The sequence below is a fragment of the Malus domestica genome, chromosome 04 (genome assembly GCF_042453785.1).
Source record: "Malus domestica chromosome 04, GDT2T_hap1".
NCBI classification, from domain to species: Eukaryota; Viridiplantae; Streptophyta; class Magnoliopsida; order Rosales; family Rosaceae; genus Malus; species Malus domestica.
Genome location: NC_091664.1, coordinates 3,802,369 through 3,854,110, shown reverse-complemented (window position 1 = coordinate 3,854,110; position 51,742 = coordinate 3,802,369). Strand labels below are relative to the sequence as shown.

The following is a 51,742-nucleotide window of genomic DNA, read 5'->3' as shown; positions in this document are numbered from 1 at the left end:
CACACACACACATATGCGTGCACGCTCAATGAAATTGAAAAGGGCACCAATCAATTGTGTTCTGTGAAATCCCAAGAATTTATTACTAAAGAAGAGAAGTATTTGTAAACTTATTTATCGAATAGGTCCTTGTATGAAGATAGTAAGAATTATTATGAGCTCGTAGCATCTTGTATAATTTTTTGGAGGTCAAATAACTGAAAGGTTAATCATTGAGTCGATGTTAGGTGGCAACCATTGAATTGCTAGGTGTGTGCCACGTGGTGACCAGTCAAAATGACAGTGACCATATTACTAGTACACATGGTGGAAGGTGATTAGGTATTAAATAAAAATGTAGTGATCCATTATCACATAATGTGTCCCATTTTAGATTATTATCTTTTTCTTTAGCAGCCACATAGGTTACAGGAGGTGGCTTAACAATGCCATGCAAAGCTTGAGGAACCATGCAGTGCAGGCAACGTAGGGAAGAATAGATAGAGAGGGAAAATGTATATATTTACATAAGTATAAATATAGAGAGAGATTAGAAAAATAAAGGAGAGTAGAAAAAAAATACTTTGATGATTTAAGAGTGATCAAGGAATTTGCTTAAGTACGTGGACAGCTAGCTATTTCGGTAATGACGTGGATCTTGGTTTTAGCTTTGGAATCCAAGTAGGGGAAATAAGGCAAACCTTTACGGAAATTAATTTTATTAAATTTCGTGAAGTGATAATATTTTTGATCTTTTTGGTTGATTAATGTGGTTGAATAGTAATTGGCTAATTGCTTCAGTTAAGTGTTTACTTGTTATTGGTTATGGAATTATTGTTATGAAATGTTATTCGTTGAGAATATACTATGATACATGTGGAAGATAAATTGATATTATTTGTGCATCATTCATGTTGATGTGGTGGGAATTTCAGTATTCATATTGAAAGTATGGGAATGAGGGTAGTTGGAAAGGATCTTTTGTGTAGTTGAATCTATTCATTGTGAAACTAGTTCCAGGCGAGTCTGATGTGCACAGTAGAATAGGATATCGACGGGAATTGTCGATGTGGGTGATTTGGGCTGGAGATCAATGAATTAGATAAGATGACTAGCAAAAGGGGTTTATGAACTTGGGATATAATATGGGGGTTAGTTTCTATAATAGAACATTCGAACCACCTTTGCAGGGGTAAAATGCATGGTATGGGATGTGCAGGTTCACGTGTTTTATTATATAAATTAACAGGAGTAAATGAAGAGGTTGCATTGCATTCATGCATTGTTATAATTGTTGTTTTGATATTTGGCTATATGATTTCATGACACTTAATTTAATATTGTCAATTTACTATAGTAAGGTTATGTCCCTACTAAGTCGTTGAAGCTCACCACTACACTGTTATGCAGGTTTACGAACTAGACATTCAAGAGGGTAGGCATGATGAGATCATATTAGATTGGAGTAGAGAAAGTTATTCATTTATTTACTGTAGGTTGTAAAGAATTATTGATTTGTTCAAGAATCATGAATTATTTTAATAAGAGGAGTTTATTTTCCAACCCATGTCAATTTCCTTTTAATTATTTAGTATTTAACTCACGTTTCGGATTCGGGTTCAAGTTTTTATTATCGACTCCGGGTCCGGAGCGTGACATGTTCTTAGACCCTTTTTTTGTAGTGTCAAGGAACTAAATAGACTTGTAACTTGTGAGTAAAAAATAAGAGAAAGAGGCGAGCGCTTGATAATATGTCAAAGAAAGAGAACGGAATATTTGAGATGAATGAGATATATTAAGATATTGAACGCGTACAAAAATTCAAATAAAAAATCCCAACTCAAGCACCTTTACATGAATCATGACTGCAGTGATCCTCCGAATCTGCCGTCTAACGACATGCTACTAATCTATATAACGAAGTCCAAAAACACTAAAACTTAGCTAGATATAGATGTCTGAAACCAACTTGTATCACATAAAGAGAAAAGAAATCATATCTACATAAAGAAAAAGGTCGGAACATTAATTCCTGCAATAAAAAACATTAAACGAATGATTAAATGATAATCCTTTTAAAAAAAACCTTACACTTTGAATGAACAAGGAATACAAGAAACAATTTAGTGAAAAGAAGACTACATGACGCGGTAACCTTATACAAATCACAATACGAAGAGTTTCAGTAGAATTTGAAAAGAGGATCATCGACTTAGCCTCGGAGATTGTGGCCAACAAAACGGGAGATAATTGGTGAATGTATTGTAAGCATAGTCACCACACCAATCCAACAACATATATCAAATAACAGATGACAGTCAATGTTCCAAAAAATGCAGAAACAATATAAAAAAAAGGACGTCTTCAAGCCAACAAGTCTCTCCGCTTTGCAAAGGTCGGGAAAAATACAGAAACAATATAATTTCATAATATGGACCTTGACTTTACTCGTCAGCAATCAATCACGGATTATATTGTTCTTTGCAGTTATTACATACCCAACTACTTACTCGCATTGAAATAGACATACATAGACAGTAGAAAAATAAGAAAAATCGAACCTTGTTTGGCAAGCTCAGAAGATGAAAAGCCTGTAGAAGTGACCAAAAGCGAGAGAAACTGGCCCAACCCAAGACCCAGCTAAAAACTCAGAGACCCATTGGCAGAAGCTCCACTCTTTGAGTGTTAATGGCGTTTAAAGGATGATAATTTGTGTACGACTCAAGAACTCAATGGGAAGGGGCCTTGAGCCTTGGGGAAGAAAGAAAGATCATACGATGAATGTATGAACGATTGAAAGGGACTCTGAAATCGAGGTTTTACCCAAAGCCTAGAGTGAATCGACTCCTCAGCTGAGTTCCCAAATTCAACTTGACACTTCTGACGGTTGTGTTTCAGAGCATCTCCAAACGTCAAAATGTCCAAATCCAAAAAGCCAGCAACAATATTTTTAAATTTGACCGTAATTTTACTTATTTTTAATTCATTATTAAATATATTTACTAGTTTTATTGTTTTTTTTAATTAATTACATCGATATTTTTACACGAAGAGGAGGGGAGTTCGGCTAAACCACATAAGTACTGAGTGGCTTTGTTGTTTCTGTTTAAAAAAATATATTATTATGTCACTCAGTACTACGGTATCGTGGTATTCCTCTTCACTTTTAAGTGAGAAGTCTTAGGATCAAATCTCGTGGGTAGCGAATTCAATACCAAATTAGATTGTCATTGTGTGGCTTAATCGAACTCTCAATTTCTGTAGTGTAAAATATATCGTTATACTAAAAAAATTATTATTATAATTTGATTTAATAACATAATAATTTAATTTATGGATGAAGAATTTTTTTTCAAAATGTTAAAGTATTAGATAAGTTGTAAAATTTAAATGTCGTATTTAAAATTTGACATGCCCAATAAAAGTGCTCTTAGCTGTTGAATTTGGAGAATGTGGCAATTTCTTAATCGTTAACAATTTCTTATTATTTTCTTTTGGTTACAACTTTCCTTTTATATAACATTTTTATTTTCGAAAAGATTATTAACTAATTGTATAAAGATAGATGGTCGGACTAGATAAAAATATTCAATAGTCCGATCATTGAATAGTGGAACTTAGTTTGGCTTTTTTTTTTTCAAAGATAATCTTTTACAAAATAATTTATAATATAGATGATTTTGATAATAACCACATAACTTTATCAATCGTTCACTAAGTGTTTGAAGAAGAATTCTTCACAATTTTGTGGAGTGAAGCATTATAAATTATTGGTTTAAAAAAAAAAAACTACACTATGGTGAGAAAATTTGAGCAAGTTGCTCAATCAATCAGCTATAATAATTTAGTATCCAACTCGCTAGCACCAACAAATGAAGAAGAATATTACTATATTATCTTAATTAAATAAAAAATAAAATTATTGTTTTTTTTTAGAAATAAAGATATATTACACTATGGGGTGAAATGAATAAATTAGTTTCAAACTCATAATACACAAAATTCAAACATAAAATATATTTTTTATAAATAACGAAGAATACCACTATTTAGTATTATTAAATAACAGACATAACATTTTGACAAATTAATTGATGTGGACTAAGAGTAAGGAGTATATAATAATATTAAGGGAACTTCCATAAAAAGGGCATGAACTAAGTTTATTTTAATAAAAAACCATGTTATAACTTTATTTAAATAAAAAGACTTAAATTTTAATAAAAAATCCTTAAATTTTAATAAAAAGGACAAAAGAACTTAAATTTTAATCAAAAGGACATAATTATAATGTTAAAAAAAATTATAAAAAAAATTCTGACGGACGGACCCATGCAAATCCTCACACAAACTGTTTATGAAACTTTCTCCATTATTTATGAAACTTAAGACACTGTTTATGAAACTTTCTATTATGAATTTTAACGACACTGTTTATAACAATATACACATATATTTATCCTTTTGTCTCAAACATAAGCATGATGATGTATTCGTACTGTGTACACAAATTTCTCCTCTTCCCATGTCCATGTCCAATGCATAAAAATCATAGCTAAGAATTGAAGCATCGAAATGAAAAACAAACAAAAATTTGCCTGCCATATAAGAAAAAACAAAGGCAATTTGCTGATAGTTGTTTAGGAGTAGTTGGGCCCACCACCAATCCAAAATTTCAATTTTCACCATTAATAATATCAAATCTGCCACCAGAAGATGAAGAAGACGGAGGAGAAAGAAAGGGAACTTATGGTGCAGCAGCCATGCCGGACACAAACGCCCAGCGGAAAGAGCAAAATTGCAATCACAATCTCACAACAGATCTCACAGCGACTCAGCATCTTTGTTTCTCAGATTTTTTTTTTCTAGAGAGAGAGAGAGAGAGAGAGAGAGAGAGAGTTGAGCTGTTGAAATAGAATGAGAGAGATGAGGTTTGGGGGACGTGAAGTAGTCTGATGGGAGTTTTGGGGGATTTTGATTTTTTTTTCTAGAGAGAGAGAGTTAAGCTGTTGAAATAGAATGAGAGAGATGAGGTTTTTTTTTTGGGGGGGGGGGGGGGGGGGGGGGGGGTTTGTGGTTTGGGGGACGTGAAGTTGTCTGATGTGAGTTTTGGGGGATTTTGGTTGGGGGGTGAGGGACGCGCGCTCAACGCGATTTGGATTTTTTTTATGTTTTTTTAATTTTTTGTCCTTATCATTAAATAAAGTTAGTGTATGGTTTTTCATTAAAATGTAAAGATTTGAAGCCATTTTCATTAGTTTCCTTAATATTAATCACTTGTTTAATGAAAAAAAATAATAGTTACCAACTTTTTATTTATGTAATCATGAATATATATGGATGTATATAAAGGAAAGAGATCATCTCCGAGGCCATCAGATTAAGTAACCTGAGTTTTTTAAATTTCATTTAATAGCAAAAAATTATCATAGTTTTTAAGAAATCAAAACAAGTAAGTCGTTAGATGAAATTTCAAATATCCGGATCACTTGATCCGGTAATCATAATAGAAGAGATCCATATCCGTTTTTTTTTTTTTGGGTCAATATCCGGATCTCTTTTAGTATATAAAAAGCATGCATTATGTAACTTGTGGGGCCTCTATGATAGAGGCTCTATCTATAGGCTAGATGACGACTAGAGTAAAAGGCTACTTTTGACCCAGAAAATGTGATGGAGTTGGTCTGCGGCTAGCTGTGGTCCAAAGTGGGGCATAAAGTAAAAAATGAGGACAAATGAAAGGACAGAAATCATCTTTTCATTTTATGAGTTGGAGTTGGATGTTTGAGTTGTCTTTCCAAAAGTACAACACTAGGCTTGGCCTCATAAAAGTAAACATGCTCTCTCATACAATGTCATGCCCTGATTAGGAGATATACATACGATCTAGGAGTGGGTTCGGTTTAAATCGGTTCGGTTTTTTACCAAAATCGAAACCAAACCGAAATTTCAGTTCGGTTTGGTTCGGTTCATTTTTTTTTCAGTTTTTTTTTGTTCGGTTTTTTTTTCGGTTCGGTTTTTTCCGGTTTGGTTTCGGTTCGTTTTCGGTTTTTGTTATTTTTTTTTTCAAAAAATGAAAAACATTGAAATTTTAAATTTTAACATATCCAACACAATCATAACATAAGCATTCTAACTAGAATCAAAGATAATGAAAATAAACATTTAAAGTTGAACTAAAATCATCAATTAAGTCTTCCAAAGTCCAAACTAACAACCTCACAACACAAAAATCGTACAAATGACTTAAAAAAGTTAAATTGTATGATGTTGTTCAAAGATCAGGGTTGTGTTGCTTGTAACTACATGTTGACAACTTGATTAGTAAAAGTAATGCGTGGGTGGATTTATTTAGTGTGTGTTGGATTTTTTTTCCATAACAAATTACCCAAGTAATTTACCCGAAATAAATGTTTATGGATTCTGTTACATGTTATATGATAGTAGATTTGGAAAAGAAAGATGTGGCATAAGTAGACAGTGTTATGGAGATGGATATAGGTACTTCAGGATGAGGTTTGGTTCTGGAACCTTATATGGGAGAGAAATAATAGGTTAGGGTTTAGAGTTTTTATAGGCAATTTTTAATATTTTGAGCTTAAAGTTTGGCAACACATTGGGTTTAACACATTTTAATTTACAAATTGGGTTTAGAAAATAATATCCAAAACAAATAATTAAATAAAAAAATTAATTTAATTAATTTGGTTCGGTTCGGTTTGGTTCGGTTTCTAGATCACTAAAACCGAACCGAACCAAAAGAATTCAGTTCAGTTCGGTATTTTCAATTCGGTTTGGTTTTTTCATTCAGTTCAGTTTTTTCGGTTTCGGTTCGGTTTGGTTTTCGGTTTTTTTCGGTTTTCGGTTTTTTGAACCCACCCCTAATAGGATCGACACATAACTTCAGAACGTTGAACACCTGTCAACTTGCAAAATTACCCTCTACACTGTGAGAATGGTGCATCGGGCAAAGCAAAAACTCAGACAAGCTATAAAGCTCGTGTGAGTGACAGTAATACATATGTGATTGAAAAGTCAATCAATCTCATTTATAAAACATTTCACAATACTTTGCATGTATAAAATATCTTCACTCACAAAATCCATTGAATCCTCACTGATATTCAATCGACTTCCCTTTCAATATATATTAAAATAATAAGGCCAGCAAACGCAAAACGTTCCACATTCCGAACGCACCCATGGAATCAAATACAAAGAATACACAAGAGCTAATACGATTCACAACGTTACGCATTCTAAATGCACTAATGAAATAGGATAGAACTGACACACAAGACATGAAGTAGGATTCAGACTAACTCCACATGCAATCCATAGGATGAATGTTCCAGACGAACTCAATAGAACCGAACAAAATGTAGGGATCCAGACGCACTCAATGGAACCTAACAGAGTGTAGGCATCTAGACACACTCAATGGTATCCATACATAGAGTATTAGTAGGATTCCATACGCACTCCTAGAGTAAAAAAGAAAGGCAATACACTAGGGATTTAATATCCATGCATGAAATCAAGGCGCAAGCATGTTGCAGCTTTGCCCAAAGCGATGATATTTAGATGCCCCCTTAGCCCCATCCCCTTCCCATTTATTTTGGTTTTTTGTTCTACTTGCCGAGGCTTGTGTTTGTGGTCCGAATCTGTTGGCTCTTCTCCGGTGTGGTGGTTTTGATTGCATGTTGAATTGTTTTGCACTAGGATACCTTCATCAAATGCAACGCATGGCTGATTCTTTTTAGGTGGCTACCCTTGTGGTCGCTGGCAAAGTGATGGCGACAGAAGTGGTCAGCTTTTGTTGAATGGGCTTTGGTTGTCCCCATCTTATTGGACTAGTTTAATGTAATTGTATTGGGGTTTTTTTCATTAAATGAAATTTCTTTTTTCTTTTTTTCGACAAAAGAAAAAGAAGCTTGCCTAGTCAATGATGACCTTCTATGGATTTGTCTATATAAGCCGCAACTAAGGTTGCAAAAATAACAGCTTGAATACCACTTGTAAATAATTCAGGGAACCGCGAAAAATCTAGATCAACCCACCTTATTTATTGGTGTAAAAGAACTCATTCTTTATTGCTGATACATACACATATTCTTTTTTTTCTTCGAGATAATTTGTATCAAACTTGTTATATATGAGAGCGAAAATTAAGATATTTCATTTACTAGTAAAAACAAATATCACTATGCAATATTAAGCGGCGGAGATATGTTAAACTATGATTAACTGGTAAATAACAATGACTATTTTCAAGGGAAGTAGACAAGTAATTTTTTTTTTCCATTCAGAAATAGTTGGTATTTTTTTTTCTCTTTGAAAAGAAAAAAAAAACAGTTGGTTGTTGGGCATCACATTTTCGTCTCTTGAAAACCACCAACCATTGGTGCATCCAGGGATAATCGGGAGGTCCTAATGTAAGTTTTAAACGCATCCTCTCGAGCGTCGTTGGGATATGCGGGAATAAGTATTTTATCGAATACTTATTTAGACACAAAAGTGTCTTGCATCATACATTCAAAAGATCCCCCAAAAACCTTCAATGGCACCTTTCGAACCTCTGGTGTGACATCCCACATTGCTCAGGGGAGTGATCCTTAAATGTATATTTACATCCCTACCTAGCACGAGGCCTTTTGGAGTTTATTGGTTTTGGGTTCATCGAAACTCCAAATTTAAGCGAGTTCGCACGAGAGCAATCCCATGATGAGTGACCTACTGGGAAATTCTTGTGTGAGTTCCCAAAAACAAAACCGTGAGGGCGTGGTCGGGGCCCAAAGCAGACAATATCATGCTACGGTGGAGTAAAGCCGGGGATGTGGTGGGGCCTGGGCCGAGATGTGACAATTTGGTATCAGAGCCTAACCCTGGGCGTGGTGTGTCGATGAGGTCGTCGGGCCCCTTAAGTGGGGTGGATTGTGACATCCCACATCGCCCAGAGGAGTGATCCTTAAATGTATATTCCCATCCTTACCTAGCACTAGGCATTTTGGAAGCTTACTGGCTTTGGATTTCATCAGAACTCCGAAGTTAAGCGAGTTCGCGCGAGAGCAATCCCATGATAGGTGATCCACTGGGAAGTTCTCGTGTGAGTTCCCAGAAACAAAACCGTGAGGGTGTGGTCGGGGCCCAAAACGAACAATATCGTGCTACGGTGGAATCAAGTCGGGATGTGGTGGGGGTCTCGGCCGGGATGTGGCATTTGGTGAGTCATGAGACCACAAAGTATAGTTGTATTCCGTTCTTTTTTTTATCACCTCGAATAATAAAACAACAAAATAATGTGCCCCAAAAAGACAATTATAATGGACAGAAAATACATAAACAACTATAGAGTCATTGTAAAAAACAATGCTAAGGATACTCTCTCAAAAGTGAGACTCTTCATAGACTTTTTGACACCTCACGTTTTTTGCACAATTTTTATAATGTTGACACGGAATTGTGCTAAAAATATGAGGTGTCAAAGAGTCCATAGAGACTCTCTATTAAAAAGTCTCACTTTTAAGAGAGTTTCATTACCATTTCTCAACAGAAAAAAAAAAATTAACTACAGAGTTCATGGCACTAAAAAACATAAATGAGCATGAAGTAGCGCTACCATCACACCTACTTCATTTAATTAAGAAGATTATCTAGAACATACGGGGAAACTGAGAAAAAATCAAGTTTCCAACGATCCAATTGTGAAAAATAGTGAACAAAAGTCTTCATCCAACTATTGGTCTTGCAATCCCATTCCCAGATTGTTCGAGGTTTATATGCTCGTATCCAAAAATCTGATCCCAAAAATAATGGCCTCATAATCCCGATCTTTGTACATTGATGTGTACAAAAAAAAAATTCTAAATACATGAAAAAGTCTTTCTACGTAAAAAATCATTAAAAATTAATATCAAAAGAAGAAAGATATACAAACATAATGGAAATATTATACGTCTAGCATTTTAGATACAAATGTACAAATTAAGTTTACATAATCTAATCAACCAATTCATTTTTCAATTGATAAAATATAGCAAACTCATGCAATATTTCTTGCGACATAGTTGATCGAAGATAAAATTTGATCAACTTATTTTGAAAAACTTCTTTTTGCAGAGACAATGGTAACCGATATGGTTAACAAAATTCTATAAGCAAATACTCAATGGCTCAAAGTCTGTATACTTTTTATTTGATCAGACAAAGTTTGTAATATTAGTTTATATATATAAAAAATTTGGGGGCCTTAGGCAGCCCCGCCAACTGTTGCTAGCCGGCCCTAGACTTATCAGCCATGTATGCTCATTATTCACTTGCTTGCGCATTGCCTTTTCTTCTTCCTCCCATCTATGCTGGCGTTTTTTCGTAAGGACTACTCAAAGGCTTGTTGGCATGTGCAAGCAAGTAAAGAACGAAAATAACCTTGAGCACAGTCATGTCTAGCTTTTTCCAATGGGTTGGATTGCAGCAAGCTGCATTCCATGAGCTACAAACTCAAGAAACAGATATCAAACCTAGAAAATTTTAAAGCGATAGAATATTCGCACAAGGATAGAGTAATCCATATTTGCACGGTTTCGAACTTTGCATCTCGGCCACTTTATAAGAGATTGTTCCTGAATAATGACAACTTGTACATCCAAGTAGCTAAAAATTGGTGGCTCGAATGATGATCAACATAAATACACCTAAGAGCTCATAGAGTGTATCTTGGTGCCCTTGTGTTCTGGCTCTTAAGATTATGTGATGGGAGTCGCCTTGAAGAAATGAGATAGGTTCTAAGAAGGGCGTCCCTAGACTTGAAATTGTAGAAAACTCTCTTCGCTTTGTAATAACAATTTAAAATTTTCAAACCGTTGGTTGAAGACTTGAAGCATCTTATGGCCTCGTTTGATACGCTGTATATAGCAACGGATAAGATTATTAATACAGAGCCGAATATATGATGCGCTCTTGTATTAAATTGAACCGGACTAATTTAAAGAAAAACTAATGAAAATTGCTTGAAAACTTTGAGTTTTAACGATAAAGACAAGATAAAAGGTAAAATGAATAGTAATAGAATTGATTTTTTAATGTAAAAATATGATTTTTCGTTAAAATGAACAGTATAGAAAGATTTTTTGTTAAAATCCCCTAATTTAATCCAATCCTCTTAATAAACCCGTCCAAAACACTAGTTGATGATACTTAATGGGCCGGGCTCATTCGAAAGAGTGGCAGTTTTGAAATATCACAACCATCGCTCCGTGTCTCCGTTGTCTTCTGATTTTCCTCCTAATCGGAGAAGAAGGGCCACCAAATCCACGTTGTACGTCGTCGTTTTTTAAGGCATCGAAACCTTGGTCCTTCGAATTCGTGGTTTTCTGATTCTTCCCGGCGCTCCTCAAGCGTATGGCAGCCCGAGCGCGCGGCGCTCTCGATTGCTTCCATGGTCTGATCTTCAGCGAATCGCAATCCGACTGTGGCAATACCAATCGGCGAACGTGGATCTCTTCGATGCGTATTTCCGACGAGCCGGTTTGGACCGCGATGATCGGATTAGTGGCAATGAAGCCGTCGCTTTCTTCCAGGGCTCCGGTCTCTCCAAATAGGTCCTTGCCCAGGTACTTTCACTCTCTCCATATATGCATATATATATATAAATATAAAAGTGGATATATATATTGTAGTGTGTATGATTATATTTGTGTAATTATAGTGGTTGATCGGGATTTTATGTTGGTGGAAATGTAGTCCAAATCAGATTGATTTTGAATTTTTAATCTAATTGTAGTTGAAGTGGTTAATGTGGAGCTCGGGATGTCGTAATTCTTCGATCTAAAATGAGATGTTTATTTCGTGTTAGTATAAATGCGGAATTGGGAGCAGCCTCTCCATAAAATGGGGGTAAGGCTAGCCGACATTCACCTCTCCAGACCCTGCCTAAAGCGGGAACCTTGTGCACTGGGTACGACCTTTAGTATAAATGCGGAATTGATGTTGAGAGAGTTATGTTATCAGGTCATTAATTTACTTTCTGGTGTATTCTTTCGACCTTAGGTGGTAAGCAGACTTCAGAAATGTGTTATATGAATACGGAATAGTTAGGATTGTAACATACAAGGGAAATGTTCTTGGGTCATGATCATATCTGCAAATAGGTTCTTGAAGTTGTATGTTTGTTTTGCTGAAGGAAGTTTTTCATAAAATGTTAAATACTGACTATAAGAGTGCACTTTCTCGTTCTTTTTGTAACAGAAGTTTGGATCTGTTCTAGTTTATATTGGTTGCTTATATTATTGGCAGATATGGGCATGTGCAGACCAGGAGCAGACTGGTTTCGTTGGTCGGGCAGAGTTTTACAATGCCCTTAGAATTGTCACTGTGGCACAAAGTAAGAGAGAACTTACACCAGAAATGGTGAAGGAAGCATTATATGGCCCGGCTGCAGCTAAAATACATGCACCCAAGATAAATCTTGCTGCGACTCCTGTGCCTCAGTTCAATTCTGCTGCAGCAGCACCTGACATTCAAGGTGGTGTTGTCACTCTGACATCCTCACGAAATCTTGGGTTCAGGGGACCGCAATTACCACCTCAGCATAATTCTGCTGGAGCAGCAGGTGCCACTCAGGGTGGCACTGTCACTCCGACGTCCTGCCAAAACTTGGGTTCAGGGGACCACAAATACAATCTCGGTTTAATTCTGCTCCAACAGCTACTCAGAGTTGTTTAGGGAGGGACGCCCTCTTCCAGCAGTGCTACCAAGCAATGTTATGTTTGATGTATCCAATATTTTTCAACTTGCAACTAATTACTCTAATGCTGGCAATCTCGCCCGGAGACCTGCATCTGTTATTCATCCTTAAAACAAATCACTTTTTTATTTTTTGAAACCTTGTCTTTCTTTGATGGAGAATAGTTTCTTATTTTTCACTTCCTAAGGCTTTCAACAGCAACCGATGCCAATTGCTCCTTCTCATGCTGAAGAAAAGCAGCAGGCCAATCAGCAGAAACCCAGAGTACCAGAATTGGAGAAACATCTTGTAAATCAACTGAGTACAGAGGAGGTTAACTCACTGAACTCAAAGTTAAAACAAGCAACCGAAGCTAATAAACAGGTACTTGGAAATTTTGTATTTCATTTCTTTGTACATGCATCTCGTTTTTTCTCCATTCTTTTTTTTCTTTTAGCTTGTTACGCGACGTATAATTTTTCCCCTGAACTTTGGAATGTTCCTAGTCCTATTGAAGCGAAGACCCCTATTGTTTTGTCGTTGTTACAAATTTGATGATTGTATTACTAAACTGGGGCTGTGCCTTTCGTTTTTCGGCCTTAATTTGCTGTAATTTTTAACCTGCTCTAATAAAATTTGTTTTGCTAATCTTAGTATGGTTCAAACAAGAACATTGAGTTTAGCCGGTGTTAGTCCAATTGGGCCATTCATATTTTTCGCTCATTGCAGTTCAGCCATTGAACTATCGTGTATTTTTGTAGTGTCGAATATTCAAACTATGGCGCTTGGTCGTGAGATTTTTACTTTGCCCTGGGTATGGGGTATTAATTAATGTCTAGGTTTATGATATAGAGGCGGATTTCAAGATGCCGCTGGACTTGTAAATCAAGTTTTAAAAATTACATATAGGATATGGCATACTTGCCCATAACTTGTGCTTTATAATGTATAAACAATTCTAAAATAATAAAAGCCTTGCCTATTTGTCAGTCTTTATTTCTTGGACGGACAAGTGAGCTATCAAAGTACAAATTTGTTGTAAAGTTGTTTCTAATTCTATCGGATAATTCTATACAGATTGTTGGATTAAAAGTTTGAAACATCTTCCGTTCCACCGGCTGCAGTCCATGATCATCACTTTCATTTGCTTTGGACTTCATCACTTGATCCATTGACTTCAGACTCGTCTCTTCATCCACCACCTTTGGAATTGTCATCTTGGTTCCAGAAAAATAAATTTTACAATGAGGTTGAGAAAATGAGACGATCAGGGATATTCCAATATACCTCTGTAGCTGGTGAGATTTAGGTGTGGTTTGGGAGTGAGATGTGCTTAAAAAAACAGCACCCATGAAAAAAAGCTGTGAGGGTTTTAGGTGTTTGGTAAACTGAAAAAAAAGGCTTATTTTAAAAATTGCTGTGAGAATAAGCTGAAATCAAAGGAAAAAGCTGAAGCTGTTATTTGCAGTTTTGGAAAACTGATTTTTTTTCAAAGCACACGGAGCTACAATGCTCCTTTAATGAAAAGACCCACTATCAGACTGCTTTTTTTTCCAAAAGCATTTTTACAAAAACACTCTGCTGGTTTATTTCACAGCCGCTTATTCTCACAACAGTTTTTTTTCAAAGCACAGCAATACTAAATCAGCCCTTAGTAGTCCAAAAGAGAGAGAACCGGCAGAGCTAGAAGACAAATTTTCAAGTTTCCGACAAGCATAAAAGTTGAGAGTTGAGACTTTTAAGGTTGGTTAAACTGTAGATACTTGTTAGGACATTCTTAAGCTGCTTGCAGCCGCAAAGGTTTAAAGTTTTAAGCCTCATTAGATTTTCAATAGACGAAGGAAGAATTTCGACAGTTATCCCTTGCAAACTAAGAGACACCAAATGTTCCATTGGCTTAAGATTTTAGGAATTCACCACCAAAAAAAGGGCCTTCTGCGATGGAACGGGAATGTTGCCAAAAATGCTAAAAACGTCGTAAAAAGTTTTCAGCGACAGCCTTACGACGGTAATGGACGCGTCGCAATAAACCTGTGTTGCAAATGTTTTGATACCATATACGACGCAACCTAACTGTCGCAAGAACTATTCGTGACAACCTTGTCACACTATCTGAAGAATCTTTAATAATAGATGGCAGGTGTGAAAAAAAATATGACATCATATTTGACGCCAGATACAAATTATCTATTTAATTTTATAAACTAGAAATAAATAATTATTAAAAATGAATAATCTATAAATTATGTAGATATCTATAAGCTAGATATGAAGAATTGTTATTAATAATAAACTATAATTAATGAAAATCATTATACAGTGTATTATCATATACAAATACCAACAAAACTATAACAGCAACGCTTAGTTGAAAGGTCCTATACATTATACATCCATGGCATCATGTAGTCTTTAGCCAAAACCTGAAACAAGCGACATTTTTTGAACCATCAATAATGTATGATTTTTTTTTTGCAAAAATCATAGTTTTGTATCAATAAGAAGAAAACAGATATAACTAGAAACAAATAAAAAAGGTCGTACCCAGTACACAAGGCTACCGCTTTACGCAGGGTCTGGGAAAGGTGAATGTCGGCAACAAACATTGTGGTAACTAGAAACAGATATAACTAAAAATTGTGGACATGAATCTATCAGAAACAAAACTTCGTAATGTCCTGGCAACAAACATTGCTAAAACTCCTAAAATCACGAACAATGCAGATTTATTCCAAATGAAAAATTGTGGGAAATTGTACCCTACAAAGAGTCAAAGACTCATTAAATTTACCAAACTCATACTCCCTGTAGTTTTACAAGTTTTCAAACTAATGCAACACAACAAAGTCCCATTAGCTACCCAAAGCTAAACAATTTTCCAAACTAATCCAAAACTAAACAATCCCATTAGCTATACCAGAAGTGGTTCTGTGTTTCTACTAAAACTTAAAACCCAATTGAAAAAAAAAAAACACAACTCTGAATTTAACTAAAAAATATATTTTAGCAGAATCTACTGAGTTCCAGATCAAATTCCGTTACCACCCATACTGAAACGAAAAATAATTCCTTGTGTATCTCAAAACTCACTTGAAAGCAAACGACAACAAAAATTGGAAATAACAAAAATTGGTAAACACATTAACAACAATTAGAAAAATCAATCCAATATTAATAAAAACAATTGCCTTCCAGATTTGAGAGGAACCCTAGAAATCACTTAGCAAAAGTTATTGAATAAGAAAAAGAGAGACGATGGAGATGATTGTAGTGGCTTACAAGAACTCCGATTGTGCTCCAGAATCTCCGACTAAGCTCTAGAATCTCCGATTGAATCTCTAATTGGATGGATTAGGGCGAAAGGAAACGCGCGCTGGGCAATTCCATCTAGCGCGCATATTTTGTGTTATTTGTGAGGGCCGTGCTATCTGACGCAAAAAACCTGTCGCAATAAGGGCTTTTTCTTGTAGTCTTTTTGGACTGAATAAATTGTAAGGCTGCTTTCTGAACAATGAGGGCAGCCTGTAAGCGTTCAAAAATATGTCTCGTTGGCTCCAAATGTTTCATTAGCTTAAAGATCTCTGGGGAATGTTTAAGTTCGGAGCACCCATCGATATCGAGCTCCAATAGATACTTCAACTTACAAATGCTCTTTGGGATACTTGAAAGCCTTTTGCAATCATGTAGTTCAAGTACTTGGAGAGCAGGGAGAAACTCGATTGATGAGTGTAGCTCTTGAACTGCTGTTCCACTTAATTTTAAGGAATTCAAATTTTCCATTGGCTCCAAGATTTCTGGGAAGCTTTCAAGTTTAACACAGTTGGAGAGATCGAGTTCCTTGAGATATTTCAACTTACAAATGCTCTTTGGGATACTTAAAAGCCTTTTGCAATCACGTAGTTCAAGTCTTTCGAGAGCAGGTAGAAACTCGATTGATGAGTGCAAATCTTGAACTGATGTACCACTTAAATTTAAGGACTTCAAATGTTCCATTGGCTCCAAGATCTCTGGGAAGTTTTCAAGTTTAACACAGTTGGAGAGATCGAGTTCCTCGAGATATTTCAACTTACAAATGTTTGTTGGAAGAATCACAAGTCTATGACAATTAACCAATGATAATTTACTTATATCCCTGGGAAGCTCAGAAAACTCGCCAAGAGATGAGCAGCCATCTAGATTAAAAGAACCAGAGACTTTCAGCTTACACATGTTGCTTGGAAGTTTCTCAAGGTTATCGCAACAACTTATATTCAAGTAAGAAATTTTTTCGTGAGACCAAACTGATCGGGGCAACTCCTTTATACCACTCTCAGATAAATCTAAGTGTTTAATATTTCTTGGCATCTCTGGAAGATACTTGAGACTGGTGCAGCCTAAAAGACAAAGATGAGTAAGCTTGTCAACATCTTGAAAATACCTAGGAATTTCAACCAAATTTGGACAGCCATCGAGATTTATGTCCACAATTTTTAAACTCCCAGAGAGATTTGGAACTTCAGTTAGATTTGTAGAGCGGTGCAGATCGATCACTTCTAAGTTTACAAGTCTCTGTAACAAGAGTAGAGAGAAACATCAAGAATTGATATAATTTCTACACTTAATTTTATACAATAATTAAAATAGGCATATAATATACCTGGTCTTCTTTCCAAAGCTTCTTAATTTTGCTATCTGGCATATGAAGCTCAACTAGATTTTCTGGCGAAAAATTTGACGGCAAAGATTCCAGTGGATATCCCCACCAGCAAAGGTAACGAAGAGAATCAGGAAAGTCTAGAGAAGCGGTGGATTTGCAATCAAACATTTGAGGATTATCCACACTTAGCATTATTAGGTTTGGCATCAGTTTGAAGTCTGCGCGTTTTAGTGGTCGCTCTACACTCTTATGCCATTCAATAAATATGGCTTCAACGTTTGGAGTTTCCTGACAATAAGAACAAAGAATAAGAACAACGTTTAAATGTATACATTTTCAACATGTTAAGATGTAATGCTTATTTAGAAAAAGAATTCAACAACGTTGTAGAATATTCTAGAGTAGTTGCGATGGTAATGATGTACAAGTTTCTAGTACAATATCCAAGATAATTGTTGTAAAATAATAAAAATTACATAGACTTCCTAGCACAATAAAGAATGAGGATCCTCTCCAGATTCCCTTTATGAGGATTTCGGAGATTCTTCAATCGTATTCACTCATCGTACATCGTGCGGTCAGAAATCATTTGAATTTTTTTTTATTTAAAATTAAACACAAATATTACCTAACAATAACTGGCCGCAAGATTTACGATTAACGGAACCGATTAAAGGATCATCTGGATCCTCACAAAGAGGTTCCGGAGAGGATCCTCATCCCATAATAAAAATGGTAGTGGTATTCTTACCACCTAGTTATTATCACTTGTATCATCTTTCTAGTAAAGGTAAGGTCCACCAACGCATTTGGATCTCATCTCTATTAGATAGGTGATACAAATGATAGTATAAATAGATATTAAAAAGGGACACTTTGGATGCGATCCTTAGCTATCAAAATTCTTTGATTGAAACCTTGTTAGTTTTTAGTTTTTGATTGAGATCCCTAACATTAATGTAATAATGTAAGTTACCATATTTTTTAAATTAAAAATTAAAAATTGAAATTTGTAATTGTTTATATTAATGAGATTTTAAATAAAACCCATAATTTATGGGATTAAAAATAATAAAATATAAATTATACTCTCTATTATATTGTGTGTGTGTGTACATATATGTATGGGTACATTAACCAAAATTAACAAAAAAAATTATTGTACCAAAACATGGATACATTCTCAAATCAACGAAAAAGAATGTACCCATATAAGTTTAAACATGGATTAAAAAATTTCAATGGATTTTATATTAAAAAAAGGGTACATTTTACATATAACAAATTGATATATTTGAGAATGGGTACATTTAAGATTAAAAAAATTGAAAAATTATATGAATGGGTACATTTAAGATAAAAAAATTGAGAATCTTTTTACATATATAAAAAAAAACTAATAGGTAGAAACTTAATTTTTTATTATTTTGGAAATGTTTGAATTGAAAATTAATTAGAAGTTTAATAGAGGTGTGAGTATTAAACCCTAAATTAATTACTAATTTTTATATTAAAAAATTATATAATAAACATGTAAATTCATTATCACATTAATGCTAGGGACTTGAATCAAAATTTGAGAACTAATAAGGTTTTAGTCAATGAATAGTAAAAAAGAGGGACCGGATACTAATTTTTCCTATTAAAAATAGCATTTTTGCAGTAAAAATTCAATCAAAGTAGTTTTTTTAAGAATCTGACTTCTTTATCATAAGAAGTTTTACTTTTGTTGTGTTATCATCTAAAGTTTGCTATTTATTTTTTCTTAAAAAAGAAAAGGAAAAATTAAATGCATTTGGCTCTTACCTTGTTACTGTTCAGTACACGATAGACATCCTCATGCGTGAACAACCTATTCCGATCTTTAATACATTGTTCCTGAACAATTGTCATTCCCATTTCTTGTAGCAAATCGTGCATCTCTATGATTTTCGTTCCCCATACATTTGAACAAATTGATATGAGAGACATCTCAATGAGAATTCTAATTCCGGCTGTCGCAAAGAATCGACGAATATCTAACATTCGTTTTACCTCATTCACTTCCTTCCCTTTATGAAAACATGCTATATCTAGAAATATCTCCTTCACATCTTTTCCCAATCTATCATAACTTATTCTCAACACTCTCTGGATATCTTCAATGGGAAATCGTTTCAATTTGTTGAATTCCTCTTCCCAATCTTCTTTGCTCATGCACTTGAAGAACATGGACCCCAGAACTGTAAGAGCTAAAGGAACGCCTCTGGCATAATCCACGGTCTTTTTTGCCAACTCCTTATAATATGTTCTACGAGTAGTGTCATTCTTGAAAGCACGCGAACAGAAAAGCTGAAGAGCGTCTTCTGGTTTTAATACCTCAACCTCGTAGATATTATCCTCTTCAACAGTTTGTCTAAGTGTGCCCCTATCTCTACTTGTGATAATGATTCTACTTCCAGTGCCATATCGAAGACGATCACCAGCTAAACGTTCCATTTGCATTGAGCTACTCACATCATCAAGAACAATGAGGACCTTTGTGCGTCTGAGCCTATTTCGAACAGCAGTTGATTCTATGGATAGAACTTCATCCTTGAATATCTCATTTAGAAGTTGCTTTTGCAAGCGATCTAGTCCATCTGATTGTTCTGATTTCTCCCTGACATTTTTAAGAAAACAAGAAGCTTCGAATTTAGAAGAGAGTCTGTGAAATACAGTTTCAGCAAGGGTGGTCTTGCCAATACCACCCATTCCCCAAATACCTACAATGATGCAAGCCTCCTGTGAGTGAATGTCCAGTCGCGATTCAATTTGCTTGATGCTGCTTTCAATTCCAACCAGGCCCTTTAAATCACATGATGATTCACAAATCAAGTTTGTCCAAATATGATCTACAACATTCTTAATTAGATCTGCCTCCGTCCTGATATATATGATTATGTAGAAAAAAGCAATAGTTAGTTTTATACAATTAGTTATGCCCATGCGCTGTGGCAGATCGACAAATTTGTCACGTAAATAAAGAAATATACTAAAAGTTTTACTACCATATATTTGTGCAAGAAAAAGAAATGTTGTTTATTCTCTGCTCAAAATGATATTAGCAATATTAAAATAGAAAATACATTTGTTTTTAGGTAAACAACAATACAGCTAACTGAGCTTGCATATTATATATCATTCAACCCACCATCTATTTGATGAAAATGAACTTGCCCCACTAATAAAATCGTTAATCTTGAAGAGAAATCAAATACGTTTACATAGGTTACAACTAATTACATACATGGCAAGGAACTGGGCCACCCCTCCCCAAACCCACAAAAAAAAAAGGCAATTTTGTAATTACATTAGTCTAAGGGCTATTTCAATTGGGGATTTTGATTCATTTACTGAATTGTTATCCATCTTAAAAGCTTTGTTCTGGGTGGTTAATGAGGAAGGCCTGATTCAATGTGCAAATGACAGTAATACCCATCCAGATTTTAGATCCAACAGCCTAAGGTAAAAAGGTGGGTAGGCGGTATTATCATTTTCGACTTGGGAGAGGTGAGGTGTTTAGATTTGGTAAGGGAAGTGTTACAGAGAGAGAGAGAGAGAGAGAGAGAGAGAGAGAGAGAGCGAGAGGGAGGGAGGCGTGAACAAGGGCAAGTAAGACCTGTTCATACGAGATCTGCAATCCTGTTAAGCGTCACAGAAAGAGAATGAGGGAGGGAGCAGTACGGATTGCAAAGATAGAAATAGAGAGGGATGAGTGGGTTGTCTTCTCCTTTTCAATGTTTTCATTAGTTTGGCTGCTTTCCCACTATCAAATTTTTAATGGGCTATTGGTTGCAGCAATATTCATTGGTATAAGATCGAATGTTTTGGGTGTTCAATCAAATGACCCTAAATTCACCAAATATGCAAAGAAAAAAAGAATTCACCAAATCTGCTGCTTTATTGTATATGTGAAATCTCGTTCCCATATTTTAATATTAATTATGTATTTCATTATTTAATTTTGTATTTCGTATTTACGTTATTTTTATTTTATTCTAATTCAGTTAATTTTTGAATTTGAATTGTATAGTTCTAAGACATGAATTATCATAATTAATCTTTTAAAATTCGTAGACCTTTCGAGACCACACATAGTGTTTTCAAATAGAACTCAATTCCACGAGCGAGTATGCGAAAGCTGTTCGCGAATCAGAGTGATATCGAAGAAGTTACAGACGTTAAAAGTTCGATTAAAAAAAATATTTAATATATAATTAGAAGCTCACATTAATTTGGGGGAGGGACCAATGAGAGAGAGAGAGTGATAGTGAGGTGACCAATCAGAGAAAAGAGGAGAGAACCCAATGCGACCCATTTGCCCCCTCATGACCCGGCTCTTGACTTGAAGCCTCTGCAATTTCCGATGTGATTTCAATCGATTCTTCCTGCTTTTCTCGACCTTCCACCACCATCAAACACCACCACTTCACTTTCCCTTCAATCTCCACACAAACTCGATGAGATGTGGCCTCGGTTTCGCGAAGAACCCCACCGACGGGTTAATGAGTATTCGACGACGATCGATCGTTTCTAGGGCTTGTTCTTTTGACCACCGCCACCAATAGACTTTCCTTGAACCTAGGAACAAGGCCTAAGCACTGGTTAGGGCGTCATGGTTTGATTTGATAGTGATTCGAAGAACATTCATTTTAGGTTCCGACGGCCTAGGGTGATTTTAGGTCACTTCTCGGCCGAATTGGACCTCCGGCCCACGCGACGATAGTACATGCCGTCTTGATATTTGTGTCAGGGTATGTTAGTGCAAACTCCATGCACTGATTGTGACATGGCCCGATCCCGATATTCCTTTAATACCATGATGGCACATGCTGGTCAACACCCGAATGTGACGAAGCCATATTTAAAATGCCTCCGAATAAAATATGTAATTAGAACAAAAATGCTAATGCAGGAACATGTTCAGAGCATACAACTAAATAAGAGTAATATGAAAGAATTATAATAAAAAAGGTATGAATGAGAGGAAGAGTCATACACTGAGAAGACTCGAATATACCTATGTGGACGTGTCTTGACGTCGGGATTGTGTGCCTCGATTCTATCTCAGATATTTTGTTGCCCAGGAACCGCTCGAGCTAGCGAGGATGGTGCCACCTTCCACCGACGCACCTTTGGTTTCCTCAATTGTGGCTCGAGTTGGCAAAAAAAAGGTTCAAAGGCACAGGATATTCGTTGAAAAACTAGGGAATTTCCTCTATGCCATTTCGTGCCTCGACGGGAAAGGCAATAAACAGTGGCCTAGCCACTGTCGAGTTCCAGGGCCTCGGTATGGATTCAAGACGGGGAAGGTCAAAGTGTGGTGGTGGTTCTTGGTGCTCGCCAGAGTGGTTGATGAGTAGTGATAGTGTCGTGGGGCTCGCCGTAGTACGGTGAGGGATAATGGTAGTGTCAGTTTACAGAGACAGAGGGAAAGAGCTCTAGAGTGAGAGAGAGACATGGGAAGGAAATGAGAGGGAGAGAGTTCCAGAAGATTGGGGAAGGAGCTGCCATGTGTCAGCTCGGGGTGGTCAAAGGTGGAAAATATCTCCTCTTCCAAAATTACCAAAATGCCCCTAAGTTTCAAATTTCGTAAATCGTTCATCGTAACTCTAAATCTGATTCTGCTTGCTCCCATGTGTTCGTAGTGATGAGTATTACAAGAATATACCAAGAAAATGGATCTTACATGACATGACATGGCGGTCAACAAAAGTCAATGTTTTTTCCTCGAAAAGCATTTTCGTAAATTCGCGTATTATAAAAAAAAAACAAAAACGTAATAATTAGGGATGAGTCATTACATATTGTATAGGTGAAAGACCTGAGTAGATTACGAGGAGCCAGTGGGGGTAGAAGTGCAAAGATCAGAGACTTGGAGCGATTAGGTTACCCCTTTATAAGGATTATATCTTTTGGGACTTATATTTTGAGCGCCTATGGACATTGTTTTGGCCCTAGTAAGGGTTGTGTGGATGCAAATTTCTTCCTCCTTGTTCTTGGAAAAAATTGCACCTACAAAATAAATAACATCTTACGTTAAGACCAAGAGCTTTACGCGCCCACGATGAACTGGGAGGGGCCTTTGGCTGAAGAACCTCCGATGCCAAAGTTTGAATTTCGAGAGAAAAGTGTTTGGAGAATTTGGAGAATTTTGCAAGAGTGTTGAACTTAGCTTTTTAGAGAAAATGGGGGTAGAGGCATGGAGGGCCTCATTGGGGGAGAAAGTGGCCTGCCCTTTGTGGCGTTTTTGAGTGTATTTTGTAGTTAATTGCCATATGAAATATATTTTGAATAAATACCTATTTTGGGCACTTTTGACTTGATTATGAGATGATTGTCCACTGCTCGAGCATGAGAATTCTGATGCTCCTCAAGGGTAATTTTGTTCTTTCAGCCCAAAAATCTAAGTATCATCTCTTGATTATTTTTGGCTCCACAAATGCCCCCACACCTGCTGGGCTACTCGTAAGAAAGAGCAGCAGGTGTAGAGATCTCAAACTTTGATACAGATTACCTTTTGGACTTGGAATTAGATTCTTCTAGGAAAGGGGAATAAATCGACTCCGAAGCCTATTTAAGCATACCTTAAGTAAGGGATTAAATCAACTTCTGAGGGCAATTATTTATCCCTACAAGAAAGAGAGAAAGCTAAAGGATATTTGTTCCCCCCTCCCCTAACACTCTTCTTTGCTTGCCGATGAGAAGAACCGTATTTCGTTGATTTCTTTGTCTTCTTCATGCCGCACCGATGTAAGAAAGACTTAATTCTCCTTGTCTTTTTCTTGGGAGGTGATGCCACGGGGCAGTCGTCCGGGTGATGAGGCACGTCGGCTGGCAAAGGCCAGCGGTCGGCTTGGCATGGGCCAATGAGGTGATGTGGCAAGGGCCATTGTTTATGCTGCTCGAGTTCTCATCGAGTTGGCGGGGTTTGTACATTATGCACTTTGGAGACCAAGACTGAGCCTAACACAGTCACATGTATTATTCATCTTGATTCGCTCGCTGCTAGGGCATTGTTTGATCATGAAGTTGAGAATTCTTTTATACTTTTATTAAGTCTTTGGGTAGACCTATTGAGACAATGGATATGACGTACTCTATTTCCTCTTGTTTTTTGGGGCCTTACATTGTTGACCAAGTAGTTCGATCTTGTGAGGCTCGCGTGGGTCAGGGTGAAATGATAGTAGATTTGATGGTTATTCTGATGCAAGATCTAGATGTCATTATTGACAGTAGATTTGATGATTATTTTTGGCCTTTCTTGGCCTTCCACCACCACCAAGCATCACCATGTCAGTTTCCCTTCAATCTCCACACAAACTCGACGAGATTTTGCCTTGGTTTCACGAAGAATTCCGCCGAAAGGTCCATGAATATTCGACGAGGATCGGCCATTTCTGAAGCTTGTTCCTTCGACCACCGCCACCAATAGACTCTCCTTGAACACAGGAACAAGGCCCAAGCACTGGTTGGGGCATCGAGGTTCGATTTGACAATGATTAAAGTAACACCCATTTTAGGGTTCCGACAGCCTAGGGTGATTTCAGGCCACTTCCTGGCCGAATTGAACCTCGACCCAGGCGATGATGGTACATGACATCTCAATATTCGTGCTAGGATGCGTTAGCACTAGGGCTGGAAATTTTTCCCGAAAATCCCAATCCAAACCAAAAAATCCAGATCCCATACTAAAAAATTCCCAAATCAATAATACCGAAATTTTCAGGATCCATATCGAACCAATCCCAAACTTTTTGGTACGGGAATCAGGATTACATATTCATGGTTCAGGAATCCCGAACCGAACTAAATATATATATATATATATATATAGAGGAAATGGGAGGAATGGTCCCTGAACTATGCTCGAATTGTAGATTTGGTCCCTAAACTAAAAAATCATTAGATTTGGTCCCTGAACTTAACAAAATATATAGCATTGGTCCCTCTATACTAACACCGTGAGATTTTCCGTTAGTTTGATGACGTGGTCTTTGTGGGCTCCATATTTTTGTTCCCTAAATGCCATGTGGCTTAAAAATTCAAAATAAAAATAAATACAAACATAGAAAAAGAGAAAAAAAGAAAAAAAGTAAAAGTTATCTCTCTCTCTCTCCCGTCTTCCCTTCTGCCTTGCTGCGACGACGAACTGCGACGGAGAGGGAGGTCGCATCGATCGAGCACGCCTTGAGGGAGAAGGAGAGGAGGAAGGCGCGGATCATGGCTGGGTCGGAGGCGTCGAGTCAGAGCGCGGATCATGGCTAGGTGGTGAACATCGAGGTGCTCCCGGGAAGGAGAGAGAGAGCGAAGAGGATGGCGGCGAGGGAGACCAAGAAGTCCGACGCCATGGTTTCTTGGAGCTTTCTGGAATTTGGAGGAGACGGCGCTCGGCGGTGGTGAAGTCGGCGAGGGAGTTTGGCGCCCAGATCAAATGGCATGATGTCGCCGTGGTGATCACCCAGAGACGGCGCTCGGCGGTGGTGAGGTCGGCGACATTCCATGGAGAAGCAAAGTTGAAGCAGGGTGCTGCTGAGATCGACGATCGGAGATGGAGGCTCGGCCGTCGACGGCGACGGAGTACGGAGCTTCTGATTTTGAACTGGATCGCCATGGTAGAGAAGTCGAGTCGACTGGGAAGCTTCTGAGGTGGGCAGCGATTGAATCTTGGAAGTGTGGACATCGTGGCTACTTACGGGGATTTGGAGGAGTAAGAGCACCGGTGGGAGAGAAAGGGAAAGACTTTGGCGATTTTGCGCAGTCGAAGTTGGTGTCGACGCCGAGGTTGGTGAGGCGCCGGATTTCCTGGGCGTTGCGGTCCAAGCAATGAAAGGGAGAGAGAGAGAGATAACTTTTACTTTTTTATTTTTTTTCTTTTTCTATGTTTGTATTTATTTTTATTTTGAATTTTAAAGCCACATGGCATTTAGTGAACAAAAATATGCAGCCCACAAAGACCACGTCATCAAACTAACGGAAAATCTCACGGTGTTAGTATAGAGGGACCAATGCTATACATTTTGTTAAGTTCAGGGACCAAATCTAATGATTTTTTAGTTTAGGGACCAAATCTACAATTCGAGCATAGTTCAGGGACCATTCCTCCCATTTCCTCATATATATATATATATATATATTTTATTTTATTTTTTGTTGCATGCATGTTGAATGTTGAATTTAAGTAGTTTGATTGTAGACTAATATTAGAAATAGAAATATGAAATTAATTAGTTTGGAACTTTGGAACGTCAATTTGACTTTGTATGAATGAATTGGTATTTCAATGGATTTGAAATTTCAAATTGGTAAGAGGTAAAAAGCCTAAATTTCAATTGGTATGAAATTTGGCAACAAAATTTCAAGCCAAAAACCCAAGTTTTAGCCCACAACCCAAAAATATCAAATTTCAACGCAAAAGCCCAAAACTCAAAATCCAGTCCTGATCCATCCCGAAATACCGAAAAGTGGGAATATCGAAATTTTGATTCGAAATTGGTTTCAAATTCTCATCCCAAAAAATTTCGATTTGGGATTCGGGATCCCATACCGAACCACCCTTAGTTAGCGTGGACACCAGGCACCGATGACACAAGCTTGTGTTGATTACGAGGAGACAGTGGGGGTAGTAGTGCAGAGATCAGAGACTTGGAGCGATTAGGTTACCCCTTTATTCTTCCTTGTATTATTTCTTTTGGGACTTATATTTTGAGCGCCTATGGGCATGTCTTGGCCCCAGTGAGAGTTGTGTATTTTGAGAGTACAGATTTGTATATGTTTTGTGTTATGTTTATTTTGAGGTATTGATTATAGTATTTTATTTCGTATCTTGTACGTACATTAAGATGTCCCCTATGTCCTTATGTCACGTGTAGATCCTGTATCCCTATGATCATATTCTTTAGGAAGTACTTACTCCAGAGTTGTAATTAGATTGGAGACTAACTTGAGTAAAAATTTTTGGGCTGTGTGTTTTGGGTAGGCCTGAGATTTAGTTTCAGGTCAGAGATTGTGATGGTGGATTGAAATTGGAATTATCATTTGCTGTTTGGTTGCTTGCTTCAAATATGAGAAGTACAGTGACAGAAAATGAAAACCCAATCATTGCCATTGGTTTACTTTTTCCTCCTTTTCGTATATGCAAATTCATTATATTTTGTGATTACACCGTTTATTAAAAATGTTCTATTTTGTTCTATTATTTACATTACATATCACTTTGATGTAATGTTGTTTCTAAATTAACCAAAAAAAAAAAAAACAAAAATTCCCCTCTTCTTTAGGATCTGATTTTAATTACATTATAAATTTTTTGACCAGCCGCAACGCGTGTACATGAAGTCTTGTTAAAACCAAAACCTCCCCTCAATTGCATTGTAGCTAAACTACAGAGCCACCCCTCCCCAAGTTTAGAGTAATGCTAGCTTTACGAAATCTGAGCACAAATCAAATTGTAACAATTTTAAAGAAAATTTATAATTTTATACAATTAAAGACTGAGTTACTTACCCGCCCTTGTTTGGATACTCAAACCCAGATAGATTGGCTGCAGATGTCAAAGCTTCCCTCCACTTGTGCACCTTATCAATATTGTCCTTGAAACGTTTTTCAAGTTGAGCAAATGCACCCGCATAACTCCCGTGTTGTTTTCGTACATCAGATGGATTGATGTCGTAGAATACGGGTATAACCTTCTGGCCATATCTTTCATTGCATTCGATTATATGCACAAGCTCATCCAAACACCATGTGGAAGAAGCATAGTTTTGTGAGAAAATGATCACCGACTGTGTGGATTTCTCGATTGCCTCTTGAAGGGCAGGTCCGATTTCTTCTCCTTTTTGAAGTCTGTTATCTATGTAGGTTTCAATTTTCTTCTGAAGTAAGGCGGCATGAAGATGGCTGGTAATACCATTGCGGGTGTCCTCACCTCTGAAATTGATAAATACATCATACTTCTCCCGACGAGGGGGGATATCAGCTTCAATACCATTATCATCATCATCATCACCAGCAGCAGCTGCTGCAGATGACGGAGAAGAAAATGTTAACGATCTGCAGCACATCTGCAAGATAGTCATTACACACTCCATCTGTTTGTGTTTCTCTCAAGGAACTAACAGTAGACTTGTAACTTGTGAGTAAAAAAGAAGAGAAAGAAGCGAGCGCTTGGTAATATATCAAAGAAAGAGAAGGGGATACTTGAGATGAATGGGATTTATTAAGTTATTGAAAATTTTAAGGTGCTCAGGCTTTCCTAGAAAATCATCACAGAGAAGAAGCCAACTCAAGTACCTTTACCTTCCGCGTACAAAAAATCAACGCGTTCACACATGAAGAAAGGTAGATGAAACGTCACCATCAGTTCATACCTTTTATTAAAGCCAGCTGACTACTCACAGGTCACAGTGAATGGTAGCGGCAAACACACAGTAAGCCAATAGGCCCCCTTCCCGGCCTTACGCGTTTTATGTACAAACTTTGTTGCTCGATTTCATCTTTGGTCAGCAGAGCATCCAATGTAATCTGATCTCAACAATCTCAACAAGGACTACTGTAGCATTTGGGCGACTTGTTTGCTGGTGCGTTACTAGTCCAGGATGCCACGATGGATTGATGGAACATTGATGGACATCATATTATTTAATTTGTATTGATAAATTATATAGCAGCTTCATGCTCCAACTTGCAACAAACAATCACCAACATCAGTGACAAGGTGCCAGGACGCAACAGTCAATCATCAAAACTTGCAACAAACCACGAAATTATTTTCGATACATCATACACACGGCCTTTTTTTTCTTCCTCAGAAGCAATACACACGTCTTTAGTATCTCTACAAAATCAATAATCACCAAAATGGGCCAGTAGCCAGCAACAGATTTCGTAGCTCATGTTAATTTTTTTTTTCCATAGATAATATTTACGGAGTGATTTATAATATATATGATCTTGATAATAAGCAGTGAAATTTGTGTATCATTCATGCAGTGTTTGAAGAATGGTGTTGGTCTATACCCATGCGTCCCGGGTTCGAATCCCTCATCTTTTAAATTATTGTAATAATTTTAAACAATTTCGAACCTTCTCCCTCCCTTTAATAATCATAAATTCTTTAAAAATAAAAAATAAAAGAATTCTTTACAATTTTGTGGAGTGAAGCAATGTAAATTATTGGGTTTAATACAACTGAGCTATGGTGAAGAAATTTGAGCAAGGTGCTCAATCAGTCGACTACAATAAATTAGTATCGAACTCACTATCTTTGAAAGTTGGTCATAAAATTATGCACTTAATCAACTACAAGTAAAGAAGAATATTTTGCCATTTAGTACTACGATCTAGTGGTATTCCTCTTCACTTGTAATTGAGATGACACACCTCAACCCAGAATGTCCACCTGGACTCTGTGGAGCCAAAAATAATCACAAGAAGACATGTGGATTTTTGGGTAAAAGAGGACAAAATTACCCTTGAGGCACATCAGGATTCCTACGTGCGAGCAACGGGCAAACATCTCTAAACCAAGTCAAAAGTGCCCAAACTATTAACAATTCAAAACCTATTTCATCTATCCTCATCAAATCATCTCCACAAGGTAACTCCCAAATCTTTCCCTTTTTATTATATTAATTAGCTAATCAAGTAGGCAATTATTCTATTAATTGACTAATTAATTAGTTAATTATTCAATTATACCCGATTAAACACAAATCAAGAACCTAGCCCACAAAGAGAGCCAAGTGGCTGGTTATCTCTCACCTAAGGAGGCCGGCCACACCCCTATAAAAGGCCTCACATTCTCTCCAAAACTCACTTGCAATTCTCTAGCAAAATTCTACACAATTCTCCAAACACTTTTCCCTCAAAATTCTAACTTTGGCATCGGAGGTTCTTCGGCCAAAGGGCCCCCCAATTCATCGTGGGCGCATGAGGCTCTTAGCCTTGACCTAAGGTGTGATTTGTTTTGTAGGTGCAATTTTATCCAAAATCAAGTAGGAAGAAATTTGCATCCACAAATTGGTGCTTTCATTGAGATAAGAGTCACACGCTCGTGGAAGATTCTCGCATAAAAGGTTTTTCTATTTTCTTGTCCATTTGTATATTTTTTGTATGTTCTTATTATTAGAAATTTTTATTTGCAAAGATTCTTTGATAAAACGTAAAATAGATATACAATGGCGAGAAATTTAGAAAATTCCACAAGTGAAAATTCCAATATTCAAGAAATGGGACCGCGACGATCCACGAGGCTAAATGTGATCATAGGTGGAGCGGCACTACCGCTACGAGGCTTTACCATGGCAACCATCGTGGTGACCACCATGGTAATCACTCGCGGCGAGGTCCATGGCACCACTACCACGGCCCAAATCGTGCCATCCAAGGCTTATGGCACCAAAGCCATGGCCCAAGCCTTGCACTCGCATGCATCACGCACTGAGCAGCCTGCTCCCATGGCCAAGCCTACTCCCACAACCTAGCCTGCTCCCGTGGTTCTCCAAGCAGCCCAAGTCGGCCCAAGAGTAGCATAACCATCCCGACTCCAAGTTTCAGGACCTACAGTCCAATCGGGGGCATTTTCACCACATTTCTCCGCAGATTTGACATCTCGCGCCCGGAGCCTACCACACTTCCATTACTCAAGAAGGTGCATTTCTTCCAAGCTCTTCCAATCCAAATGGCGAACAACACTTGTCTCGACAAGTTATTGAGTTGACAAGTGCCCTTGCACAACAGACGACCTTGGTGAATTAACTCTTGCAACGCACCGAAACCCAACGTACCCCAGACGAGGTGTCCCAAAGTAGGACAAGGGCAGACGAACATTTCCAGCAACATCCTAGTAAGCAATTACTCGACCAGCTATGAACCGAGAGTTCAGGCAATGTACACTCCTGACTGGGCCCCCGAGATAACGTATACTCCATTCTTTACGCGTGGAGGAGCGTGCACTCTCAACTAGGCCCACGAACGAGCATACATTCATGGTTGAGGCCACACTCTAATGGTCAACATGAGTAGCCTTCCAGGCAAAGTGTTCATTCGTGGCTAAGCTCACAAGGAGTATCCTTCACCTCATATCGGAGTAGGTAGCCCGACGAACGGAGATAAACAGTCATTTAATCCATCTCAAGTTTAACCGATAGCCTGCGAAGAATTCCCTTGCTTGCTAGGAACATACCACATGCACCGCTGCCGTGGCATAGACGAACCGAGCACGTAGAAGAGTAGCCTAGACCAGCAGGTCAAGATCGGGGGCAGTCGAGAGCTCCACTACCCCAACAAAGGCTAATTTAGAAAGAGGTAGAAAGGCTCATGAACGAGCAATTACATGATTTCCAATGCAACAAAGTCGCTAATGAGTAACTACGATGAGACATGACCAATATGAGCAGGTCATCCTTCACGGACGAAATTAAGCAGGTAGAGCCTCTACGCAAATTTAGCATGCCGCACTTCACATCTTTCAAAGGAGATGGAGATCCAGAAAGACACTTGAAGCACTACTGAAGCACAATGGTCCTTTATCGGAACAACAATGCCCTTATGTGCAAATATTCGCCATCACTTTGTAAGGTGATGCGCAAGATTGTTCCACACTTTGTTGCTGCGATCTATCAGGAGTTTCAATGATCTTTCTTTGGTTTTCACCGAAGAGTATTCCTCCTGCCGCTCAATCAAGAAGAAGTTCGGCCACTTGTTCTATGTGAAGAAGAACCTAAATGAGTCATTACGTAATTACGTGAAGAGGTTCAAAGCAGAGAAGGCGAAGATAGTTGTATGCGACAACTCGATAGCAAAAGCAGCCTTCCAAAAAAGACTTCCGGCATACCACCTGTTGTTTGGAGAGTTGATCATGAAAGAATATCTAACTCTAGCTGACTATTTTGCTTTAGCAGAGAAGCACGCGCTTTGGGAATAGGCTCGGCGAGTAGACAAGGCGCTCGAGCAACCTTGGAAAAAAGTGGCAGTAAAGAAGGAGGATGGAAAGCAGGAAAACAACAAAACCAGGCAGGGGGCCAAGCGTTTGGACTGATTCCCGACTAAAGGAGGTTCGATAACCAAGAACTACAAGTTCTCGATTTTGATCCACCAAATCATTCTCGATGTCAAGAACGAGCCACGGTTCAAGCTGCCAAAGCAATTAAAATGAGACACTTCCAAGTTAGAGCACACCAAATATTAAACATTCCACCGATGTCCAGGTCACACAACTGACGACTGCTACACTTGGAAGAACTACTTAGAGAAGCTTGTGAAAGAAGGAAAAGTCGACATATACTTAGACAAGTCGGCTGTGCAGCCTAGAAGGAAGGCGGATGCAGATGAAGATCCACCAAACAAGATGATTCAGATTAATGGCATCTTCGTTGAGTCTGAGCACTTGGGGGCCACCAACAATTCTAAGAAGAGAAAGATCTAACAGACGTTGCTAATCTCCCAAGTCCAAGCAGTCAACACTCAATCTGGACCCATCATTGGCTTCATCGAGCAGGATGTAGAAAGTGTCGATTTCCCACACGACGACGCATTAGTGGTCTCTGTCTGACTAGCCCATGCTATAGTTGACAGAATGGTGGTTGATAATGGAAGTGCAGTCAACTTACTTCAACTCTCAGTAATTCAGAAGATGGGTCTGGAAAGCAAAATCATATGCCGAGCAGAGGTACTCACCAGATTCAAAGGGTATACCTCAACTACAATCGATTACATTACCCTTGATGTGAAAACACCGCCAGTGGTCTCAAAGCAGACGTTCACGATCGTAAGTAACCCATCTCCCTACAATGAGATTCTTAGGAGACCTTGGTTAATCAAGTTAGATGCTGTCACTTCTGTCAAGTAAGATTCTTAGGAGACCTTGGTTAATCAAGCTAGATGCTGTCACTTCTGTCAAGTACCAAAAAATATGATTCCGCATCCTGGGAAGAGGAATCGAAGAAATCAAGTTTGACCAGGCCGTATCCCGACGATACACTGCAAGTATTAAAGGAGTCAATGAAGAAAACCTTTACCCCCGTAGAGGTTACCGAGGTCTAAAAGGATGAAGAAGCTACCAAATAGCAATTTCAGAAAGCGGATCAAGAAGATGGAGTCCAAACAAACGCGCAACCAAACAAGAAAGGATGGAAACCCAAGAAGGACGTCAAGGACATCATTCTTGATCCCCAACAGCCAGAAAAGACGGCTAGAATTGGCTCACGCTTGAGCCCAGCTAAGAAGGAAGAACTCACGGCTTTCCTTAAGGAAAATCATGATGTCTTTGCATGGTCACCTTCTGACATGCCCGACATCGACCCTGAAGTAGCTTGCCACAAGCTGCACGTCGACCCCACTATCACACTAGTGATCTAAAAGAGAAGACACTTTGCGCCCGAATGAGTAGAGATCATCGAAGCAGAATTTGACAAGCTACTGGAGGTTGGATTCACAGAAGAGGTAGCACATTTAGCATGGCTTGCCAACGTTCTACTAGTTGTGAAAAAAGATAAGAGCAAATAAAGGGTTTGCGTAGACTACACTGATCTCAACAAAGTATGCCTGAAGGATCCCTATCCAGTTCCTCGAATCGACTTGCTTGTAGATTCAACGTTCTAGAGTCAGCTACTCAATTTCTTAGACACATACTCCGACTACAACCAAATAGCCATTTACGAGCCTGATAAGGAGAAAACTACATTCGTGATCGAGCGAGGCACCTATTGCTACAAAGTCATACCCTTTGGCCTCAAGAATGCGGGAGCCACTTACCAAAGGTTAGTGAACATGATGTTTAAGAAGTAAATTGGGGTAACTATGGAGGTCTATGTCGATGACATCATGGTAAAAGGCAAGCATCGGTCAAACCACATCCGCAACTTGGCGAAAACTTTCAATATTCTTACAAAATACAAGATGAAGCTTAACCCCACCAAATGCACATTTGGAGTATCTTCAGGCAGGTTTTTTGGGTACCTAGTAACACAACGAGGAATCGAAGCACATCCCAAGCAAGTTTAAGCGATCCTAGAAATGAAGTCTCTCACCACCTTGAAAGAGATCTAAAGCTTGACTGGACAACCAACCGCCCTCAATTACTTTCTTTCACAGTCCACCGATCCATGCAAGCTTTTTTTCAATGCCATCAAGAGGGCATAACGAGACAAATGGGATGAAGAATACGAAAGAAATTTCCAAGACCTGAAGAAGTATCTTATTTCACCTCCCTTACTATCCAAGTCGGAAGCAGCGGAGGACTTATACATCTACTTGACAATCTCAGAAGTAGCAGTGAGCTCTGCCCTCATACGAGAAGAGTTAGGGGCCCAACTATTGGTATTCTACACTTCTAAAGCTCTTCTTGATGCAAAAACTAGATACCTGAAGATCGAAAAATTAATTTTGGCGCTAGTTGTTGCGGCTCAGAAGCTCAGACCATATTTTCAAGCTCATACAGTCATCGTCATAACTTAATATCCTCTACGATCAATCTTACATGGTCCAGACGATTCTCAAAGAGTGATGAAATGGGCATTGGAACTTTGCCAATACGGCTTAGTTTTCTGATCTTGCACGACGATAAAGGCCAAAGCCTTGGCAGACTTCATAGCATAATTCACGCCTAGCCTAGGCGACGCAACAGAGAGCCTAATGTTGCCCCAGAAGCAGCCAAGCATGCCTTAACCGTACCTGCTTTCCCCAATGGAGACTTTTGGCACTTGTATGCTGATGGTGTATCCAATTACTAAGGCTCGGGAGTAGGCGTGGTTCTTGTCACCCCAGATGGTTAAATGCTCGAGCAGGTGATCAATCTAGGCTTCTAAGCATCCAACAATGAAGCCCCATAGTATGGGGCTCTATTAGCTAGCCTTCGGATGGCAAAAGACTTGGCGTTGAAGAAACTTGCAATTTATTTTGATTCCCAACTAATCACCAGCTAGGCTACTGGGGAGTTCACGGCAAAACATACAAGGATGGCGCAATACCTAGAGAAGGTACGTAAGCAGCTTGAGGCATTTCAGACTTACACTCTCACTCAAGTTTCGTGAGCAGACAACGCTCACGCGAATGCGTTAGCCGGCCTTGGCTCCACTATTGACCACCAACTCAAACATTCTATTCTGGTGGAGTATCTAGACAAGCCAAGCATAGAAGTGGAGCTGGCAGCCGAGGTGTCATAGTTTAGTATAACTCCCAACTGGCAAAGTTCTATTATAGAATACCTGGTCAATGGCACACTCCCTACGGAAATATTGAAGTCTATAAAGCTCCAAGTAAAGGCAGCACGCTACTACATGTGGAACGACATTCTTATCTGAAGATCCTACACCGGACCACATCTCTATTACCTAGCGTCTCCTGATAACTTGAAGGTTCTAAGCTCAATCCATGAAGGCGTTTGTGGAAATCATTCCAGAGGCCGATCCTTAGCACAAAAGGCTCTCAACGCGGGCGATTACTAGCCTATCATGCACCAAGATGCTAAAGAGTTAGTACAAAAGTACGACTGCTGCCAACGCTACAAGTCGGTACCTGCATTGTCTGCCAGCGAACTACATCTGCAGACGAGTCATTGGCCGTTCATACAGTGGGCGATCAACCTAGTGGGACCTATGCCGCTTACTACTGGGGGCAGAGGCATGATGATCTTGGCAACCGATTACTTCACCAAATGGGTAGAAGCAGAGCCCATGACAACCACGACTCATATGGATATATAGCGTTTCATTTGGAGGAACATCATTTGTTAATTTGGCATTCATCAGTCCATCATCACCGACAACAGCCCGTAATTCATGGACAAAGATTTAGCGAAGTTCTTCAAAAAGTATGGCATCAAGCAACACATGTCCACACCGAGGTATCCTTAAGGCAATGGGCAAGCTGAAGCATCCAACAAGACAATCCTTGACTACCTCAAGAAATCCCTTACTGACAAGAAGGGAAAATGGCTAGACGAATTCCCTGGATGTCTTTGGGCATATTACACCACTAAAAGACAAGCAACCGGTGAGACTCCTTTCTCTTTGGCATTTAGCTCGGAAGCAACCATTCCTCCCAACATTATCGTGCCAAGCAATAACACTGTACTGCCAAATGTTGAGCGGAACAGTAACGAGATGGCCACAAGCTTATATCTGGTAGAGGAAAAGTGAGAGCAGACCATCACTCGCATCGCAGCCTACCAGCACCAGCTTCTTTCCAGCTATAACAAAAGGGCAAAGATTCGACAATTTCAACTCGGAGATCTAGTCCTAAGAAGAGCCTTCATCACTGCCCGTAAAGAAGGCTCCAAAAAGATGGATCCCATATGGGAAGGTCCGTACAAGATCAACAGAGTAGGTGGCAAGGATAGTTACATTATCGCCACCATGAACGACAAAGAGATTGAAAAGCAATGGAACACCTATAACCTGAGGAAGTACCATGTATGACCTCCCACTATATCAAGACCCGAAGACTCAATCAGCTAAACGGGCACCACCTCGCAAACCAAGGACTATCTAATTATTATGCAGTCTTTTACAGCTAAATTATTCGTTCGTTTCACTCATTTTTTTTAATGAGGAATTAAGAAGTAATTTACAAACTGGCTCGACTATATGTCTACAACAACTTATCTCTCTTGCATTTCAAAAGAAGATCGCGCCCTTTTAAGGGACTCATCGCAAGAATTGCACCCCCCGATAGACCAATCATGCTTTCCAAAGTGGGAGGATAAACTAACACTCCGAATATCCAGACGTGGATGAGCTAGACTACCCTAGTATAACTAGATGCACGATGGCTTACACCGGGATTCCTAAAAGTAGCCACAATGGTCTTTTTCAAGGCTTAGTTACCTGAAGGATTATGGGTCTTTTGGCCTAATTCGTTGGGAACCGGGCCCTAGAGGCAGATGGGGCACATTACCCAATACGCCCTATAGATGGATGCCTTGGAAAACTAAAGCTATTACCGAGTGCACTAAGGTAGCCTACGGTTTTTAGAAGACTGCCTACGGCTTGCCCTTCAAGCAGTAAAGTCACATTAGACTTATACAACTGCACATTCTTGTGAAAGATTAAACAATCTAGCGTGCATATACGAAGTTCCTATCCACTACCGACATGCTATATAGTCGATAAACTTCACCTCTGCGAAGCATGGAACAACCTACACCAAGTCCTAAAGTGTTGTGATACTTGCTACGCATCCTATGAAATTGGAAAAAGCCAAGGTTAACAACCTAGTGGTTACGCGGACTTGTCTGCTTCTGTAAGTAAGACATCCGGTTGCCAACCCTATGGTTAATAACTTTGCAAAGTTCTACACCAACACCTACAGTTGTATACGCTACGCGAGCTTGTCTGCTTATAGAAAAGTAGCATGCTCACCATTGGTCTATAAAGTCTAAAGGTTAAAGGTATGAACAAAAGAAGCGAAGATGGAGAAAAGCAAGGGAAGCAAGTTTATTAAATTTTCTAGCAAAATTGATAAACAACTAGCAAAGATCAAAGAGGTTCAAGCAAAAGCAACAAGGAAAAAAAAGAAAATCCTAAAGGCTACTTAGAAGACTATTATTCAGTAGCTTGGACATCCCATGACTACTCAGTCGTCACACCTTCAGTAGCCGCAACACTCTCAGCCACGGTACCATCCGATGCTTCCCCACCAGCTGCCCCAACTTGGGCACCAACCTCTCCGACCCCTTCACCAATAGAAGACTCAAAGATGAAGGCGAGCAAATCTTCCGGAGAAATAGAGAAGGTCTCGAAGTCTTTACCAGAAAACTCAAAGTCAAACGGCCTCTCGAAGAGATGGTCCACATAACCCAGCTTGACTCTAAGTAAAAGAAGCCTTGAACCCAACCTTTTCACCCTTCAACTGCTCATTCTCCTTAAGCAGACAAGCACGAATCCGCTGTAGCTCCTCCATTTTTTTCTTCAGATTATCGTTGAGCTTTAAAGCACCTTGAAGCTCTAACACTTGAGGCTTGAGTCTATCAATGACCTTTTTGAAGTGGATCACTTGGTTGTAAGCAGCGATCAGCTCTTTATCCCTTGCATAAGCAGCGGAGCGAAATTCAGAGATAGAGCGCTCAAGATTTTGAATTTGAGGTATGTAACACCTGATTTCCTTCTCTGCAATTTCATACTTTACTTGGATCACGTCAAGCCTAGTATTCAAATCCACGATCTTTTGGCGAGTGGTTTCAAACTGTGGAGAAGTGGGGGCATAGATGTTAGACCTCTTCAAAGCAGCAAGCTCAGATTCTAATTTCTTGACTTTCTCGGCCGAGGAGTAAACTTCGGTTGCCATAGTTCTTGCCACCTCCTTGGTAGCCTTGGTATTCTCTTAATCAAGGAACATAGACTCGGCTGCCAGAATCGTTGTTTTCTGCATCATGGCTAGCAAAACAGTCTTCCTATACTCCGACATATGCTTCATGAAGAGACTGAGGTGAACAATCTCCTTGACACCATCAACAAACTTGGGACATATATCCATATCCTCAAGCAGATCTGGCTTCAAAAGCGCACAAATCTCAGCAATTTCCCCAGAAACCATCTTGGTGGATTTTTCACAGCTGCTTTCTCAAGCATTTTCCTTCTTCTAAGCAGACGAGTCGGTTTCAGCAGCAGAGGGAAAAAGTTTTGACGCCACTTTAACAGGCAGGGGCATCTTGTTATTCTTCATAATAGCAAGCATCTCCAAAAGTGAACCAGACTTAGCCCCAAATGGATGCTTTGGCACAAACTTCGGCACCGAAGACACGGATGAGCTTCTATGCTGGGCAATCATATCAGCAATCGAACTAGTAACCTTCAGAGCGGCAGGCGTCACCGGCACAGATCTAGCAACCTCTTCTTTCTCGCCCTTGGAGGAGGTCAAATCAATCATAAGTTTGGGAGCAGCCGGTGAATCCTCGTGAGCAGTGGAGGAAATCTTTGACTTCTTCTCAGCAGACGTCTCTTGAGCAGCCAGTGAACCTCTGTGAGCAGTGGAAGAAGCCTTCAATTTCTTCTCAGCAGGTGTCTCCTAAGCAGGCAGGGAAGGTATCTTTTTCCCACCTTTATTTGCAGTAGGCTCCACCGGAGTGATAGAACGAGCCAACGCCTTAGCCTTGATCCGTTTTATCTCTTCTCTCGGGGGCAACCCACCTTTCTCCCTATGAAGAGGGCTAAGAAGCCAACGCCACTCACGATACTTAGAGGGAATACCAAGAGCAATATGCAATTTCCTCATGTCCGGAGAAGTCTTAGAAGTTGAGCCAAACTCGGAATCTACAAAAGCAACGGAAGGCAATTAGAAAAATAGAAGCAGTATTAGCACAAGTACAAAGCAGTCGAAAGGTTAAGCAGCTTACTTACCAGATATGAAGACCCTGGCACATGCAGCTCAGGGGAAGAGTTATATTCCCATTCTCCACTCACTTCCAAAGTTTCATTGGCCCAGTCATGATCTCCCTTGCTCGAGTTGTCAAAAAGTCTATGGCGGAATTGCAGCTGCCCAACTCCCTCAATGTGACTTATGTCAAAGAAGTGTTGACGGTTAGATCTAAGTCAAATAATTAGTTTAAATTGTGGAATCCCACCATCACGTGGACCGCATTCGGAGAACATTAAGCGGGGGCACATCTCATGGAGCAAAGTACTTCTTGGAAAAAACACAGCACAGGAAAGGTAAACCCCAATACAAAATAGTAGGGGTGGAACTTGATGACTCTCCAAGCCCCATCACATGGCTCATGGCTGCTACCATCTTTGACACACTTCACGCGCACTCCCGACGGAATAGCATGCCAATAAGCTTCGAAGAAGTCTCTAAACAAGTCGTCGGAGCTAATCTTGATGTGAACAACCTTGAAGTAGCCAACCTTGCTCAAAGACCCACCTTGACGATACAATGGCGGCACACAATCATCATTCTTGAGGTTCAAGGAAGACATGCTTGAAAAAATTCTACAAAGTTGCAAGGAAAATTCATTAGACGGTTGCTTCAAAAAAAAAAAAAACACAAGTAGGCCCCTCGGCCCAAAAGAGGCACTCGGCTTCATTCTTCCTTTTCTCCTTTAGGCACGGGCCCAAGCCCAGCCTTTAAAAAAAAGGCAAAAAAGGGAGCCCAGCCCACTCTGGCTCCCCCACCATCCCTCTCGGCCCAAAGGCCTCGCAGCCTAAATTCAGCTGACAGGGGACTGACGCCCTCATATCCTCTCCCTCCTCACAGCCCGAGTTGAGCCTAGCCATCCAATGACACACCATGACCCATGGCAACAATGTCATGGTCTTTCCAAAAAAAATTTCAAGCCACCTCAACCCCTGTTGAGTCACTCTCAAGCCCCGAGACTTTCAAAAAAAGTTATGAAGACAAGAAAAATAAAATTTTCTTACCTAGAAGCAAGAAGAAGACGAAGTAAGCAACAAAATATGATCATTTGCACGGGCAAGATGTAGAAGATTGTTATACGAGGGGGAACAAATATCCTCTAAGCTCTCTCTCTCTTGTAGGGTAGAATAAATCACTCTCCAAAGTGTATTTAATAACCCACTTAAGGTATACTTAAATAGGCTTTGAGAGAAATTTATTTCACTTTCCTAGAATGATCTAATTTTCTATTAAAGATGGAATCTACATCAAAATAGGAAACAGTCCTAAGTTTCATAAAGTAAGAAGATCTCTACACCTGCAACCCTTTCCTGCGAGCAGCCCAGCATGTGTGGAGGCATTTGTGGAGCCAAAAATAATCACAAGGAGACACGTGGATTTTTGGGTAAAAGGGGACAAAATTACCCTTAAGGCACATTGGGATTCCTACGCGCGAGCAGCGAGCAATCATCCCTAAACCAAGTCAAAAGTGCCTAAAATAGGTAACAATTCAAAACCTATTTCATCCATCCTCATCAAATTGTCTCCACAAGGTAACTCCCAAATCTTTCCCTTTTTATTATATTAATTAGCTAATCAATTAGGCTATTATTCTATTAATTGGCTAATTAATTTGTTAATTATTCAATTATACCTAATTAAACACAAATCAAGAACCTAGCCCACAAAGAGAGCTAAGTGGCCAGTCCTTTCTCACCCAAGGAGGCCGGCCACACCCCTATAAAAGGCCTTACATTCTCTCCAAAACTCACTTCCAGTTCTCTAGCAAAATTCAACACAATTCTTCAAACACTTTTCCCTCAAAATTCTAACTTTGGCATCGGGGATTCTTTGACCAAAGCCCCCATCATTCATTGTGGACGCGTGAGGCTCTTGGCCTTGACCTAAGGTGTGATTTGTTTTGTAGGTGCAATTTTGTCCAAGATCAAGGAGGAAGAAATTTGCATCCACAGATTCTGAATCGAGCTATGTTGGCCGACACATGAAGGGTCATGAAGCCATAAAGTGATGTGGAAAAAGGTGAATAAATTTAAAACTAAAAGTGTCTAAACACAAGAGTGCACATGTGAGCGGGAATGAACCCATTTCACACGTGATGTCAAAGCATAAGTAAAGTACAATAAAGTTGGATGAAAATTACCATTGAAGGTAATCTCCAACACCAAGATTTGCCAAGAATTCTCGTCAATACGAAAGCTCAGCACTACAACCTGGATGCGCAAAAAACAAGGATGAATGGGCCTAAAAACAAAGCTTTGTAAAAACCTTTTTGAAAACATAATAACCCCTTGTCGTAAAACAAGTATAGTTTCCAAAATATAAATGCTACGTATAGTAAGAAAATACTTACCGTAGCCTGCAAAGTCTTAAGAAATCAATATGGCACAAATTTTATAAGTACGCACATGGCGTCCGTAATCACATAATCTTGCATAAGAAAACATATCATATTGAGTGCTCATCGACACATGCTGACACACGAGTTCATGCAGAGGTATTCTGACATGAACATGACAGGGTGTAATAATGATTTACGCTATAGTACTACAATCACGTGAAAACTGGCGCTATGTGCAGTACATACAAGTCCTAATTGCCATAGCAATCTAGGACATGACTGGCACCTACAATATATCCAAAGTGAGTGTACGGTGCAATGTGCACATACAAGTGAAACATTGGCCCTGGCCAGGCAAGTACTAACACCGGTGCATCAACGATGAGCAAATAACGTAAATATAATCATGCAACCGTAAATCAATAATTCACATCGACATAATATTAATAAATAAAATATTAATCATGGCTGTAATTAAAATCCCATCAAGTACACATACCTGTGCATCTCGTAAGATTTAGGATAATTTCGTAATTTCTGTTATTTCGCTAATTCTTATAAACATTAGTCTAATCTAGGCATACATAGGAAATCCTTTTTCAAATGTATAAATGGAAACTAAATAAATATATAATATTTAAAAGCAAAGACCCACTCACAGATACTTTCAATATTGCAACCGTTCGAACTAGGATAGTGAGTCTTTAATAGTAATCGCACCTAAGCATAATATTGAGACCCATTAGTAAAACTCAATTAAAAAAAATTGAATTTGGAGAAACGGACGGCGGATTTGGAATCAGCGCGTCGAATTACGCTAAGAGAGGTCACAGACAATTTTTATAACGGTCAACCCAAACAAAAGTCAACCAGGACGTCCCGGTGGTCACCATGTTAAACCTTGGAATTTCACTAAATGGATGTCAAAAACGTACTCAGGGTGTTGAAATTAGCCTAGGAAGGTTTCGAGAAATTTCTGAAAAAGTCAACCCAAGGAATATTCCAAAGAATATTCTCAGAATATTCTGAGCCCATTTCAAAAATGGGCCGGTGGGACAAAGGCCCAAAGGCTTAAGCTTAAAGTTTTGGGTCGGATTTGGACTTAGGCCCATGGATCCAGATAAGCCCCTTTTTTTTTCTTTTTTTCTTCTTCTTATTCTCCTGCAGGTTGCCATTGCAACCGCCAGATTCTGGGGAAACGGCAACCGGAACTCTGACCAACCCAAATACTTAACTAAATATAGCCTTCCCATTTATCAAATCGAAGCTCGGAGAACAAGGAATCAAAATATACCTTTGGTTTCCTCGACCGTGGCCGGAAACGACTCAAAAGTCGCTTGAAAATCTGGAGAAGTTCATCCCCAACATGGTAGTTGGGCAGCGGGTTGGAGCTTAGCACCTAGGCGGCTAGGCGGATTTAAGTAAATCTGTTGTATTTAGTGTAAATAAGTATCTGTTTATACTTAAAATATATATAATTTCATCATAAATTAGAAAATAAAATGACATATATATTATGAAGTATTGGAACATAATAAAAATATGGGCAATAAACATATAAAGTGTGTTTATTTAAGTGTTTAATAAGCCTCTTACATTTATTGAAAACAATAAAATGCAAAAGCAAAGTTATCTATTTTCTATCTAAGTGAGTTGCAACCTAGGCAAGTGTCTAGGCGAGTTTGGGCGGGCTAGGTGGGTGCCTCAACAGGTCTAGGTGCCATTTCTTAATTTTCAAACGCCTAGGCATTAATCGGGACGGTGGCCAACCGCCTAGCGCTTAGGTGGCGCTAGGTGAGGATTTTTAGAACAGTGGTTCTGCACCAAAACACGTTTATTTTTCACATGGTAACTCAGAAATCAAGCTATCTGATCGATATGAAGGGAAATGATGGACTCGAATCTTACCTAGGTCGTGAATGGCGGAGTCATGCAGGAGAAATTTCACTTGAATCGGACCTCACCTCGGTCTGTACATGCCCAGAGAGTTTAGATCTTTAGCAAGTGATAGAGAGAGAGTTTAGATTTGGGCTTAGCCAATTAGAATTAGGTTTTCGTTTTCTTGCTTATTAGGGATTAAGGTTAGTTTATTATAAATAGAGAACTTTGTTATTTAGAGAAAATAAGTCAATCAAAATGTAGTTTTTTGGTTCATGTAGCCTTCTTGGCAATTCCATTCAGTGTTCTAAAAAACGGCTTAGGCGCTGGGCGCTTAGCAACCGAGGCGTTTTTAGGCAAATCGGGAGGAAAAATCGGGTTGGGCCTAGGCGGGCTGGGCGGCTAGGCGGGTTAGGCGGGCTAGGCGGTCCTAGGAGATTTTTTTTATTTTTTATTTTTTATTAATTGCGTGCTTTTTTCTTTTTTTGGTTTCATGGTGGTATACTTATGGAAATGGTGTATCTAATTTGCAAATGATGGATTTACTACAAGTTCATCCAATACTTATGGAAATAGTGTACCTAATTTGCATTTTATCATTATTTTATTATCCATACAAGTATAGTTTTTTTTTAGGCGTCAATATGCACTTATTTACAAGATATACAATAAATTTACCTAAATCCGTCTAGGCCGCCTAGGCGCTAGGCGCTAGCCCGCCGCCCGACTAGCGCCTAGCGTTTTTTAGAACCTTGATTCCATTTAGTAAAGTTTTATATTCAGTTAGTTCGTTTGTTTATTGCGGATATTTAGCAAGAACTGCACACTCATACCTCAGCATTTAAAATTTGTTATTGTCCATCATCGCATAAGGGCAATGTTGGGAAAATAGAATCAATAAAACCACCCATAAAAATAAAAGCTGACATGGATAATATATATTGACATGGATGTATAATCAGGAACTATAATCAATATTTAATTTTGCATAAGACATTTTTCTAACTATAATCTTAACCAAGATTAAAATCACATTTTCTAAACTCAAGGACCTTTACCTTCCGCGTACAAAAATTCAACGCGTTCACACAAGAAGGAAGACAAATTAAGGGAGCATCGTCATCAGTTCACACCTTTTTTTCAAGGCGGTCGGTGGAGGAAAGGCAAGACAAACAGAAAGGTCCAAGGGCTGCCCGCAAGGGTTGACGAAACATTGATGGACATAATATTATTCAATTTGTAATGAGAAATTATGTAGCAGCTTCATGCCCCAACTTGCAATAATCAATCATAAACACTGGTGACAAGGTGCCAGGACACAACACATGGCTTTTGTTTTTCTCTCAGGAGCGTTACATAAGGCTTAAGTATCTCAACAAATTCAATAATCACGAAAATGGGCCAATAGCCAGCAACAGATTTCATAGCTCATGTTGATTTTTTTTTCAAAAATAATATTTACAAACTGATTTATAATATATATGATCCCATTAATAAGTATTGAAATTTGTGTATCATTCACGCAGTATTTGAAGAAGGGTACACATGCGTCATAAGTTTGAGCGAGTCAATCAATCAATTGCTTACAATAAATTAGTTTCTGAAACTCTGTTATAAGTTTGAGCGTTGCTCAATCAGTCGGCAACAATAAGTTATATTTGAAAGTTAGTCATAAAATTACGCACTTAATCACCTACAGGTAAAATAATTGTTAAGGCTGAACAACATTTTGACAAATTAATTGATGTGGGCTAAGCACTAGGGAGTATATAATAATATTAATTATGTCTTTCAAGACAAAAATAATAGCACCCAACTATTTATTGATGTAATCATGAATTTATATTTTAGTTAACTTGTGGGGCCCTCTATCCATAGGCTAGATGACGACTAGAGGCGAAGGCTACTTTTGTGACGCCCGAACTGGGGTCAGTAGGAAAAATCTCTAATCCAAATCCGGCTCGTCAGCTAAAAATTAAATTAAATAAAAGAAAAGTGAAACTGGGTGAAAATATGTGAAATTCCTCTTATAACAAGAAATTGATAATTCTTTACAAGATTAAAATAAAAAAATTATATCCTTACACTTAATCCAATCTCATCTCCCCATTTTGACTATTTAGTTCTTAAATCAGCATAACAATAAAGGGTTGAGTTTCAGCTTTGAAGATTTAATATTCATGCATCAAATCAGGGCCCAAGTTTGTCGCGGCTTTTATCAAAGCGACGGTGTTTAGATGCCCCTTTAGCCCCATCCCTTACCATTTGTTTTGGCTTTTTGTTCAACTTGCAGGGGCTTGTGTTTGTGGTCCGGATTTGTTGGCTCTTCTTCGTGGCGGTTTTTATTGCACGTTGAATTGTTTTGCACTGGGATACTTTCATTGAATACAATGCGAAATTAATCTTTTTCGGGTGGCTACCTTTGTGATCGCTGGCGAGCTGATAAAGGTGACAGCGGTTAGCCTTTGCGGTTGAAGATTAGGATTTTTTCTTCTGCCTTTTTGTTGAATGGCCATTGGTTATCCCCACCTTAGACTATCTCCAACCCTTGAGGTTAAAACCAAAAATTTTTAAGCCGAAAAATTTAGGTTTTAACCCAGAAACAAATTTTCTCCTCCAACCCTTATGAACTAAATTTTTAGCCTGATATTATTAAAAAATGAATTTAGGATGATTTTTTTTTGTCAAAGTAAATTTAAAAAAAAATTATGTAGATTATCCTAAATATTGAAAAATTACTAAACCGACCCCATGAAACTCTCATTGAACATTATGAAAGAATATGAAACACCTATAATAATTTTTTTAATTACTTTAGTTGTTGGATTTAAATTTGAACCATTAGATCTTTTCTTTTACTTGTAGATTTGATCATATTAGATCTTAGTCGTTAGGTTTTAACTCGGAAACAGTTTTTCTTCTCTAACCCTTATGGGCTAAATTTTTAGCCTGACATTGTTAAGAATGAATTTATTTCTTAAAGTAACTTTAAGAATAAAAATTATGTAGGCTATCCTATTTTAATTTTATGACCATTTTAACTTAAAATATTTAGATTATGTTAAATATTGAAAATCACTAAACCGACCCAATGAAACTCATGGACCACTATGAAAGAATATGAAACACCTAAAATATATTTTTTAATTACTTTAGCCGTTGGATTTAAATTTGGAACATTAGATCTTTTCTTTTACCGTTGTATTTGATCATATTAGATCTTAGTCGTTGGATTCAATGAATTTATAAATATAAAACTAAAAAAAAACCACACATATATGATGGGTCAACCCCACTAACCTAGGGGGAATCGTGTGCTAAATTTGCCCCATAAATGAGTTTTGGGTTAAAACTCATATTTGCCCCAAAGGTTGGAGCAATTTGAGAAAGTTTTGAACCTAAAATTTGAGTTTTACTTCAAGGGTTGGAGTAGGTCTCAGTTATCCCCACCTTATTAGGCTAGTTTAATGTCATTGTATTGGACTTTTCTCATTCAATTCATTTCTTGTTTTTCGACAACAAAAAAAGAAAAAAAGAAGGAAGCTAGGCATATAAAAGAAGTAATTCTTTATTCTTGATTTAGACACATATTTCTTTTATATCGAGATAATTTATATCGAATTTGTTATTTATGACAGTGAAAATTAAGATTTTTTACTTACTAGTGAAAAAAATCACTACATTGTAATACTAAATGATGGAGATATGTTAAATTATGATTGACTAGTGAATAACAATGAACAATGACTGTTTTCAAAGGAAGGTGACAAATAAACTTTTTTCTCTCAGAAATAGTTGGTTTTTTCTTTGAAAAGGAAAGGAAATAGTTGGTCATTGGGCACTCATTTTCATTTTCTTTGAACACCACCAACCATTGGTGGATCCAGTATTATCTGAGGATCCTAATTTAGGGGATCCCAAGTGTCGTTGAGATATGCGAAACAAGTAATTTATTGAACATTTTATGGACACAAAGGAGTCTCGTACCATGCGTTCAAAATATTCTTAGAGGACCTTCAATGGCATTTTTCGAAAATCTGGTGAGTCATGGTACCACCCTAGTCCCTATGTGCATCCACCATTACCACCAAGTATAGTTGTATCGTGTTCCTTTTTTTATCACCTTGAAAAATAAGGCAACAAAATATCGTGCTCAAAAAGACAATGGACTTACACACAAACTATAGATTCTTTGAAGGAAGAAAAAAATAACCCCACCAAGTCCATAGCATTAAAGTCAATTTGGATTTCAGAGCATTTTAATGGATTTTCTTCAAATGATAGATTTTAAAGGATTTTAATAGACTTTACAATTCTATATAGATTTTGGCAGATTTACAAGTATTTTTATTAGATTTCTATAAATTTGTAAGGACTTCCTTCATGAATTTCTTAGGATTTCTTTGGGTGCACAATCTAAAAGGAATTCTTTTAGTGCATAATTTTTTAGTGACAACATAAAACGAATTTATTTCAGTGCACAATCTGGTATACCAATTGGCATCCTCAATGTTCCCATGCTTTTCGAAATAATCAGCAAAGGCCATTACAGTATTGTCCGATGGTCTCCAATGACAATCTTGCAACATACTAAACCCCTTTTTCATCGCTCCAATGGCCTTGTTATGTTATGGCTTGTCAACCTTCCTTCCATAAGGAACTCCCATGTCTTATAATCTGGTTGACCGCCTCTCTCCAATGTGTGCAGATGCAATGCCTCAGCTTGGTCAGTCAATTCCATTCTGCATATATGCACCAAGAAGGACATCGGAGACTCGAATATCATACCTAAAGCAATTGGACTCCCACTCCATAAAATATCCTCTCGGCTTCCACAATATCACCTAACTATTGAGACTTACAAAGGAAGCTTATAGAGAAAGAAAACTTTTAACCGTAATACTTGTATTTCTCATTAAACAATAATTAGTCATACACTTGGTATTTACAGTGTTAACAAAACTAACACTTTACATATTTACCCTCAGTAATACTGACACGCCCCAATCCCGATATTCCCCGAACACCAGGATAGACACGTGTTGGCCGACACCCGAGGGTGACGAAAACCATTTATTGAATGCAAATGCTAAGAAAAAGAAATAAATAAGACTTATAAATTTAAAAATAATGAATATTGTTTATACCATACTTAGGGCCTCCGTATTTAGATCTCATATAAATACTCGGGGGACTTAAATGTAATTATGTAATAAAGGAATGGGCAAATATGTAATAAGTGAGGAGCCCTTATTCTATAAAAGGACCCCTCACTCTCCTCATTAAGGGAGGCCAACTCTGAGGCCATTTCTTAAGGCTCCTTCATCCTCTCAAAGCTCTCACATTACAGAGCTCCCTCACTCCCCTCACCCCTCAGATAAATACATAATCAGTGTGGACGTAGCCCAAACCTTAGAGTGAACCACGATACATCTTGTGTTATTTACATTACTTGTAGATTCACGGTCGGATTTACGTTGTTCCAAAACCTCCGGTTTTGTGCATCAATAGGGCCTCCGTATTTAGATCTCGTATAAATATTCGGGGGCTTAAATGTAATTATGTAATAAAGGAAGGGGTAAATATGTAATAAGTGAGGAGCCCTTATTCTATAAAAGGACCCATCACTCTCCTCATTAAGGAAGGCCAACTCTGAGGCCATTTCTTAAGGCTCTTTCATCCTCTCAAAGCTCTCACATTACAGAGCTCCCTTACTCCCCTCACCCTTCAGATAAATATATAATTAGTGTGGATGTAGCCCAAACCTTGGGGTGAACCACTATATATCTTGTGTTATTTACATTACTTGCAGATTCACTGTCGTATTTACGTTGTTCCAAGACCTCCGGTTTTGTGCATCAACATTTGGCGCCATCTGTGGGAATCGATACGAAAAGTTGTGTCGGTTCTCTCTCAATTTTCCACTTCCGTTGTGGATCTGCAAAACCCAGGAATCAAAACAAAAAGAAATCCAAAAAATCCATCTCTTTCTAAACCAAGAAAACACTTCGTCCCCCTCTCTGTGTGTATTATCTATAAAAAAACTATCAAACACTTTCCCAATCCTTTTCTCCCAACACAAACCCCTTTTCTCCCAACACCAGTCCGATGGCAGGAAAATCAAACTCCGAAGACCCAATGCGATGGAACCCACAACCCAAGCAGTGAACTGTCTGAGCCATTCTCTTAGTATTCACAATATCGTTGTACGATGCGACGTTTGTGAACTCGCAGCTCTCGAAACCTACATCAATCTTCAGGCTCCGTCTCTGAGTCATCATTGAATCCTTGTTGGTTCTCTAATAGTCATGATCTTCTTCCTCCTCTCCTTCTATCGCTCCCTCATAAGGCCAAGCCCAAGCCCACCGCCACCGACTTACCCCCTACTTCAGTCAAATCGAAGGAAATCCAGGAAATCGTCAACGAACTCCACGTTAAGATTGGGAAACTAGAACATCGGGTGGTGGTGTATTTGGACCGAGCGATGAGCAGGGAGAGCTGGGGGACAATGAATGGCAGGTACGAGACGGCGTCGTTTGTGAGCGGGAATGGGGCCGGAGGTGTCGCATCTAGGTTGGAAGGCGAACAACAACATGGGCAGATCAGTAATAAGAAACGCAAAGAGATTTTCCCTTACGGCTACCACAAAAGTTACTAAGACTATTAGATTGGCCAAGAAATGGAGGAAGATGCTAGGTTGAAGGTTTTCAAGAAGATATGGCTCAGGAGGGGGCTGCAAATGCTTTCACACTTCCTCTAGATTCTATTCGATGGGTGATTGGTCCATCAGGATCGGTTGTAACTTTCCCCAATGAAATGGGCTTGCCAACTATATTCGACTCCAAGCCTTGCAGGCCCATGCTTACAGCCACAACATGACAGAAAGATGCCAGACAAAAAAAAAAGGACAATGACAGTCTCTCTTTCTCTCTTTTGTTTGCCAAGCAAGGGAATCCAATGCCTCAAAAAGGCAAAGACAGAGACACCAACAGGGCATGAAGATGATGAATATGGCTTACCTCAATTGAGGAGCGATGATCACGTAAGCAACTCAGTAAAGGAGTAATGGATCAATCAGTACTCCACATGCTTTAGCTAAATTCGTTGCACTTTCATTATTGTCTTTGCCAGGAAGACTCTGCTTTTGCTCTTGGAAAGATCAGCAAGGATTTTATATTATTAACTATGTTATTATTGCCTGCCATTTTCTAAAAGACAGCAAAAGCAAAGCAAAATAGAAAAAGAAAAAAAGACTGAGTGGGAGAGGTGTGGTGGAAAGGAGGAAAGCAAAAGGGAGACACATGGGAACACTGCAAAAGCAAGGAATAAACACCCTACCAGAATGATGTAATTTATTTTCCTTATCTTTTGGAAACATCTGTATAAACTCCATCAGAGGGTAAAAAAAAAAAGGCAAAGCCCAAAATAAATGGGCTGGAATGTTGTGTGAGGGCGAAGGCTCATATGCCCAAAATAGCACCAACCAGGTGATCAAAAGTACGCCCAGTACTCCAAAAATCAACCTGCCGTTATTACCACCAATAAGGTGATCAAAAGTACGTCTAATACTCCAAAATTATTCGACAACCTGCCGTTATTACCACCAACCAGGTGATGAAATGTACAACCCGTACTCTAATATCATTTGGCAACTAGCCATTCATGCCATCAACCAGGTGATGAAATGTACAACTCGTACTCTCCTTCATGCCACCAACCAGGTGATCAAAAGTACCCCCAGTACTCCAAATTATACATGAGCATTACTCATGTCATTCATACATAAACATTCATGAGTATCACTCATGACATTCTT

The 51,742-nt window shown here is 38.6% G+C and overlaps 1 protein-coding gene and 1 long non-coding RNA gene across 3 annotated transcripts; one reads left to right on the top strand and one right to left on the bottom strand.

The window, feature by feature from the left end:
• The first annotated feature begins 11,194 nt into the window (after positions 1-11,194).
• LOC103418007 (uncharacterized) lies at positions 11,195-13,348 on the top strand. Its single transcript, XR_526644.4, has 2 exons — positions 11,195-11,588; positions 12,271-13,348. It is a non-coding gene; the product is annotated as an uncharacterized lncRNA (long non-coding RNA).
• Positions 13,349-14,976: 1,628 nt separating this feature from the next.
• LOC103418006 (disease resistance protein RPV1-like) lies at positions 14,977-28,695 on the bottom strand. 2 transcript variants are annotated; one of them, XR_003772555.2, is made up of 5 exons: positions 27,864-28,695; positions 19,143-20,241; positions 17,337-17,624; positions 15,980-17,248; positions 14,977-15,123 (listed from the first exon to the last, which is right to left on the bottom strand). XR_003772555.2 is itself a non-coding variant. In XM_017327491.3 (4 exons), exons 1-4 carry the CDS (start codon positions 28,445-28,447, stop codon positions 16,088-16,090), a joined length of 3,132 nt encoding a protein of 1,043 aa, XP_017182980.3. In that variant the 5' UTR covers positions 28,448-28,695; the 3' UTR covers positions 15,405-16,087. The 2 variants fall into 2 exon arrangements, 1 of the variants encoding a protein (XP_017182980.3); XM_017327491.3 differs by lacking the exon at positions 14,977-15,123 and having other exon boundaries at positions 15,405-17,248.
• Between the last annotated feature and the right edge of the window lie 23,047 nt (positions 28,696-51,742).

Bases quoted from the DNA above. Each gene is read 5' to 3' on its own strand.
- LOC103418006 (XM_017327491.3), bottom strand. From the start codon at position 28,447: ATGGAGTGTGTAATGACTATCTTGCAGATGTGCTGCAGATCGTTAACA. The intron at 20,242-27,863 runs GTAAGTAACTCA...CATATATATCAG, and splicing joins GAGTATCCAAACAAGGGCGG to GACGGAGGCAGATCTAATTA. The intron at 17,249-17,336 runs GTATATTATATG...CTCTTGTTACAG, and splicing joins AGCTTTGGAAAGAAGACCAG to AGACTTGTAAACTTAGAAGT.